General features: G+C 49.9%; 1 protein-coding gene and 1 long non-coding RNA gene across 2 annotated transcripts; both read right to left on the bottom strand.

Moving 5' to 3' along the window:
• Positions 1-36,011: 36,011 nt before the first annotated feature.
• HAPSTR1 (HUWE1 associated protein modifying stress responses) lies at positions 36,012-55,149 on the bottom strand. The gene is made up of 4 exons (XM_004586750.3): positions 54,463-55,149; positions 53,661-53,741; positions 47,711-47,986; positions 36,012-36,907 (listed from the first exon to the last, which is right to left on the bottom strand). Exons 1-4 carry the CDS (start codon positions 54,686-54,688, stop codon positions 36,663-36,665), a joined length of 828 nt encoding a protein of 275 aa, XP_004586807.1. The 5' UTR covers positions 54,689-55,149; the 3' UTR covers positions 36,012-36,662.
• On the bottom strand, positions 39,781-42,134 carry LOC131483289 (uncharacterized). Its single transcript, XR_009247611.1, has 2 exons — positions 42,033-42,134; positions 39,781-41,412 (listed from the first exon to the last, which is right to left on the bottom strand). It is a non-coding gene; the product is annotated as an uncharacterized LOC131483289 (long non-coding RNA).
• Positions 55,150-71,444: the final 16,295 nt, after the last annotated feature.

Below are 71,444 nucleotides of genomic sequence, written 5' to 3'. Positions count from 1 at the left end.
GATCCTCTGGACCTGGGAAGGTGGGGTGATTTCCCTGTGGTTGACCCCAGTCGATAGCCAGCGATAGGAGGAAATGCTACTGAGAAGGACATTGAGCCTAACTGTAATTGATTAGTGATGTCTGCCTTGAGTGTGGCAAAGGGGAGTAATATCCACTTAACCCACAGCTGCCTGCCTGCTAGGAGCGGGTCTCCAAGGGGAGCCAGGTTCTGTGGCTGTAACAGAATTCCACAGGCTGGAGAATCTACAAACCAGGGAAGGTCATTCGGCTCATGGCTCTGAAGGCTGGGCAGTCCAAGAGCATGGCACCAACAACCGGCCAGTGGCAATTCCACATATGTTCAGGGTTTTGTTTTTATTTGTTTATTTCTTTTTAGCAACAGGGAGGCAAAGAGAGAGGCCATCTGACAGACGAAGAGCTCTCTAGCTGGCTCACTCCATCAGTGCCCACAATAGTACAAGGGATCTGGGCCAGGTATCCCATGTGGGTGGCAGGAAGCCAACTACTAGCACCATCACTGAATCGGGGTCTGAACAGGGACTTGAACCCAAGCATCTGCTATGGGTGACAGGAGGCTGAATGTCCACCCCACAAGTGGGCAGGGTCATCGAGGCCACAGCAGGCCAGACTCCAGGGTCACAGAACCTGGGATTCTATGGAACCCACAAGAGGCTGCCTCAAACTCAATACCATAGTTGGGCCATTCTCTCTCCTCATTCAATAACCTCGTTCACGAGCACTTGGGAACTCCATCCCTGCTTGTCCTCTCAGATGCTCCTCCACATCATCTCTTCCCACCTGACTTCAACTCATGACAGCACTTGTTGGAGTGGGAGTGGCCCATGAGACTCAAGGAATAACCAAAAGAAACAAGAACGATCCAGTAGCCACAGAGCTCACTCTAAACGATCGTCCATGATGTGGCAGCATGGAAGTGCCTTCCCCATGGGGGACACACCTGAGAGGTGGAGGCGGTCTGCGGGACGGGGTGTCCTTGCAGGCCCAGTGACTCCTCTGCTTCTACCAAAGGAAAACCTTGACCGACGAAGACCACTCCACGGGCCTCACAAGATGGACAAGAACCACGGGGCTGAAATGATAGGAAGACTGCACAGTGGGTTTTCAGTCCTCAGAGCCCCACCCTGGTGTCCCCTTTTTCTGTCCCCTAAAAGCCCAGTGCAGGGTCTCAAGCCTAGCCCTGCATGATGACTGCAATTTCCTACTGTCACCTGCCTAGCCGGTCACAACTCCTCACCCTACCCCTGAGGCCACAATACATCCCCATTCCCTCACGGAGCCAGTTCCTCCTGGCCTTGTGTCAGGTGTGGATTTGGTAACTGTCCCTTTGTTCCTTGTGTGACTGCATGGAGCCTGGCAACAGTTAGTGAGTTAGTAAGTGAGAGGTGCACCTGTCTTCCCATGGGAGTGACGTGGCAGCCCTTGGTGGCTGCCACAGGTCTTCAGCCTTCCTTGGCTTGTGGACACATCACTGCAGTGGGCACCTCTATCTGCCCTCTGTTTCTCTGGGTCCCAGCCTCCCTCTGGGACATGGGAGATAGGGGACCACCCCAGTAGGACCCAGTATGATGTCATCTGAACTGATCCTGTCTGTAGATATCTTGTTGATAAAGATCCTATTTCTGAAGACACATTGTCTGGACCTTGAATGTAACTGGTGCAGGGGTGGGACACACAGCCCAGCCCTCTACAGAAGCAGGCCGCCCGGCCCTGACCCGCCATTCCTTTGTGGACAGAGGAATCAATAACACCTCCTTCTCTTGAGGATTCAAGTGCATGGTCAAGGATACTCAGCCTGGGGCAGGCATCTGGCACCGTGGCTAAAACCCCACATGGGATGCCCACATGCGAGCTTGGGTTCAAGTCCACGTCCTGCTTCCAACCTCGCATCCTGCTAGTGTGCAACAGGAGACGGTCCAAGTACTTGAGCTCCTGCCACTCATGTGGGAGACTCGGATGGAGTTCCCATCTCCCAGCTGCGTCCAGGCCCAGGCCCAGCTGTTATGAGAATTCAGGAACCTCAGCCAAGGTGTGCAAACCTTGCAAGCAATTGTGATGTGTGTCACCTGGTAATCTGTAGCTGATAATAAAATGCCAAGTGTTGCAAATATGTGTGCGAGTAGATTCAAGGTTATTCCTAAGAAATATCACTTTCACTTGCTGCATGCTGATTAGGTGTCTCCAGCGGGAGAGAAGGGGAGTGAATTTATAGCTAAGCAGGGACAGGAGTGTGTCCACATGTGATTGAACAGGAAACCAGAAACCTCCGGTGTGTGCCCTGTGAGACGCATGTGAAAATGTTGAGCTTTCTCTTGTGTAACAAGCCCACATTCAGCATCCAGTTCCTGGTCGGGGAGACCCTGCAAGGCTCCAGAGAACACTAGAAATGCGGCTGAGGAAGAAGAGGCCCCGTCACTCACTCATCCCCTTGACAGAAGGTATAGAGTTTCACCCTAATGGGAACTGACACAAACAGAGATAGTTCGTGACCGATAGGACTGTCCTGCAGTTTTGCAGGTCTGGATGCTCCTGCTGACCTCAATGACCCGCTCATTCGCCAATGGGATGTGTCTTCTTCTGGGGTCATTGGCTCTGCAGAAAAGTTTCCTGGATCACAAATCTGCTCTTCAAGGTTTCCCCCATGTGCAAATTTGGCCATTTCTAGAAACTTCTGTGCCTCTGTTTCCTCAAATGGAGGTGACCACAATAACAACGATACCATTAACATCTCCCAGGGACTGCATGAGGATTAATTAGGATCACACACACATGCCTAACACCATATAGGGATGGCCTGAGGGCTAAATCCAGCACAGCCATCACCACTGCTATTAGTAGCTGTATTATTATTCGGGCTATTGTTATTTCAGACATGTCACCAGGGGCCTTTTTATCCGGCATGATGTATGTCACTGTGCCAGGATTCAGTGACTCAGTGTGTGACACTTCTTATTCTGCAACAGAGAGTAGTAGGGGATATTTTCACTTTGCTGTTTATTGCAGTTAGGAAAGTGTCCCTGGTGGTTACAGATCCGGCAAGCAGGCTCTTCCTCTGTTATTCTTATGCCAGAGTTGCTGGATGGTGCATGCGTGTGTGTGTGTGTGTGTGTGTAGCTGGGAGATGTATATGTTTACTCCTCACAGTCCCTACAGATCTGGCATGTTTGCGTTGGTTGCATATGCTTGGCTCATGTCGCCCGCATGTGTAGTGGTGCCATCTCAGAAGAGATAGGAAAAGACGTCAGATGTAACCAGAGTCACCCACTGTCCCAGTTTGCCTGGGATGAGCGGAATTCCTGGAGATTCAGGTTGGAAATCAAGAAAAGCCTGGGCAAGCCAGAGTAAACAGATCTCGCCCATCACAGCCCGGGTGGATGTTCCCTAAACACCACCCTTCGGTCCCCCACTTGCCTGGGCTGCACTTGAGCCTGGGCTGCAGTCAGAGGTGTAGGCTCTAATTCCAGCCCCGCCCCTCTGTGTCTCCTTTTGCTCAGCTCTCAGAAGGGGTTAATAAGTGAAGTAACCTCACTGGTTGTGAGGATGCAATGTCCTATGGAATAGAAGAAACTTCAGCCTGGCCTGGCCCACAGGCAGCTGTCGTCAAAGCTTTGTGATTCTTGTAATTACGTCTGCCAGCACCTCTGGTATGCATTTAAACGTTTTTTAACATCTGCACGCTCTGAAAAGGCTTACCGGCATCTATTATCTGATGCAACTGGACATCGCTGCCCTAATGGAAATCCATCCCCATTAGTCAAAAATAGAAATCCTGACGCACAGATACATAACTTTTCCCGGGAAGCAGCAAGACTCAGCCCATGGATGGGATCCCCACACCCTTGGGGAACACTGCCAGGTGGCCCGGTCACTCTGTGGAAAAGGAAGTGGGCTCAGAAATGCACAGCGGCAGGACAAGATAGAGGAAGGGTACGAGCCCCGCCCATGAACGCCAATCCAAATCTCCACACAGCACGTATGTGCTAGGGCATCAGGAAAGAGCCAGAGACCTTAGGAGACAGTGCGTTTCCCAGACCTTTGCCCTTCACAAGGCAGGCATCTATAAGCACCTCTCCATTTAGCTCCAACCGGGCCTGCCCCCCAGCGGACAAGTAGGGATTAACATTGAGCAACTCTGTTCGGGCTCTGCTTCTTAGCACAAGTCTCTTTGCCCGCCCCGGGCTTCAGTGAACCCCATCTACAAAATGGGCAAGCTGATGTCCGCCTTACAGGGTTGCCAAGGAGACCAGATGGGGAAAGGTAAACACATCCGGTGGCTCTTTAAGCATTTGAGAGACTTGAATTTTGCAGTCCTGCCCATCCTGGGTGGAAACCATGTCACTCCTGGGCTTTGTTGCCCAGGTGATCCAAGGCAGGAGCGTCGGCAGCAGTGGCCAAGAACGGAAGATGGTAATTTTATCACTTTTAGGTAATTGCTCTCTTTTTTTATTATTTTTTTTCTTAGGCTTGCAAACCTGAGCTCCCACTTAAAATACTCCAAACATTGAACTTGAATCACAGTACAAGCTCCAAGTGACAGGCTCATAATACAATTAGAGCAGCTGCTTATTATCTCTCATTATGGAATAATATGTTCATTAATAGCGCTTCTCTTCCTTCGCCGTAACATTCTCCTGCTAAAAATAAACATAGATACCAAGTCCCACGATGACTGAGAGCTGGGCTCAACCACTGAGTGGCCAGCGGCAGCTCTGGATGGGACCTGGCAGCCAAGCATGCAGTGGACCAAACCCAGCCTGGACACGCCCTTGCACCTGCTGAGGGCGCTCACTCACCAGCCCAAGTGAAGGTGAGAGGAAATCAAAGGCCCTGCTTGGGCTGTGTCAGGCCTTGTCCTGTGAGCAAGCAGTCCTGAGAGTCAGAAATCAAGACTAACTTCCTGAGTTACGCAGCGTGTCAAAACCAATGGCAGCGCCCTCGGGCAGTCGGGCATTTCCTGCCACACGTGTGTGGGAAGCCTGGTGCAAACTTTGGAGCCTCCACATGATGGCCTGGAGGCTTCCAGCATCCCTCGCCTGCACTGCCAGGGGTTCCAGTCAATCTCCAAGATCCTAAGACCGAGGATGAAGGTTTTGGGGACCTCTTCTCTGGCCTGAACTTGCTCTGCTACAACTCAAAAGGAATCAAGCTGAGCCTGACACAGTGGCCTAGTGGCTAAAGTCCTCACCTTGCACGCGCCAGGATCCCATATGAGCGCCAGTTCTAATCCCAGCGGCCCCCACTTCCCATCCAGCTCCCTGCTTGTGGCCTGGGAAAGCAGTCAAGGATGACCGAAAGCCTTGGGACCCTGCACCCACGTGGGAGACCTGGAGGAAGCTCCTGACTCCTGGTTTCAAATCGGCACAGCTCCAATCGTCTCAGCCACTTGGGGAGTAAATCTTCAGACAGCAGCTCTTCCTCTCTGTCTCTCCTCCTCTCTGTATATCTGACTTTGTAATAAAAATAAATAAATCTAAAAAAAAGTACTTAATACAAAAAAAATATATTCCAGTGCCAAAAAATTAAAACATATATATCTATATATGGTGGTGGAGACTGAGTACAGAAGAATTTGAGTGGTTAGTGGGAAAGCAGAGAGGAACTGGTAATGACCCTGACAATGTCATAGCTACATCAAGGGGGAAGGGGACTGACTCTAAGTCAAGCCCCCGAGTGAGGGGAGGTTTTAGTGATCAAAGGAAGAGATTCGGTATGGCCAGCACAGAGTAAGCTAAAGGCAAGAGGCAAGAGTCAGAGACTCTGGAAGGGGCTGGACTGGGGGGCTCAGGAGCCACAGAAGGAGGGCTGGATTTTGAAGGCAGGAGCCAGCAGGGTGTTAGGCAAGGAAGGGCTGTGATCTTGCTGATGTTACAAAAGGATTCTCCAGCTGCCACGGAAGACATGAATGTTGGGTGGGAGCCAAGACTGGTGCCATCTGATTGGCACAGCCCCTATGGTCTGACGGGCTGTCCTTACAGATTGTGCGGAAACACAGTTTTGGGGTTGGTGGTGTGGGAATGCAAACTGGCACAACTCCTTGAACCTGGCAAGAGGTGGCAAGATGATGGATGGATGCTGCCACGGGCTCATTGAGCCCGCTCCTAAAAATGTATCTCCAAAATACACCAGCAAGAGGACAAAATGTAGTGGGTGGAACGTATTGTCCGCAGCAGCATTTGTAATGGCAAAAGACTGGGGATCACCCTGGATGCGGGAGTGAACAGAGCATTGCCCTAACACCCTCTACCGTCCAGCTGCCACAGGAATGAGGGACAGCTGTGCACAGGGCTCTGGGGCCATCGCCAGGAAACCACAGGACAGAGGAAAATGCCTACATGGTGCTGACATTTGCCCAAGAAAGAAGCAGGATACAAACGCCTATTTTTAATGAAAAAAAAAAAAGTTTTTAAAAAGTTACCTACAGGGCAAAGTGAAAGAGTTGAAAAAGGAGTAATATAAAAACTTGAATTTCACTAGGTAGAATCTGCAAATTAAAAGTATTATTAATATATACATTCAAAAATGTAAGCTTTTCAAAGTACAATTTTAACTTTAGTTTTTTTGTTTTTGTTTTTGTTTTTAATTCCTGGAAACTAATTACCCAAGTGATTTTAAAGCCTATGACTTTGGGGTGGGTGTTAGCATAGCAGCTAAAGACACCTGCATCCCACATACACCGAGCGCAACCCCCAGCTCCAGCTCCTGTCTCAAGCTTTCAGCTCATGCAGTCACTGAGGGACAGAAGTGATGGACTAGAACGTTCTACCCCTTTGGGGGTATGAACTGAGCTCCTGGCACCCAGATTCCAATCTGCCCAGTCCCAGTCATCACAACTATGTAAGGAGTGGCCTAGCATATTAGTACACACACTTTCTCGGCCCCACCTCCCGCTCCCTGCTTCGTCCCCTCCGTCCAATGGTTCACTCCACAAGTGAGTGCAACGGCTGAAGCTGAGCCAATCTGAAGCCAGGAGCCTCTTCTGGGTCTCCCACTCGGGAATGTGGGGTCCCAAAGCTTTGGGCCGTCCTAAACTGCTTTCAGGCCATAAGCAGGGAGCTGGATGGGAGGCAGGACCACCAGGATTAGAACCGGTGCCCATATGGGATCCCAGCATGTTCAAGGCGAGGACTTTAACTGCTATGCTATCACACTGGGCCCATAATAATTTCTTAAAGAGTCGGGCATTTAAGTTTCTCTGTGATATAAAAGGCCCCCCACCTGTCTGCCGCTGATTATGTCAGTGGTGGATTTAATTCTGATGCTTCAGTTACTAGGTTAGAGGCACTGCGTCTTCCTCACAGGTTGATTTTAATAAGTGTCATTGCGAACTACAAGGCAAGTGCCATGGCTTAGTTTCAAGTCAGCTCAAGGTCATCTGGTTAGCCACTGCCTATCCAGAGAGACAGGAACATTCTGTAGGTTTGGGGATTTGAGAGAGTCTCGATGCCTTTCTGAAATAACCTTCCTGCAACTTTATTAATTCCAGGGCTCTTTCATAACAGGTGACAGCTCTGCCCTTTCATTGTCGGGGGATCTTAATTTGCACTGCTGTTTGCCCTTCAAGATGATTTACCCCAGTTCATAAACACTTGCATTACAGGGACTTCCTCTAGAGCAGGAAGAGTAAACGCAGGAGCTTGAGGGTCTCAGGACACACACACACACTCACACAGCTCTCCCAACACCAAGCAGTCCGTATCACCACCATCATTCTGATGGCAGCTGTCCTGACATAACAATTTTCTTTACATCAGCCCACTCCTGTTATCTAAGTGGACAACTTAAAAAAACTTTGTTGCCTCTATTAATGAAACACTGAATTGTTTTTCCATAAACGACCATAAAAATAAAGATATTGAAAACTTGTTTGCTGAAGGCCCAGAACTACCCTGGAAGGAAAAAAAAAAAAAAAGAATTAAACATGGATCACATCTTAGATTTTTTTTTATTATTATTATTCCAAATAATCAGAGGAACGGAGGAATTTGAAAGGGGATTGGTTTTACAATCCAGGATCAGAGCTACCAAACGTTGCTTTGGATGTCCGCCTGGGATGAATGAACCCGAATGCCCACAAACTGGCACATGGTCTATCCACACTTGGGAAAAAATTAATTTGCCTCCCTGATTGAGGTTTTTTTTTCCTTACCGATATGTATTCCACCTGAAGATCAATGCCCACGTTCATGACGTATACTGGTATTTGGTTGGTAAATTCGGCTCCCGTAGCATGCAAGATGACTAGTTCATGGGTAAGCCTCCCTGCCCCGCCCCGCAAGCACTGCGTTCGTACTGAACTGACGCTTCCATTCTGCCGGTTGAACGTAGTCTCAGCAATCAGTCACACGGAATGGAGCCCAACAGCAACCATGATACTCACTGGGGTGACCCTTGCCAGCGTGTCTGCACCAACGTCCCCTTGCTGTGGCCCCTCGGGAGCTTTTGCTGCAGGCTTTTCTCTGCCTGACTTCCTTCCTTGTCGTGCTAGTGCTTTTCCAAGTGAGAAAACTCCTCTCAGAGAAGAGGGGATTCCCAAGTCCAAGCGTGGAAACAGCGCGGGGCCCGGGACTAGACAAGAGAGACTGATCCACTGTGTTCTCTTTCTTTTTTCTTTTAGATTTATTTACTTTTATTAGAAAAGCAATTTACAGATAGAAGGAGAGACAGAGAGAAATATCTTTTATCCACTGGTTCACTCCCCAGATAGCCACAACGGCCAGAGCTGAGCCAACCCAGAGCCAGGAGCCAGGAGCTTCTTCCAGGTCTCCCAAGTGCAGTCAGGGTCCCAAGGACTTAGGCCATCCTCTTTTGCTTTCCAAGGCCACAAGCAGGGAGCTGGATGGGAAGCGGGGCTCCGGGATTAGAACTGGCGCCAATACAGGATCCCAGTGCACCCAAGGCGAGGACTTAGGCACAAGGCCATCGCCTCAGGCCTGACACGGACTTCTTACTCGCTCAGGTCCTGAGTGTACATTCCCTTTTGCATTTTGTGCTCCAGTCTCTCCCACCCAGCCTCTCCCTGATCTTTCTTCTGTCCCTGGAAAAGCAGCCGATGATGGCCCAAAGCTTTGGGATTCTGCACCCACATGGGAGACCTGGAGGAAGTTCCTGGCTCCTGGCTCCTGGCTCCGGATCGGCGCAGCACCGGCTGTCGCAGTCACTTGGGGAGTGAACCATCGGATGGAAGATCTTCCTCTCTGTCTCTCCTCCTCTCTGTATATCTGACTTTGCAATGAAAATAAATAAATCTTTAAAAAAAGAAGAAGAAGTCAGTTTCCTGCGCATCCAGGGCCTCGGTGTGACCTTGGGCCAAGCTGCTTGTTTCAAGCTTTTTGTTCCCAAAACAACGGCAGGCACGCATCATCTGCTTGCAACATCTTTGCACATGCAAGTCCACTGTCTTCTCAAGTCTCATTCCAGCACTCTGAGGGAGAGATGACCCCTCCCATCTCACAGAGGAGGATGCTGAGGCTCCATGGGGGTTGGGCAGTGGCCACACTGCCCCAGGCGGTAAGAGGCAATGCTGGGACTGGAACAGTTCTGCCCAGCAATGAAGGCGCTCCTCCTTACACAGCCCACACAGCCCAGCGGCTTCTTCCCAGAGAAAGAATCCATAGGGTCTGCCCAAGCATGGGGATGCCTCCATAGAAGCTCAGGTGTCCAGCCTTCTCAGGTCGGAGCCCTGTGAGCAGACCCTAAGACGGGACAAGCAGTCTGCTTAGGAAAGAATCCTGGCAACTTAAGCAAGAAGAGTGGGAACGGAAAGCAAGGACGGAGGGCTGGGCAATCGAAGATTCCTGTCCAGCAGGACACCCTGTGTGCAGACTGCACCCCAACACCAGTGGGCAGCTCTGGCCTGGCTTACACAACTCATCCCCATTTCTTGGGGAAGAGGCTGGGGATCTGCAGGGCCATCTACTATGCCCAGCCCTGATAGCTGATGGCATGACTCCCAGGTGGTCAGCCTGAAGGTCCAGGGGACAGAGGCACCAGAGGAGAGCTGCTGTGGGGTGAACATAGCACCCATAGCCCCTGTCATAGCAGCTGGAGCAAGGCTTGCCACAGTGAGCTGGTCTACCTCATCATGGGCCAGAAGAGGATGAGATGCCCTTTTTGGAACCATTCACTAATTCGCACAGTGTCAGTTCTGATTTAAAAAAAAAAAAAAAAGTATTTGCTTGATTTTTAAGACACTATTGCCTGTAAAATGCACCTTGGTTGTAATAACAGCTTTTCCAGACTTTAAAAAAAGAACGCCTACATTAAAAGCATTCTAATTTCAGATATGTTTAAGAAAAAACATCCTGAATTCTAAACAACATGCCTTTGTCTTGCCGTCACCATAAGAGTACCTGTACGCTTCTGACCCTCTGGCCCAACTCAAGAGTAGAAAATAGAGTTATTTTCATGAAGAATTCATTCTGGCTCTGAATTTTGTGATCTTTATTCTATGGCCTTGCAACATCTTTGTCATGGCAACACAACGCACATTCGCATTTCATAAAGTGCCTACTCCATACATCGACACAAAGATCCCCATCTTGGTATTTTTACACAGATGATTTCAGCCCTGCACGTCCAGGTCGCTCTCCTTTAGACAGCAAAGGCAGCCATGGTTCACTGTGTCGCTAATATTAAATTGCACTTTTATGTATTAGCTGTATTAGGGGCCAGCTATAATTTTGTTACAAGGAGAACTAACATTTATTATTGAACTGTTCCTCCCAGACGTTGCGCTAACAGCTTTAGATGTAGCGTTTCATGCAATACCCAAAACCACTCCAAGGACAAAAGGAACTGAACCCCAGCAAGGCTGACACTAGCTTGCCCAAAGTCACACGGCTGGTGAGTGGCAAATATAAGAGAATGTTGGTGAAATGCGGCCTCCATAATCAGCATCTTGTCAGGCTTAATAAACACACACAAAGACCCAGCCAGAAGAGGGTGGGGGAAGGGGGAGAGAAAGGAAAAAAACAAGGTGGATGAGTTTCATTCGGAAAGATCCACCCACCCCGAGATGCTGACCGCCTGATGTTGCTAAGAGACGAGGGCCCCCGCATTCCGCTTCCCGGGCCTGGAGCTGCAGCCCAGATCACCCCAAGAAACCAGCATTCCTTTCCCTTTTCTGTATTCATCGTTTGTCCTCCTAAATATTCTCCAGCCAAAATCAGTCAGCCAAACTCTTTAGTCACAAGATTTTTTTTTAATCGGTCCTCTGATCCATTTCATTTAGCGTGTCATTTTTTATCTGTATTTTTCTTTCTTCCTCACTCCGGCAAAGTTTTACAGCACCGTAAATCTGGTGTCTTTATATTCTTACATGAATCTCTAAGGCATTGTTTTTCCACTCTGGGGCAATAAAATCAGTAGTTCGACAGTAAGCCGCATTAGCACAGCTGTCAGGGAAGCCTGGCCCAGCGAGGGTCAGTGGCCAGGCTCCAGGCTGTCCCAGACAAGCCCCTGCTCTAATTGTCCCCTTAAGGCTTCGTTCCTGTGACTATCAGTAATAACAGATGATGCCCAGGAAAGCGAAGCAGACATAGTATCCAGTGGTTCTTAGAGAATCAGCAGGGCGTGGGGGGTAAAGACCCACTTCCCAGAAACATGCAGAAACACACAAAATGTATCCATGTGGTAGGACCCAGAAGGAGAACAGCTTTGAACCTCTTGTCTACTGATGGTCAGCAGGTGGGCTAAAAGAGAATCTCAAGATTGACTGAAAGCCCACTGACTCTAACATTACCCACATCTACAAAATGCCATCACAGCATCACCTGGGTTAATGTTTGAATAACTGGGAACCATTTCCAAACAGGCACGTTAAACTCTCACATACTGGGCCTGGCACAGTAGCCTAGCGGCTGAAGTGTTCACCTTGCACACACTAGGATCCCATACGTGTTCCAGTTTGTTTCCCATCCAGCTCCCTGCTTGTGTCCTGGGACACATACTATAGGTATAGAGCTAGAGGGTGAACGTTTGACAGTGAGGGATAGACAGTGAGAGAGAGAGTGAGAGGAGGATAGGGATTGGGGTTGGGACTGGAAAAAGAGGGAGAGAGATGGTGGTAGACAGAAGAGAACGAGCCAGCATTGGAGCTAGAACTGAAGCAAGAGAGAGCTGGAGAGAGAGCGCGAGTGAGAGGATAAGATGAAGAGATAAAGGTTCACACAGAGAAAGCAATAGCGATAGGGATCTCTGAAGGGAGTGTACATTCTCTCTACTCTCTGAAGGGTCAATATTTGAGACTCTGAAATAGACTGACAGTAGACAGATGAACAAGAGAAAAGGCTTCAAAATGTATTATATGCAAATGCATGGGAGCCTCACAATGTGGCTGCAGGTTATACAGCATCCTAAGCTACAGAGAACAGGAGCTTGGGACTTCTATGGGCAGCTGGTAGTGACAGGGCCTGGGCTGAACACAGGGGAAACAGTGGCTTTAGGCACAGGCTACCTTGTGGTGCCAGCAGAGGAGCGAAGTGGGCTCCACTGAGTCCCCACCAGTCTGGCAATGTCAGATACCCAACTCCAAGGCCTTGGGGGATATGGACATGCCCAGATCCTAGGAACACACACACTTCCAGCTGTTGGCACCACCACTGTCATTCTTGTTACTCCTGGGATCGCTGCTCCCAGCAACCTCCTAACTGCATTGTTACTGGCAAAGCTCGGTGGACTCTTTGCTCTGCTTAACATAGAAATAAAAGCCAGGAGTCAGCTGTGAACAGAGGAGAAGTTTTGTATGCAAAGTGAGCAAGTGAACGTGAAAAGAAGAGGGAAGGAAAAAGCAGCTCCTGGGAGAGCTCTGGACACAGCAGGTCTCCCGAAAGGACAGAGACCAGGAGAGACGGGGCTTGAGGTAGTGTCTAAAGGCTCCCTAACGCTTCCTCTGTGGGATGCCCACCTGGGAGGACCTGCAGAAGCTCTTTCCCTTTGGTACTCTCTAATCAATTGGGAAATGGCTGGCCAGTTCCTGCGTTGCCCACTTGAAGCTGTTATTTTCCTGACAAATGGTGAGTTTCCCAACAAAGAGCGAAATTCCCTTCTCATTGTCAGGCTTCTCAGGGTTTAAACAGTACTCGCAGTTCAGTTTGAGCAAACAGGCCAACGCGGGGCGTAAGATGGTGGCCTGAGGAGAATGGCCCCACAGGACTTCCCCCTGGACCTGACACATTTCAGCAGGTTTGGCTTTGCAGGGAAGCTCAAATCACTGGGCTCCTGCCCGCCCCGCTACCCAGGGGGAGACCTGCGTTGAGCTTCTGGCTCCTGGCTTCGGCCCAACCCAATCCTGGCTGTTGTGGGCATTCGGAGAATGAAGAGACACAATCTAGATTGCAGGCTCTTTCCTATTCTCACTCTTCATCCCTCCAAAGCAAATCTAAAATCAAACAAAGCTCTAGCCCCAGCCTCCGTCCAGCCCCCCACGCCGACTGCCACATCATCCCGTGCTGCTACAGGCCTGGGAGTTCGCCCTCGGTGGGGAGACAGATGCAGCTAATCTCCATTAGGACTCATGGAAGAAAGGAAGGGCCATTCTTCTTATAACTACAATTCAGCTCTCACAGTTAACGAGTGTAATATGTCAGCTTACATAACAAAAGGAAGAGAAAGCAATGGATCTAATCAGGAAAGGGAAGAACAATTGGGATCGCTGGCCGTGGAAGTGATGGGTACAACACAAATTAGGGGAGAACGTGTCCTGTGGCCCATCAGCATGGGATTCAAACCCCCACCACCGTCATAGTCAAGGCTACAGCCACTTGCAGGGTGGCCTTACCAAGAGGTCTTGGGGAGAATGGGCTGCTGCTATGTCCATTTCAGATATCAAAGAACTGAGGTCCAGAGGAGCCATGCAGTGGTCAAGTGTCACAAAACACATTCATTCCATCTCTCAGTACCTACTCAACTCTATTCCAAACACACACAACCAGGTGTCCACTATACCCCAAGCACACAACCAGGTGCCACTGTACAACAAGTGCATGCAACCAGACACTCAGCAGGGCAGGGAAATCCAAGAGACAGATCAAGACTGCCTCACACCAAATCCACTCCCTTTCAGAGAAGGAACTTAATCCATATGGATCAACCAAACGAACTTCTTCGAAGTCTCCGTTCTGTGGCGGAGTGTCTCAAAGCGGCTGGGACAAGCAGCCCAGGGCCTCCCCAGCTGCCATCAGCCACCCAGGCCTCACAGGGCAGCTGCTTCTGCTCGAGCCAAGCTTCAGCTCTGCTTGTGCAGCCCCCAGCAAGCCCTGGCAGTGGAGTCTGTTAGCCAGCTATGCAAGGTGTTAGCTAATGAGGTATTGATTTTTTTTTTCCTTCTCAGAAGCAAAATTGCAGGTGTTGCTACAATCGATAGCCAGGGAGAGAAAGTGGAGAAGGAGCAGAAAGTGCAGGCCCACAGGGTGTTCAAGCACAGCTGCTTGACTGCGCCAGTCTCACTGTTCCTCCTGGGGGCAAGGACAGAGCCAGAGGCTGGAACAGAAGGGGTGCATGCTGTGAGTGGACGGCCAGTTACATGCTGTGTTGCTGGGGCCTCATGGGGCCTTCACCACAGTTCTGGAAGGGAGAGATTGCCTTTGCTCAGCAGATGAAGAAACCCATGCTCTGAGCCAATGTCAGACAGCTGGGACTCAAGTTTGCGTAACTAACCTGAGTAGCTCAAACTTACACTAGAGAAAACCCTGAAGCAAATGTGCAGAGAGCTTCCTGCGCACATCTGTTGCGTTCACTCGACCACTAAAACAGAATGTTACATTCACCAGTGACAGTTACAACAAAGCTTTATTATAAATGAGAGGCAAGAGTACCAACTGACCAACCGACCAACCGACCGGCCAGCCAGCTGGGACTGACAGCCCTTACCAGAACAGCACAGTCACAGAATTTGTATGGGCATAGTCCACAATAGTTTGAAAAGGGGTAATTCACAATAGCGTGCAAGGTGAGGGGGGAAACACCACACATTCCCTACCTATCTCGGCTGGACAGCCCATGCCTGGCTCTTCTCTGGCCCAGCAATCAAGGTAACCACCCACTTCATTACCTGGAGCCACCTGTGAGATAAACAGACTTGGGCCTTGATTCGTAAGAATTGGGGCCCATTACTCTTAATTGACTGGGATGATATTCTACCAGCTCTAACTTCGGACCAGAAATGGTCTCCCCAAGAAACTGTTCAACCCATCTGGACAATAAGTAGCTGGACTCTATGCTTGGTATACGTTTGCAAGGAAAGAATCTTGATTGAATTTGAACTGTAATACTGCACCAAGGTGGAGGAATCCACTAGGGGGAGGGGCGTGGGCAGGGGTGGGGGGATTCCCAGAGCCTATGAAACTGTCACATAATGCAAAATAATTAATAAAAAAACATTTAAAAAAAGATTGTGGTAGAACAACAACTTTAACATAAGATTTTGAAATTTACATCTGATGAAAACTTTGCATGAAAAAAAAAAAAAAGAATTGGGGCCCATTGGTGCTAAAGGTCACATAGGGAAGTGAACCAGTGGATGGAAGATCTGTGTCCTTCTCTCTGTAAAGCTCCTCTCTATAAATCCAGGATATTCTATGTGCAATGGTGAACTGCCAGATGGTGTCCAGTCCCAGGGAACAGCAAGGGATGCAGCACAGCTCTCAGGTAAGATCAGAAACTTTTCCTTCTGGCTTGTTTGTAGGTTGCCATGGTGATGTGAAGGTAGAATTGAGAAGTGACTAGAGACATTGTTAAACTACTGGAATTTGTTTTAAAAAAAATCTGGCAAATTTCTCTAATGCATGTTGGCACACACACACAGACACACACACACCTGCCCAAGGGATATAAACCTGGATATTTACAAGAAATCAGGGGCCGGTGTTGTGATACAATCATTGAATTAAGACACTGCCAGTAGTGCTGGCATTTCCGTATAAATGAGCACCGGTTGAGACCTGGCTGCTCGGTTTCCAGCTTCCTGCTAATGCCCCCGGGAAGGGTAATGAAGATTGCCCAAACGTCGGCCTCTCCCACTCAGGTGGGGAGAGGAACCTCGTTGGAGTTCCTGGAGCCTGTCTGTGGCCTGGCCCAGCCCTGGCCATTGTGGCCACTCAGCAAATGACCCAAGACAGCTCTCTCTTGCCTCTCCTTCTCTTTGTATAGCTCTGCCTTTTGAATAAATAGATAAATCTTTTTAAAAGAGTTAAGAAATCAAAAAAGCATTAACTAAATATCTTAAGGTTCTTTTGGATGAAAGTCCTCTGTCTCTGGGGTGATGTTGGTGTTCCAGAGAGACACAGATCTTGCAATGTAACCTCCCCAGGAAGCCCTTCAGGTGAGGGCCCAGCACAGAGCACCCAGCACAGATCACCCAGCCCAGGGGTTGGCAGATAGCCCGTCTGGAGGGCGCTGGCCAGCACAGGCATCAGATGTTCAGCTCCTTCTGTCGCTCCCATGCAGAAGTCCCTTCCTCCAGATTCCCACAGACTGAGAAACTTGGGAGATACAACCTAAACCTGACATGGCACCTAAGGCCAGATGACGGAGGGCAGGTGCTGCTAGGACAGGGGAAGGGGGTAACGTTATGACATTATCAAGGCCCTAGGCCTTGTGCACCAGGCATTGGTGGTTACAGACTACAGAACTGCTCAAAGTTACAAAGACGACAGGTAGTGTGCACAGTTTGCCAAGCAAGTTCAGCAGCTGACCTGCTCTGGGTTTGCAACCCTAGGTCCTACCTGCTCTCAAGGCTACACCCGGCTACACCAAGGCGGAGCTAAGCCTTTTATGAAGATACTCCATGGCCACTTCTCACACAATGAACGGGCTTCCTATTAAGTGCAGAATACAGAAAGGTTATAAATTCAGCAAAAAATCACACAGACACGCTGTGTGCACATCTCAAGTCTAGGTAAGCCTGGGAACCTTGATGGGATTTTGCGCTATTTGGTTTCCTGGATTCCAGCTCTTGGAAGAGGGAGCTCTGTTCCCTCTTAGCATCAGAAGGCTGGAAGGCAACTGGTACTGGAGAAACAGAGCTCAAGTGAGCCGACCAGCAGAGGGTATGCCCAGGCCCTCCCCAGCCCACCCAAGTCAGTGCCCAGCATCCTAGTCAAGGTCCCTCCTTGCGGTTAATAAGCCGGAAGCAGACAGAGAGCTAGCTAGCACACGAGATGGGATATTTTTAAAGAGGCAGCTTAATGAGCAGCCATTGGAATTGAGACCAATTTTAATGTCTTTTTTGTTTTCCACCAACCCATCATAGAAATTGCCACAAATGATGTCTTAATTCTGTTCCCTAACGGGTCTCCGAGATGGCGAAGAATGAATTTTAAATTGTTTGATCAGAATTAGCAACGTTAGTCACTGCAAATAGCCTTTTAATTTCCACGGAGCTGCCAAGAGGAGCAAAAATAGACTTTGCGAGGAGGGTTCCAGCCAGCAGATGTGTTCACGGCAGAGGGGGCCGTGTGACCTTGCTGCTGCCCCAGTTGTAAACTCCCTGGCCATGGTGAGGGTGTGCTCTCTCAAGCAGCCCTGGGCTAACAGGTGATCCTCAGTGACTCTTGGAGGAGGTGGTGAACCTGCAGATTCTGCCGGAAGCGTAGCTCCTCGTGTCACCTGCCAGGACCCCAGGAACACCTCCCACAAGCTCCTGCTCAGTGCCCCTGATCTGACCTCTGACTCCCTCGACCAGGCAACTCTGCTCTCTGCTTGAAACTCTGACCGGGGCTTTCCAACTCCTTCTAGAACATTCCACATTTTTCTTGCAAAAGTTTTTCACTCCAGGTTACCACTCCTTAGCTTCAGCTTAAAAGCCGTCATCTTTTAGGCACAGCCAGGATTCAAACTCAGGTCTCTTTGTACGGGGCCAGTGCATGGCACAGTAGGCATCCTCATCCCATGCTGGCACCATTTCAAGTCCCAGCTGCTCCACTTCTGATCCAGCTCCCTGCTCATGACCTGAGAAAACAAACGAGGATGGCTCAAGTGCTTGGACCCTGAAGCCATGTAGGAGACCCAGAGGAAGCTCCTAGCTCCTGGCTCCACGCCTGCTCAGCTCTAGCTACTGAAGCCATTTGGGGAGTGAACCAGTGTGTGGAAGTTTCTCTTTCTCATTGTAGCTCTGCCTTTCAAGTAATAATAAAATGAATCTTTTTAAAGATTTATTTATTTTTATTGGAAAGGCAGATATACAGAGAGGAGCAGAGACGAAGAGGAAGATCTTCCATCCAATGGTTCACTCCCCAAACGGCTGCAATGGCTAGAGCTGAGCCAATCTGAAGCCAGGAGCTTCTTCCAGGTCTCTCACGCAGGTGTAGGGTCCCAAAGCTTTGGACTGTCCTTGACCACATCAGCTCCTCTGCTCCTATATGGGCACCAGTTCTAATCCCAGCAGCCCCACTTCCCATTCAGCTCCCTGCTTGTGGCCTGAGAAAGCAGTCAAGGACGGCCCAAAGCCTTGGGACCCTGCACCCGCGTGGGAGACCTGGAGGAAGTTCCTGGTTCCTGGCTCCGGATTGGCACAGCACCAGCCATTGTGGTCACTTGGGGAGTGAATCATCGAACAGAAGATCTTTCTCTCTGTCTCTCCTCCTCCCTGTATATTTGACTCTGCAATAAAAATAAATAATTTTTTAAAATGTGAAACAGATTAGAAGCAACATTCACAAAATACATATTATATACGTGCATACTTACATACATGGATATGTCTGCACATATTAATGTTAATAAACACATCTTAATACATTCATACCCATTACCCAGAAAAGAACACCTGAGGAAAAAATCTTCATTCCCCTTGAGATGCTATTTGAGTTCAAATCCCACATCTCCCAATTTCCTTAAATGGCTCACCTCTCTGGTTATTCCTGCAGGGGTGGGGACAGGAAGCTGCCAGCTGTTCAAAGAGGACACAAGGTTACAGTGGCAACAATCTGCAGGGCTGTTCAGGGTGTGGAAAACAAAACATATGTACACAACCAGTCCTATCTTTATTCTACTGAGGAATAAAATACATATCTTTCTCCCAAAAAGGTCGGTAAGAGAGAACAGAAAGCAGGGAGCTCTGTGCATTTTGTGGGTGCTAAGGCTGCTGGGGCGAAGGTATCCACCCCGACCCCCGGACTCAGCCCGAGCTGGGCCATCAGGGAAGCCCTGCCCGGTCTCCCATGCTCACCATCATTGCTCTTGCCCAGCCACGGTTCTGCATCCGTCTCCACACAGGACAACAGCCCATGTGTCTGCCTCCGTCAATGGCCCATGATCCCATAAGCCCAAATCCTGACCCAAGTCAACATTCCCAGAACACGCAAAGGCCTGGACCCAGACCCGCTCGCACAGACCGGCTAGCTTTCTTCTTTGCATAGTTTTGTGGCAGTGTGACACTCTCTTCCTCTTGCAAGGGAGAAATCTGAAGCCAATATGACAAAATGTTAACATCTGTTACCTCCATCGGGTGGGTATATGGGTGTCATGTCATTTCCTGTGCTTTCCCAAAGGTTTGAAGCATTTTATTATGAAAGTGTTCCCAACCTTAAAAACAGAATGTAACAGGCTATCTTGGGACACCACCAGGACGTTGGAAAGCAGTTACTGGAAAAGGCATTTCTGTTTCAAACCACATGCCTTGAACACATTCACAGAACTTTCCAGAGTACCCAGCACGTGCATTCGTGGACTAGGCTATCCCTGTCCTCGCTGTGTCCACAGCCTGGGATGGCGTGTGCTACAGGAGACTGAGGCCAGGGTCACTCAGCTCACCAAGAGCAGAACTCATTCCTAACAGAGGCCAAAACTACTACCCAGAGTCACAACAACCCTGGGAGACAGAGCCAGTCATCACTGCCCGTGAGAGCCATTCCCACCTCAAAGGACAGGCTGAGCAGGGATCACTGGACATCACTGCACCCAAGATCTGTCCCAAACCCCCGGGGGGACTTGATCCCACTTCCTCCTTTGCAGTCAGGAAGGGTCTGAGCAGGCTGTGACTCTAGACCAGCAACACAACAGAACAGGGCAACGCTCTGTCACAGCAGTGCTCAACACCAGATGCACACGAGCACTGCCCAGAGAAGCGTTAGTGCCAGCACCCGAGGCCCCCTCTGCACATCTTGACTGAGCTGGTCTAAGGCGGGACTGTGGGTAATCCTGGCATCGGCAGTGCTGTGAGCCCTTGACGGATGCGGAGGCAACCACACACAGCAGCACGGACCAGCGTGAGAAGGTTCTTCACAAATGGGCGATGACCCGGAAGTCCACCAGGATGGCAGCAGGGAGAGCTGGGCAAGGGTGTCGTGGCACACCAAGAGCTCTAGAGCAGACCGAGGCTCAGGAGGGGAGCAGGGAAGCAAAGGCCTTTGACGCCTCTGGAGTCCAGCTACATACAGCGCAAAAGGAGAAAATTCAAGTCCACTTGCGAAGCAAACTGGCAGGTTGCATCAGTAGGGGGCACTATGGTTCGAGAGGTCTGGGTGCCGCCCAAAGGCCCAGGTGGTGACAGCTTTGCCCGCAGGGTCTCATGTTAATGGATTAAGGTTGGACACTTGATCCAGTTGTGGTGTCTAGGAGGTGGCGCAGCAGAGGGGCAGGGCTGGCATTGTCTTTAGGCCACTGGGGTGTGTCCTTGGCAGGTGTTTCTGTGAGAACTCAGTCCAGCGGCTCAGTGTCCCCGTGCACCAAGTGACCCTCCCTCCAGGCACGCACGGCCCACCTTCCCCCACCTAGGAGAAACAAAGAAGAGAAGTGACCAACAAGTGTGGGGAAGGGCAGCCCGAAAGCTCACGACTCCAGGCAGAAGTTGAAGCTGTGGCCAACAGACCCCCAGACCCCTAGAGCCCTGAGGTTGGTGTGCGCGTTTGGCCAATCTTCCCAATCGCCTATGGCCAGTGGAGAGAAACCTTCCTAATTCCAAAACCACCCGAGGGAGAAGGAAAAGTCTTCTGTCGGCCTGAGAAATTCTAAAATGCTAAAATGTATGCCAGAAATGGCTTTGTGTTCCTTTCCAAATACATGTGCCGACGATAAACAACAAAGCATCGCCAAGTGGGAGCCGGTTCAGAGCGGGCCGCTCTGTAATAACCTATTTACATGGAATCCATCTGTCCCATGTCGCCAGCTTAGAGTACAAAATGAGGTCACAGTGCTTTTTAATATGCAAATTAAATTACTCCGGGAACACAAATCGGTTCAACCTTTTTGGAGGGCAGTTTGATACTATCACCCAAAACTTGAAATACACTTATTTCAGTTCAGAAATCTGAGCTCTAAGGACCTGTCCTACAGAGACACACACACACACTTATGAAGATGGAGTGTGAATTATGCTTGATTCATGGGAAAGCTGCAGAAGTAACATGAATGACTTGATTACCCACTAACGGCACTCTGGTGAAAAGAATGGACAGGGACAGACGTCCTCATTCTAGAAGATTTCCAAACTGAATGCACAGTGTAGGCACAGAGTGCGCATTCACGCTCACACACTGTTGTAGGGTATCCCACTCGCCTCACAGCAGCAACCTCATTTCTTGTCTCACGAAAGAAGAACTTTCATGCGGACAATTCCAGTGAGCAAAGCAAGGTTGATTTAAAAAAAAAAGAGAGAAAATGGCTGCTCCCCAAGAGGCAGGAGGGGGCTCCGAGCTAGGAAAGACCCTCGGACAAGGGCAGTTAGCTTGTAGCCCATCTCAAGTGAGTTACCCAAAGAATAAAGGAAATAATTTGTTCACGACAGCACCTGGCTCTAGGGCAAAGCACCTCAGAAAGGGAGGGACTGGTTATCTTCCTCCTCACACTCTAATGATCACTCAGACCCAGAGCTGAGGGTAGGAGGTCACCTCTCCTTGCTTTGAGATGCTGAGCTGACATGTTCATTCTGCCCCTCTGTCCTTCCTCAAGGAGAGAGGGTGCCCTTGAAAAAAACGTGCTCTTGGAAAGTTTTAAAAAAATGGGAGAGAAATACTTTTTTGTATGAGGAGTCAGACGGGATGGCAGGTAGTTATGGTTTTTCTGGGCCTGGTGAAGTTATTTCTTAAAAATATAAAATTGTATTTCTCCCCCATGTCTTAACTTAATCCTGCTTGGCAAACTGGAATCGTCCGTGTGAAAATTCTTTCATGTGAGACAAGAAATGAAGTTGCAGCCGTGTTTTCTTCGCGTTGAACTTCCTACAACAATTTTATATAAGAAGTCACTTCCCCAGAGACCAGAAACCCTACCTGCCCGCTGTCCCATCTGGCTGCTCGCACAGTACCAAGGAGGGTACTTGGGGTTAAGATGCTGTGTGAGGCACCTGCCCGCCGCAGTGCAGCTGCCAAGCCCTGCTCCATGTCTTGAGAACGCACGCCCCCTTGTGGGAGACTCAGAGTGACTTCCTGTCTCCTGACCCCAGCCTGACTCCGGCGGGAGGCTATAGGCATTTGGGAGTGAACCAGTGCACAGGACAGTTCTGCCTCTGTCTTTCAAATACGTTCTTTTGTTTTGGTTTTAAAATATTTATTTAGTGGGGGCCCAGCATAGTAGCGTAGCGGCTAAAGTCCTCACCTTGCGTGCCAGCATCCCATAGAGGCGCCCGTTCTAATCCCGGCAGCCCCGTTTCCCATCCAGCTCCCTGCTTGTGGCCTGGGAAAACAGTCCAGGATGGTCCAAGGCCTTGGGACCCCACATCCGCCTGGGACTTGGAGGAGGCTCCTGGCTCCTGGCTTTGGATCGGTGCAGCTCCAGACTTGGCAGCCACTTGGGATGTGAACCAGCAGATGGAAAAACTTTCTCTCTGTGTCTCCTTTCTGTATATCTGCCTTTCTAATATAAGTAAGTAAATAAATCTTTAAAAAAAAAAAAGTGGAGCATTCGGGTCTTGAACCAGCACCCACATGGGATGCCAGCATCACAGGCAGGGGCTTAACCTCCTACATCACGACACTCCCTCTTCCCCATCAAGTACTCTTTTATACGTCATGCTGGACAGGGGCTCTCCCTGACCTGACCATCTGCAAACATGCTATTCCTAAGAAGGTCCGGGTTGGACGTCAACATCTCTGCAGGGGACAGAGCCACCCGACACCACACTTACAGCCCTGTATGCACCAGCGAGCTGAGCCCAAGGCAGAGCCTGTGGGAACCACTGGGGCAGGGCCGTGGCACCTGCTACAGCCTCTGAACTCCGGCAGCAAGTTCTCCTGGCCGCCCTGCCAGCACAGAGCAAGCCAGGTCAAAGCTGCCAAAGCCATCAGCTCCTCCAGAGCGACTACAAGATGAAGAATCACAGCTGAAAAACCAAGGCCAAGGGTTCCCGGTGGCCATGACTTCAGCCGCTTCGGATGCCAAGAGTTTCCAGAACCCAGGAGCCGTGTGATGACGGGAAGTACCCCCAAACCGCACTGCCAATCATTTAAAAGTTGCGGGAGTTGGCAGCCAAAGCTGCGTCATACTCGACAGGCCATTAGACTAATCAAAGCATGAGCTCAGCCTGCCATCAACTCTTCATTAACAAAGTAGGTCCCACTGCCAACTCAGCAAGATGGAGAGCTGGCCAGTGACCCACAGGGCAGTCAGAACAGGCAGAGTGTCCCCACTTCCACCCTGAATCACCAAGTGAGACTCCAGGAGGCCTGGATTAGAATACCTTAAATACTATCTCGTGAATAGAATGACTGATTGACTGAATGAATGAGTCTTCCCCTCCAATTCTACAAGGTACTCAATTCCAACCGCTTGGGTTGGGGTTGGCACTGAAGCACAGCGCAGTTAAGCGGCCACCGGTGAAAGTGGCATCCCACGGGCCCGGCGCAGTGGCCTAGCAGCTAAAGCCCTCGCCTTGAACGCGCCAGGATCCCATATGAGCGCCAGCTCTAATCCCGGCAGCTCCACTTCCCATCCAGCTCCCTGCTTGTGGCCTGAGAAAGCAGTCGAGGACGGCCCAAAGCTTTGGGACCCTGCACCTGCGTGGGAGACCCAGAAGAGGTTCCTGCTTCCTGGCTTCAGAATGGCACAGTATTGGCCGTTGCGCTCACTTGGGGAGTGAATCATTAGACGGAAGATCTTCCCCTCTGTCTCTCCTCCTCTCTGTATATCTGACTTTGTAATAAAAAATAAATAAATCTTAAAAAAAAAGAAGAAGAAAGTGGCATCCCATACAGACTCTGGTTCAAGTCCCGGCTGCTCTGCTTCCAATCCAAATCCCTGCTAATGCTCCTGGAAAAGCAGCAGAGGATGGTCCAAGGCCTTGGGCCCCTGCACCCACATGGGAGACCCAGAGGCAGCTCCAGGCCCCTGGCTTTGGATTGGTCCAGCTCTGGCCATTGTGGCCATTCAGAGAGTGTGCCAGCAGATGAAAGATTCATATATATGTCCCCCTCCTCTCTCTTTCTCTGTCTCTACTCCAAGCCTTTAAAAGGTAGCTGACACCGGGCCCAGCATGGTGGCCTAGCGGCTAAAGTCCTCATCTTGAATGTGTCAGGATCCCATATGGGCACCAGTTCTAATCCCAGCAGCTCCACTTCCCATCCAGCTCCTTGCTTATGGCCTGGGGAAGCAGTTGAGGACAGCCCAAAGCCTTACGATCCTGCACCCACGTGGGAGACCTGGAAGAAATTTCTGGCTCCTGGCTTCAGCACAGCACCGGCCATTGTGGTCACTTGGGGAGTGAATCATCAGACAGAAGATCTTTCTCTATATGTATCTGACTTAGCAACTAAAAAAGCCTCTGATCCTCAACTGAGAGATCTAGTCCTGGGAAGAAGCTCCTTGCTGACGCTCATGCTGCTAGTATGGGGCCCAGGCTTAAAAACAAAAACAAACACACTGCCCTACGCCAGGGACCCAACTCCTTTACATTCTGCAGTTGGCGACACCGGGGCAGCCCACTAGGCCAGAGAACAGAGTCCACGACGGCTGCACCTTGCAGCTTTCTCCAGGTTTTGGCAGCTTGAGAAGAGTGTCACGTGTGGGTCCTCAGTGCCCCAGCCCCAGCGCAAGTGGTCTAATGAATGCTCTTGTTACAGGAAGCCCTGGCTTTCCTGCCCATTAGTTCTATAAAAACACACACACACTAATAGAATGGTGAGCAAAACACCACGTAACTCCAGGATGACCGCACTGGTGTTGTTTTCTGGCACCTCCTGGAAAGGGGCCTTCTTCCCGGGGCAGCTCACCAGATCGCCACCTCCCAGCATCTCCCAGCACCTCCCAGCATCTCGCAGCCTCCTGGGTACCCAGAGCAAAGCGATCCCATGGCGCCCCCTGCTGACGGAATGGGAAATAACAGTGCAACCAGAGAACTGTATTTTTCTGAATCTTGAGTCACCAGCCACTTCCAGAGATATCAAGCCGTCCTCTCCAAAACCGCCGGGGGAGCTGCTGTCTGCCTGCCCCCAGACAAGAAGGGACGCTCGAAAGTTCAAGGAGTTAGAGGTACCTTTATTCTGGCTTTGAAAACCACGCGTGTGAGTCTCCCCAACATCCCTGAGCAAGGCATTGTATGAAAAAACATGCATAGGGCCCAGTGCGGCAGCCTAGAGGCTAAAGTTCTCACCTTGAATATCCTGGATCCCATATATGGGCGCTGGTTCATGTCCAGGTGGCCCCACTTCCCATCCAGCTCCCTGAGTGTGGCCTGGGAAAGCAGTCAAGGATGGCCAAAGGCCTTGGGCCCCTGCACCCATGTGGGAAACCCAGAAGAGGCTCCTGGCTCCTGGCTTCAGATCGGCCCAGCTCCAACCACTGCAGTCACTTGGGTAGGGAATCAGCAGATAGATCTTCCTCTCTGTCTCTCCTTCTCTCTGTATAGCTGACTTTTCAATAAAAATAAATAAATCTCTTTTTTTAATGCACACATTTCAACTGTGTTGATTCCTATAGCTTGTATCTCCGAGTGGCAAGCCTTCAACAGACATTCGCTGGCATATAAAGAGCCTAGAGAAGCAGGAGGCACCAGGCATTGAAAATATCAAGCCAGCTCCGGAGACATTCTGTCTAGTATAGAGGCCGGCAAACTATAGCCCCACAGTCAAACCTTCAGATTGTTCAGCTGCTCTGGGGACTGGCTGGGGCATGGTAGGATGCTGCGGCTTCCTCCATCCCTGCTCTGAGATGGGAGTGGCAAGCATGACCCTGCCTGTGGGTTCCAGAAGGCTTAGGTGGTCAGTCAGGGCCAGTCTTAGAACATGGGTCCCAGGGCAGCTTAAATGGTGTCCTTGCTGCGGGCATCAGGCTGTCCATAATTCCACGGATTAAGCTTCCCCGGTACCCCCAACCTCACAACCCAGGGTACTACCCTCCATAGTGACCCCACGGCACACACAGCAGGCTCCCCGTAAGAGCCAGTAAGCCAGACTGCCGGACTGGCACACAGACCTTTTCAGCTCTGCCCTCTGGGAAGCCAGACCTTCGTCTGCCCTGTCCACCAAGGACATCCCTCGCCTTGCGTCAGGGTCCCATATGGGCGCCGGTTCGTATCCGGCTGCTCTGCTTCCCATCCAGCTCCCTGCCTATGGCCTGGGAAAGCAGTAGAGAATGACTTGCAACCCTGCACCCACGTGGGAGACCCGTAAGAAGCTTGTGGCTCCTGGCTCTGTATCAGCTCAACTCCGGCCATTGTGACCATGGAGTGAACCGGTAGACAGAAGATCTTTCTGCCTCTCCTTTTCTCTCCGTAAAGCTTTCCAATAAAAGTAAACAGGTATTTTTTTTTTTTTATCATTTGGTACTGTATTTTTTTCGCGTTCATGTCCCAGAAACCCCTAAGAGTCTTTTTTTTATTTAATCATTCATTTATTCATTCATCCACGTGCTTGGGATCCTAAATGGCCACAACCGCCAGAACCAAACCAGTCTGAAGCCGGGGGCTTCTTTCCGGTCCCCCATGCGGGTGCTGCGCCCCAAGGACGTGGGACATCCTCCAGGACCTTGCCAGGCATGTTAACAAGGAGCTGAGCCACATCGCCGCCGTGCCGGCTGCAGCGCGGCGCCACATTCTCAGAGGAGTTTGTGCAGCCATGAGCGAGCCTGCTCCACCGCAGCCCAGTACCCGGTGAGGGGCGCCAGGGCCACGTGCCCTGTGGCCGAGCAGCCTCTAGATGGCAGTGTCCAGCCAGGAACAGAAGGCGCTGCCGGCCCCGGGGACCTCCCCAGCAGCGACCTCCAACCACAGGGTGAGGGTGCTCTGGAAAAAAGCCCCGCGGTTCAAGCATTGGCACAGCCTGGAGGGGCGCATTCTTGTTAACAAAGGAGGGCGGTCAGACGATCATCTGATCAACACTAGCTCACATGTAGGAGACGCTTGTTGACCATCATCGCTCTCCCCAAATTAAGACTATGTTGCTGAGGGTGGGCGGCCTCTGCAGCCCCTATCAGGATGCCTCGGTTCAGGTCCTGCTTCTGCTGACACGCATTCTGGCAGACAGCAGGTCAGGGTTCAAGTACATGAGCAACCTGGATAGAGTTCTGGGCTCTGGCTTTGGCTAGGCCCCGCCCTGTATGTCAGGGGCATTTGGGGAGTGAGCCATCAGATGGGAGATCTACCTAACCCCATTTCCATACCCAGCACATCAGCTTGAATCGGTGCAATTCAATCAGAATGGCATCCATCATTCACCAATTCAGCAACCTGCCCAGCAAGCATCCATTCTGGGACCGTGAACTTCACCCACAAACCAGAGCCCATATGGGATCCCGGCACTTAAAGGGCAAGGATTAAGGGCCCAGCGCAGTGGCCTAGCAGCTAAAGTCCTCGCCTTGAAAGTCCCGGGATCCCATATGGGCGCCGGTTCTAATCCCAGCAGCTCCACTTCCCATCCAGCTCCCTGCTTGTGGCCTGGGAAAGCAGTCGAGGACGGCCCCATGCATTGGGACACTGCACCCGTGTGGGAGACCTGGAGGAGGTTCCTGGTTCCCGGCTTCAGATCGGCATAGCACTGGCCTCTCTGTCTCTCCTCCTCTCTGTATATCTGACTTTGTAATAAAATAAATAAATCTTTAAAAAGGGGGGGGGCAAGGATTAACCAGTTGAAACAATTGTTATGGGCTCACCTTGGGGGCTTCTATGTTGAACTACAATCAGAATCTGGTTATTACTCAGGGCTATAAAACCAAGATCGCCTCCACATTCCACTTAAATAAGGCATCTCGGTAGACGGACGGTGAACCAACACGGGATCACACCAGAACCGCGGTGCCTGCATTTGGTGTATTTAATTTGGGGAGCCATTGAGGGACTTGGCCCAGCGACCTGCTTGTAGCTGCGTAATTACAATGAGCGGCCACTGGGCCATGTTTGGTGAACACAGGGAAAGAAGCCTCTCGTATGTACTTTCTGCCTTCTAAATCATTTTTTAAACCATACCATATAAATTTCTCACCATATCGTGAGCATATTGAGAACATAATTACATCATTTGCAATCTGACGAAACTCCTGTGTTGTTTAAGATTCGCTTTATTATTTTTTTTAAGATTTATGTTTTGATCCAAAGGTCAGATATGGAGAGAAGAAGAGAGAGAGAGGAAGATCTTCTGTCTGATGATTTAGTCCCCAAGTGACCGCAACAGCCAGAGCTGAACCAAGCCAGGAGCCAGGAACTTCATCTGGGTCTCCCACGCGGGTGCATGGTCCCAAGGCCTTGGGCCATCCTCGACTGCTTTCCCAGGCCACAAGCAGGGAGTTGGACGGGAAGTGGGGCTGCCTGGACAGGAATAGGTGCCCATATGGGATCCTGGTGCATGCAAGCTGAGGACCTTAGCCACCAGGCTACACTAGGGCCATTAGGGTCTTTGTGTAATCCACACCAACACTACACTCCACATGGGTCCACAGCGTCTGACATGGAGTGTTCCTTTTAGAATCTATGTTTAGACACAGGGTTGCAGTATTGAAAGGTAGGGTGGCAGGGACTTCGGCCCTTGAGCCATCTCGGCTTGTTCCCAGCTTCACACAGCCAGCACTCCGCTGGCACTCTGGTATTGGGTGCTAGTGTTGCAAGCAAGGGCTTAACCCACTGTGCCCCAACACCAGCACCTCTGTGTGCCCTTTAATCGTATGTGCTCTGTGACCCAGAAAAGCCATCAAGAATGTGTCCCACCTCAGTATTTGAGATAACTTATAAACTACGTGACTACTGGTAAGTCATGGTACACCGCAGAGAGGGAAAGCAGTTCCCATTCAGTGTGTGTATGAAGAGGGAAGCAAGTGTAAATTCTACTTAGACTCAAGAAGCACAAAGGCACACGTGCACACGCACACAGAGGAAATGGGCTAGAGCAGACGTCAGTAAACAATTTCTGCAGTGGTCTGGGGGAGGGGCAAGTATTTTTGGCTTCAGGAGCCACAAGCCTTAGCAACACAAAAGGCAGCCAGAGCGAGCACATCAGCAGGTGTCTTTGTGCCAGTAAAAGTTTTGTTTTGTTTTTTTCACAGAAACAAGCTTCGGGTTGGATTTGGCCAGGTTCAGGAAGACAGGCAGCAAACCTGCATCCCTCAACAGGCAGCTAGGGCTGATGTCTGGAGAGGCAGGGGGACTTGGCACCACTCCATCCCTACTGCAATCTTTCACCCCTTTAGTGGACACCTGGATAGGGTCCCTCCGTGGCCAGTGCCCATGCGAGACCTTGATAAATACCCAAGTCATCACATTCATGGAAGTCTATTAACAGCTTGCAGTAGAAACTGTCATTATCCACACCTTACAGGAGAGGAATCCCGGACACAGAGAGGTTAACTGGGGTCAGCAGAGGCCACACAAGTCATTAAGAGTTCAAACATTACAAGTGGTAGATTCTTTGATCTCGCCGTGTTTTGCTTTAAATGGCGTTAATATTTCTAAGCCTATCATTTCCCAGAGCATTCCATTTTACTATTTACGGAAAATGCATATGTAAGAAACTAATAGTCTTGATGCTTGGACCATTGTAAGGCTACTATGTTTAGCTGGAGGATGAAAACCAAGTCAGACAGGCAGGACCCGTGTTTTCACACTCCGCCCCTGCCCTTGACCCAGGTCACAAGGCGAAGACAGGAGCGTGTGAGGTGTCAGACAGGATAGGAGGCTCTCCTGGGTCCCCGAGTCATTTTTCTCAAATATAAAAGTGGCATTTTCTCCTCCATGTCTTAAACCCACCAGAGCATGTTCCTCCCAAGAGACAAGGGCAAAATTAGCATCAGCTCCCCATCTAAAGCGCCTGTCCAATTCCATCTCGGGCCGTCATCAGGGGGTGGTGTCTGAATGACCAGTTTATCATCAGAAAGCGGCTGAGGAAGCTAACAGGTAACACCTTTATGAACTTTTTGTCTCAGAACCAGGTACCATGGAAACCAGGATTTTTCGTTTGTTTATGGAGAAACTCTTCTGAAGTATTTTTTAGATTTATTTTTTATTGCAAAATCAGATATACAGAGAGGAGAAGGGGCAGAGAGGAAGATCTTCCGTCCGATGATTCACTCCTCAAGTGGCTGCAATGGCAGGGGCTGCACCGATCCGAAGCCAGGAGCCAGGAGCTTCCTCCAGGTCTCCCATGCGGGTGCAGGTTCCCAAGGCTTTGGGCTGTCCTCGACTGCTTTCCCAGGACACAAGCATTCTAGGAACAGGATGATGGTTGCAGAATGGGGTTAACAGCACCTTAACCCAGAAAATTCAGAACAGGCCACAGGGTCCTGTATTGAGGCTGGGAAAGCGGATGGCACCTGGAAGGGAATCCAGCAATTCTCCCAGGCCTCCGGACCCGAGGGACGAGCCCAGCACACTTCACCCTCATGGGGCAGCTAAGTTCCGCTCCCTTCCCTGCTGGGCACTGCCAGGATCCTCAGTCTGAGGCTCTAGAGGCCTGCAGGGACTAGGAAGCTAGTCCTGGTGGTGAGGGTGCTCTCCCAGCACAAGTGGCCCAGGGCACAGGATTAGGCAATGGGGGACAGGAAGGGACGGGGAGCAGTGGGTCCTTAGGATAAAGAGGTGGCACGTGGACTGCAGTGGACCTCCTGAGCTCAAGCCCCACCTGGACCCACGGGCCCTCCAGGACCAGCTCTGCCCTGACTGTCACTTTAAGGGCCCAGTGGGAGGGCCCAGCTAAGCCCAGGGAGCAACTGGTGTCAGTTTCAGTCTTCCACATTCCAACACCCAAACAGGAAGTGAGTAACCCAGGAGGAATTTAGGGCTCCTAGCCTTAAGTGCCTCCGGCGGGAGGGTCAGACTGGTAGGTGTGCGGCTGGCCTGTAGGAAGATCTCGGCCTGGTCCCTGAATGTTAGGGTTCACACTAACTCAGAGTTCACCAGCCTGGAAACCTGGAAAGAGCTGTCAGATGTCTGCCTTTGTCAACCCACTTTACAGACAAGTGAACTGAGGCCCAGGTTCCTAGAACTCCCCGATTTCTGAACCCATGCTTGAATTGACCAAGAGTGCTCACAGACACTGGCTGGGCAGAGACTGGGCCAGCCGGCTTCAGATCCTGGTTGGCCGCGCCGGACCCTTTTGGAGCGCTCTCCTTCACCCCGTCAGGGTTCAGATTTCCCTACAACTCATTCTTATCTGCAAGGCATCCGCAGGTTAGCGCCCCAAATGCCCATGACCAACCATGACTGAACCAAGCTGAAGCCAGGGGCCCAACCCCCATCTCCCCAAGGGGCGGCACAACCTGCTGCCTTCCGGAAGTGGACCAGCAGGACGTGACTGGACGCAGAGCTGGGATTGACCCTCAGGCGTCTAAAGTGGCATCTTACCTGGGGCCTCAAAGCCCACCCCCCCTTCACTACTCACAGGGTGTCTACAGCTCACGTGCAGACACTGCCCAGCAGGCACACCAGGAGACTGCAGCAGAGGAGGGTGAGAAGGGCTGACCATGAAGATGAGCCCTTCCCCATCACAAAAAAAGGAGGAGGGGGGCACAGACTTCATAAAGAGGTTGGAAGGGATTCCCAGAGGCAGAGCTCCAAGAACAGCATGGTATTTCTACAGCCCATAGTTGGAGACCCCAGCCGCTGCTAGAGAGAAAATGGAGAGAAAAAATCCCATGACCACACCCCACCAGGAGCCCACACCTCTGCCCTGGGTCTCTGCAGCAGGGTGCACTGTGATCCAGAGGAAGGGGGCCTGAAGGGTGGGGGCTGCAGGCAGCCAGCAGGCGAGGATTGCCCATCACTGATGAAGCTGATGAAGAATGTACACAGTACTCACCCACAGCAGTGACCTCCCAAGGGCTACAGGCAGCATCTCTCACATCCTCCTTGCAGTCCTACCATCCTCCTGGGCACAGGCAGCATGGCTAAGGCACACACATTGGCGTGTCTCCGCACGACCCCCTTGTACACCCATCTTCAGGAGCACATGGACCCTTGACGTGTGTTTAAACCAGGTACCCCCAGTAAACACTGCACAAGAGACTTGGGGTCCATGGAACACGGATAAGTGTGCTTCACCTGACATGACTGCAGAGGAGTTGGCATGATGGCGGACACGCCCAAGGACCGAGGGCCTGTGTTTTCTCCTGTACCCATCAGCCTCAACTCTGGCAGTGTCCCTTGTAGCTGTCAAGAGGCCGAGATGGTTCCAGGTCACTGTGCAGCTCACATCCAGGAAGATGTTCAAGACGACTTCACCCACGCCCTTCTGCGCAAGCCCTTCTCCCCTGCCCAGGCACAAGCAGTAGCCACAGTTTTTAAATACTCAGGGTCCTTTTGGCTATTATCCTCTTACCTTGCCCCTTTTAAGGTCCCCTTAGCATAACCGAGACCATTTAGAACTGGTGTGAGCATGAACACCCACCTCCCCCAGGGTGACACAGCCCTGCCAGGTTCCGGAAGCTGTTGTTGGGTCACTCCTGGTGAGCCATGACTCACTACACCCTGGGGCCTGTGGGTGCCAACTTCCTCCTGCCAAGCCCAACCAACCACCCTGCCCCAGAAAAACCCGCTGAACCCACCAGACTTCCTCAAAGTCCGGGGAGCCTGGAGATGGGTGGCAGGCAGCCTACAAGCAAGGCCCAGTCCTCTGCCGAAGCACTCGCCCTCAGCCACGGGCAGCCTGGCACCACAGGACACCTGCTGCCTAGTCACCAATCAGCTCTGATTGTTCTGGGGGTAAGCTTGGCCATGGCTGGTCCTAGTAACGGACAGATAGAGAATCATGCCATCAGAGGGAGGAGCTGGGGATACACTGAAGACGGGGCCAGCGCAGAACTCCAGAGACCTCAGGCGCTGTGCAACAATTTCTTTCCAGCTGGGCACACACCATGACCCACCCCTGGCAGGGTCAGGCTGGGGAAATCACACCCACACCTCACAGACCCCCACCCCATCCCCACCTAATTCTGAGTACTCTACAGGCCCAGGAGGAAAAACCTGGGTTTTGTGAAAACCCAAGAGACTTTTCAAGCCACCTTTTATCTACTTGCTCATTCGAGAAACACTGGTGGTGAAGTCAGATGCAGCAGACTACACAGGGCAAATGGCTCCAAGCGTGCGTCACACAACCTGCTGAGACTGTGTGCTAAGGTGGGAGGGGAGGGAGCAGAGAGAGGAAGAAGTCACTTCTTGCTCTGAGTGTGCAAAGCAAGTGTGCACACCCACTGTAACTGTGTCCATACAAGCAGTGCCCCCAACAGCACATCTGCACCTCTTGGTGGTTAAACACTTCTTGAAAGCAACACCATCATTGGGATCTGGGTGTTAATGGGGAGAAGCAATCTCTTGCCCAGGGAGCGCCATCTCAGCACTGAGCGGTGGGCACTGTGCTTCTCAGATTTCCTCGAAGCCACAGTGGCTCACGCCAGGACAGAGCTACAAGGACGAGTTCAGAAGTGGACGTCACAGTGCTCCACGGGACGCACAACCTTCTTCACGAGTCAGACTGCAACCGTTGAGGCTGTCAGACCCACTTCCCCACCCTCACAGACAACTGCAGTCACACGGCAGCCAGACACCAAACCCCCAGCTCGACCTGGGGAGCCGTGCCTCACCTCCCTGAGGGCTTCGGTACTAACCAAGTGAAGGTGCCACATGCTTGGCCACCATTTTCATTTTCTTCCAAAAACTGCGCTGTCAAGTTCTCAATGGCAGGACCCACTGACAGCGTGGGGGAGGGCTCAGAACACTGCTGTGTAAGGATGACTCAACCAGCTCACGTCAAGTGAGGCAATGGGCAATAGTAACGGGCTATGGCGAGTGCCATGAGCAGACTCGCTGCACAGAGGGGAGAACCTCTGCACGTGCTGGTTTGAGAATCCAGCCTGCATGCTCAGGAGACTGAAAACATCAATGTTACCTTTACAAAGTACCACACAATCACTTCTTGGCCTTTTGCTTAAGCTCAAGTATAGAAAGTGCCACACAAAGATGTCATCTTTCATGATTTGCTCTGCGTCCTAACTGTTATGAAGACATTTCCAAAAATCCAGCTGTCAGAACTAAGTTTTTCCTTCGAGAAATCATCTCCCTTGCTGCCTGGGGGCGCGTTAGAGAACAATGGGGGAGGAGTGGACACCACAGTACTTATAAGTTAATGCAGTGGAACAAAGATAACAAATGCTAAAGTTTTTAAAAAGTTTAATGGGGCCAATAAGGCATATAAATTGTGTTCTGGCAGACATGAAGACCTGCTTTCTCTTACCAAAGAAAATGGCACATAGTTTATCAAAATTTGACAATTGAGAGTAAAGGGTTCTGAGATTAAGCTTCAGAGCACCAACTTAAACAACCAAAAATTGTTATTCAACTTGGAAAAAGGAACTGGAACAAAAGCATAGAGGGGAGATTAAATATGTACTCGTCATCTCAGAGTCCTGTGGAAACAAGAGTCCCGGCTGCCTGGGAGCAGAGCACCGCCCCAGCACCCCAATTCTAGAGCCCGAATCACAAGGATAAACAAGGACAACCCAACGCATCTCCTGCTGGACTCCCACGGGAGCCTTTAGGGCCACACAGGCTTGTCGGTTTCAGGGAAATGACAGATTGCTAGAATTCTTCCTGCTATTATTATGTTCAAACCAGAAAAAAAAAATACCCATTTTGCAAAAATTTAGAAATACCTCACTTTCATAGCTAGTTTTAGTATGGAATTCACTTTTTTAAATAAGGGCTATTATCTATAAGGATTACAGAACTTCAATTCACACATTTCTAATATTCCATTCACATCTCACCCAGTCAATGAATATTATGGTTAACTTAGCAAAGTTTCTTCACAGAAGGATATTATTAAATAGCTAAAGAAATTGCAAACTTTAACAAAGTGCTGTGAGTAATTACCAGAAAAAAAAAAAAAACCCTTACACTGATTTGCAATGGTCATTTAAGGATAAAAATAGGAAGTAACTGATCCTGGACTACAAGTTTGCAAGGAAACATTTTTCACTGTCCTACGTGATATATACTATAATATGACAGAGTAAATTACAGTACCTGGCAGGCTGACATCAGTTCTTCATCTAAAAAAGACTATCATTCAGTTCAAGGTATTAAAAATGAAGGTGAAACATGCTCTAAAAACACCGTAGCTACAAGAGGTCCTACACTCCACAGAGGAACCTATGGGACCTTCTATTCAGGTTCACCTGGCATCTAGACAACCTCCATGCAATTCCGCCTTTTCCAGAATGAGGCTTCCCACTGCGCCTTTCAGGAGCGGGGCTGGGAGACGGGGGAGCTAGATTTGGTTCTTTAAGTTGTGATCGGTCCAGCAGATAAATTAGGTCTTTATCATCTTCCATCTGTGACCACAGGAACTGCACAAAATAGGGTGTCCATGAAGAATGGCAAACAGTGTGAAAGCCCCCAATACCTGCCCTCCCCCCAATCCATCTCGCGCTCACTTGACACTGCCCAAAAAGGAAGCCCATTCTCAAGGTTCATGACCTCTCCTTTAGGTCACCCTGAATACCGGCTACATGTTGACATTTACCAGGAGGAAAATATCCTGCATAGGAAGTAGTACTTGTCGTAAAACTGAGTATTTGAAGCCTAGGGGGTGAATCTGGGGACAGGTGAGTAATATTGCTACTTTTAGAGCACTAACACACACAAAGTGAATCCAGTAAAGTTCTTTGTATTGATTTAAGTATTACTTGCATGGCCATCATAGCACCTCTTTACATCACACAATCACCAGAATTGAGAGACTGTTGAAAAACTTAAATCTGGGCAAAGTCATTAATTAGAAGTTGCACACTGTAATACAGAACCAGGTGCAAGGTACAGTGCCACTGCAAGAATGGAAGCCTAATGATTTGACAGTGAAGCCAAATCGTTATTTTTAGACAATTTTAGGAACCTGGAAATACTGTTGAAGCAAAAAATACTCAACACAGCAGGCAATGGACAAAACAAAAAAAGGCATTCTATAACCAAATAAACATCTGATATTTTCTTTCCCTTTGAGAATAAATACAGTTAAGGTCACTTTTTGCCTTGGAACGGATATATGTTTGCTTATGATGATCTTGCTAACGACTACAGGATAGCTGATGTCCTCTGCTAGGGTTATAGTTTGAAGAAAGCCATAGTTACAAGAGGCATCTACTGGAAATACCTACAACTTCCTTTTATGGCAACCACTACAGAATTCACTTGTCTTAAACAGTGAACAAGGGAAGATGGCCTCATGTTTCCTTTGCAATCATAGTATATGTTGAGGATCGAGTGGCTTTCAAGCAGCATGGTGGGTGTGAAAATGTCTGCGGTTTAGATCATTCTGTTGCGTTTATGGGTTGGTGAGTCTGTAATGACATCGCCACACTGGGCTGAGGTACGCTTTCTAGTTCCACCATTGTCCAAGTGGAGTGCCATTTCTTCTGATATGAAAGTGTTCAAATCGACATCATGGAGTCCATTTCTCCTTCGACTAGCATTCGATCCACTGCTTACATGTGTAGGAGAGCCTGGGGTACTCGAACGCACGCTTATACTAGCCATTGCACCACTAAGACCTAGGAAGAAGAAAAGAGGTTTTAGAGTTGCTCGGTTATTCGACCCTTTTGAAAGCAACCCACTTTACTTTCCATGTTGTCACAGTGCCAAAAGATTTCTACTTCCTTTGTAAGAGGTCACCAGTGAGCAGTTTAATTTGGGAATAAAAAAAAAAAACCAAATCCTTTAGCTTTGATATGTTTTCCTGGTGATACTACCAATTGTTGAAAACTTCCTGTGTCCAGCACCGGACTAGGTGTCCAGGCATCGCGAAGCTCTCACACTTTCTCATGAACAAACACCTACGCTACACAGCTCACAGGTAAGGACAGGAGGGGCTTGCTCTAACCCGGGCGCTCTGGTGACCCCCCACTTTGGGACACCAGTCTAATAGATCCCTCCAATGTGCTGTGTCCTTAAACGGTGCACAACAGAGACTAAGCCAACATTTCCAGGCCCTTCACCCAATCGAGTACACTGCAAGCCACCGTGCCAGCACCGTAGGGGTAAGAAGTGGGTGTGACCATCCAGTGTCAGGACTGTGTGTGACAGCCTGCATCAGCCTCACCTCCCTTAGAGGAGCAAGGGCAGGGACAGGGCCAACTCCCACGGCTTTCCCAGCACGCTTAGGGTTCATGAAGCCCACCCAGCACTCACTGTTGGGACTCTCTTACACACCTTTAAGGAACTCAAACTTCAAATTCTACTCCTAAATGTTTAGGATAAACCTGTGAAAGGCACAATATTGGGCCAAGAAGCATGAACTGAAAGTTTTAAAACCTGACATCACTTGTAGTGGCTTTTCTGCCTCAACTCTCCCTCCACTAGCCCCACCTAGAGACTGGTACTGATAAAATTCATACCTAAACCTAGGAAAACCAGTATTTTCAGAGATCAAGACTCCTAACTCTACATTTTAACATCAGCGGACAATTTGATTCAGTGGGGGCTTATTCTAAGCTTTAGAAATGGTTTAAATTTGAATGGGAGGCACCTCATACCACATGAGTAAGTTGAATTCCGCCTCAGTGGATAATGGTATTACCACCACCCAGCCCAGCCTCGGGCAGCACCTGCTCCCCAGTGGCTCTGAGCACCCTACTCCAGGAACCTGCCCTAGCTACTCTCCTCCCTACTGGGCCTCACAGGAACTCAGTCTAGGATCCCTCTGTAAGACTTTCCACAGTCATCACCTTAAAAAAAAAAAAACTATTAGGGGGCTTCCTGGACCAATTACTATCTTAAGTGCTTTTTAATTTTAATCCTCCAAACAATACTGTGACATCTTCAGTACTTCTATCCTGCAGAAGAAAAATCGAGTCTAAAAGGCTCACTCACCCAAGGCCAACAGGTAACAACCAAGCGCTGGGACTCACTCAAGGGGAACCTATGTTCTTATCACAATTCTGCTGCCCCTTTTAAGGCCTCACACATCTTGCAAGTGTGGCCCGCGGGCCTAGGGCTGGCTGGCCAGAGACCTAGTTTCTCACAACTGCTCTCTTCCCTGCCGACACTGCAGCCCCAGTACCCCAGTGTGAGCGTCCTACCTAGGCTCCCATCATTTCCGGGGGGTGGGAGCGGACAGCCTTCAACCTCTTCCTGCACACTGCTTTCCTACTTCTCCCATTTCAGTCTCTTGCTAACTTGTCTTCCCTCCTGCTTCAAATTCTCTGCTCCTTTTACAGACCAATGTGTAGGTTTTTCTCCGCCCAGCGGGCTGGGGTCACCCAGGGTGATATCCTTCACTCCTCAGCTTACCCAAGAGCATCATTTCCTAATTGGACCCACAGGGGCAAACCTTTCACATGTGCTCAAGGGCACACCCATGTTTATAACTGGCCAGTAGGCATCACAAACTTAGCATCTTCAGAAAAGGAACTGTGCTGGCTCTTCCCCAAAGCACACAATCAACCCTTCCTTCCTTATAGTGTATGTTATCTCTAATGAACAAACTTAACATGGTACCTGGCACACAACATTCACTGAATTCTACAAAGTAATGCTGCTAATTGAAATTCCAGGTCCAACTGTTGATGTTTATTCACCTCCAAGGCCAGAAATATACCCAGGCAGCTCTCTCTACTTAAATCACTGCTCTCAAACTGGAAGTTCATTTATCTCCAAAAGGTTGGCTCTTCCCAAGTTTCACCTCAGGACTGAAAACCTCACAGCTCATAAGGTAGTACCCAAAATCACCTACAGCCTTTAATAACAACCTTTCCACACTTGCTGCATAATGCAAATTTGAGGCATCTGACAATTAACTGGGTTACTTCTGTCACTAAATTTAGGAAACCCCCCCTTCACTTGAAATCACAAAACAAAATCCAACAAAGCCCACCCCAATGCCCTCTTATCATTGTTAGGGTCCCAGGGCAATGTGCCAAACACTGAAGGCTCACAACTGGTCAGAAGTGTCACAAGCCCTTGGAGCAAATGACTTATTACTTCCATAAAAAAAGATACTTAAAGAGACATAATCTGGTCTATTTGAAAAGCTCCCCAGTATCCTCTGGAAACTTTCTATCCAGTGTAGGACAGTCTGACAGGTCAAGTAAAACTACAACGTACAAATGCTACTCTCCAAACTTTGAAAGTCTGGTTTGGGTTCACCTATTTCATTGCCCCCAAAAAGACTTAACAAATATTAAAACAAAAAAAAAAATTAAGATTAACAACCAAAAAAATATGTATTTTTACAAATCCCAAATTTTATTTTATAAGCCAGTGACAGCTGCTGGGAGATGCAGCAGGAACCTTAACTAAGCCACATGAGCAAGCAGGCCTATACAAGTACAGAACATCAGAACATGCTTCACAACTAAAAACCAAGTGCTATGTCCTGAGGGCATACAACTTCATTTCTACCAAAAATACACTTTTTTCCAAAAGGCTACAGGAATATCAATTGACAAAAGCAGAACAAGTAGCATGATTAGACAGAAGTCTCAATTGCTTAACAAAAGATAAGTAAAACTTTCAAAGTCTCTGCATCAATTGCAAATGATTAGTGCAGGAGCAAGGGGAGATTGAGATGATTTAATTAACTTTTAAAGCTTCCACTGCAGCTAATACAAATTTACAGTCCGGGTTATTGGAATTCAAGTTACATGGCAAATTATTAAAATAAGCAGCACAGAGCTATTATTATACCAAGTTCATGCTTAGGATGATAGGAAAATGCTGTTTGCAGAATTAATTACATGTAATCCCAGTTTCCCAGTATAGTTAGATCACATACAGGCAGAGAAAGCAAATCCGCCCCGTTCAACACAACTGACTCCCTGCTCCCCAGCCCCTCCCCAGCCCCGGGGTGCATAGGCACTACCCCACCATGCAGGGCCAGGCCCTCCAGGCCACATAAAGGGGGGATTTGCAATCCCCACAACTTGATCCAAGGGGGAGGCATCCTCACCATGAGCCCTAGACAGCACCAGGGCGGAGCACTCCCCGTTCAGAGCTGTGTGCTGAGGCCAGGCCAAGAGAGCATTTACAGTGTCCGAGAGGGGTCACAGATGTACCAGGGGACTTGGATCATTAAAGAGAAATCCTACCAGGAAGACCTCAGGCATTTGAAGGAGATACCACTCCCCACCCCCAATCTGTAGATCATAATACTGAATTTTTATTGAAGTACACTAAATCAAACCAGTTACAAAGATACACGTGTCACACCAAGAAAACATTTCAGTTAAATGCTGACAGCCCAAAAAGTGCTTTCCATTTTTCAAAGACAGTTTTTAATGCCATGGGAAAAATACTCACGACGTTAAAATGAGAAAAATAAAAGAGCAAGATAACAGTACCATACATGCAGTATGATCTCAACTCTGAAATAATTTTCATACTTTATACATTGAAAGACTGGGAAGAAATGTACCACACATTGACTGCATTTAGCTCTATAGAGTGGGGTAACAGGATACTCAACTTTTTATTTTTAGGAAATTTTCAAGAAATGTCATAAATAGAAAATTAAAACTCAGATACTAAACTGCTTCACAACTACTGACAGAGAACTGATACTTAGTCAAGCAAACTGGCAATGAAGCATGGCCACAAGGTCTTTTTCACAATTAAAAAAGGTCCAACAAAATTTTACTACATTGTTCAAGACAATTTTGTATTATTGGTATCAGCAGCTTTTAAGTCCTACCTCCAGAAGTTTCCATAGCTTGGATCTACTGATGTTAACATACAGAAAATGTCATGTTCTCATGGAAAATGTCCATCTCAATTGCCTTAACTGCTCTTGTTGTCAGAGGTTAGTTTGAACCAAGGTATAATTCAGAAATTTCAGCCTTCAGCAGAGATTTAATGAAAGATTCTTCGAAATACTGTGACGAGGTTTAAACAATTAAAAATAGTATTGGTGCATTAATCTCTTACATCTGCATTTCCAAGTTAGGTTTCTCAGACACATTTTTCTGTAAAGCAGCCATCAGCAACAGTTCTGTTTTTTTCAAACAGATGCAGACTACAGCACTGCACAAGCCTTGAGGCACACGCTGGGCGTATAGGTGTCCTCTGCCACAGGAAAGGGATGCTCGCAGAGGTGATACAAATCCCCCACAGGTCCTTGCAGCAGTAAGCACCAAGGCCTCCCCTCCGCCCCACACCGTCAGGATACAAGCCCCAGCCTCCAGGCATATTCTGAAGGTCCGGCTGTATCAACAAAGGGATGGAGAGTGACGGGAAAGGGATGCCAAGTGAGAACTGACCAGGAATCAACCTCCCCACACGTGTGCCCAGCAGCAGGAAAAGCGTAGCTTCACAAAGTTTAGTAAATCCCCAGCACTCATGCCTACACAGGCCACAGAATGTTTTGAGCCATGAAAAAAAGAAAAGCTACAAAAACTTGTGTTCAGAGAAAATCCAACTGGTTCAGGTTACCTTTAATCACAGCATTCCATAAAGTAAGGGAAAAAATGGTAGCTACTTCATGCTTCCATGTGACAAATTTGTCACATGTCTTACTTTTTTTCCTTTTCTGCCCATCCCAGGCCAAGCACTGTGGCTTACAAGGTAAAACCACCACCTGTAACATGAGCACCCCACATGGGAGCTGGTTCATATCCCCGCCATTCCACCTGCTACCCAGTTTCCTGCTTGTTAATGAGCCAGGGAAAGCAGGAACTGCCCCACATCTGCCAGCCACAGGAAGCTCCTAGCTTCAGCCACGGATAACCTGGGAGTGAAGCACCAGATGGAAGGTTTCTGTGGAGGAACCTGATGACTCAGTGAGTCCTCCCCTGTACTGCACTGGAGCGGGGCACGGGAAAGGGAGCCACGCCCAAGGTGACAGCAACATGCGCACCCTGGTGTACATCCTTCAACATGTGTAACATTCTACCAGGCCAGAAACCCTCCCAACACTCCAGCTTGCCCATCTTGTATCACCTGCCCTGCCACCAACCTGTTCACCGTGCTGAGGGCTCAGCAGACAACATGGAGACTACAGAATAAAAACATGACAACACACACACTTTTCAAATGGTTTCACCTTTTCCAGAAGCATCTAAACAAATCCTAACCCCTACCACCAAATCCACAGAGAAAGGGTTTTCAAACCAAAAAAGACGCAGCCTTCAGTGCTGAGGGGGGCTGCTGTCTTAACCCACAAAGTATTGACGGGAAAATAAAAAAGCTTTCCTTCTACTTAATTACTTTAGAAATTTTCTGGTGTCATTAGTATTTGCTGCAGCACCTAAGCTGGCTCAAGCCCCTTTCTGTATGTATGCCAGAGATCTTCTTAGCCCACTGTCTTAGCTTGCTTTTAAACAGAAGTTATGAACATAGCAGCGTACAGCCATATCCGTACAGCAATGGCTCTCAGCAGGGTTCTACACCAGGCCCTACATGTGACAACATTTGAGTCTGAAAAGATGTGTCATTTTAAAAAGTTAACTACCAGACAGACCCAGTGAAAATTACCATCAAGAACTAAAACCAAGGGCCTCAATGTCACCAGGCAGCCCGAATTGGGATCAGCACCCTGAAAAGGTCACCTAGGCCGTGATGCATGCGAGAAGCAGCTTTGGGTAGAAACCACCAGATGCTTGCCCTACACGTCCCGCAACACACTCCCCAGCCTCACTCTGGGCCCTTCTGTCCCGGTTCACACAACAGAGGCAGTAACTCAGAACGAAGAGAGACTTCCACTTCCAGCTGTCCAGACAGGCTGGCAAGCCAACGCAAATCCCTCTCCAGTCATTAGAAAAAAACGTTTTCACTAGCTCGGGAGTGGGAAACAAGCTCTGGAGCTTAGCAAGGAACAAAGAACTCTCCCTCTGCAATCTAAAAGGGAGGCAGAAATGAGCAAGTCTGGGATCCTGGGCACAAAGCCCAGCTTTGGAGCAGCAATGTCCAGGGTCTAAGAAGTCGCTCCCCAAGACCTAGGATGAGACAGTCCTCTTCCTTTCCTCAAGGCAAATAATGCCATGGTCAGTGGGTAACCTACGCCACCCTAATACAGAAAACACCACACTGGAGAGTTGGGCAGCATGCCACCCGGCGTTACCCAGAGCATGAAGCCTCTACACAAAGCCTGTATGCTGCTCACCGCAGCAAAGCATGAGCGGCAGGTCACAAAGCATCAGTCACCCACAGGGAAAACTCCAGACACACAAGACCTATGTGTTCTGACATCCTCTTCAGAGCAGAAAGCCTAGAGACCTTTTCCACCTCACTCTCCCAACCCTACAGAGCAGGTGCAGGGAAGCAGAAGGCAGAGAGATACCCTAGCCCTACAAACACAGCGCCAAGTCAGGATGAGCTACTCTACCACTTAGGAAAGTATCCTACCTTAGCCCAACACACCTTTCTTTACATTTGGGAAGGTGTGAGGACTGGGGAGAACCTCCTCAGCCCTATGCAGACACAAGTTAACAGTGGAAACACAGCCCTGAAAAACACCACCCTCGACCCCACCCGCTCTGAGGTGCACCTAGGACGAGGCAGCTTACATTTTACCCTAAATGTAGTCACTGGGGATTGTAATCCCTCCCCACTTGGTGTTATACTCATTCATTTCATAAACGTGTTAACCCTACATGGTGAACACAGAAGACACAGCTGCGCGAGCTTCCCGGGTCAGGTTTTTTGTATAGTCAAAAGGAAAAAAGACAACTCCTCTATTCCCAAGCAGCCCTGGCTGACGGGAAGAGAGAAGCCTGGAAACAGAGCAGGGCAGCCTGTGGAGAACAGAGAACTGAGGGAGGGCCCAGAGGATGGCAGAATGGAAGGATGAGCAGAGGCAGACTCCTGAAGAAACAAGGTATTACTGTGAAATTGAAACAAGTGTTAACAGCAGACCGGGAGGGCCACGGCAACGCCAGGCCAATTCAGACTTCACCCTACCTACAGGATAACCAACCAGTGAAGCAACAAAAGTAAAAGGGTCACTCCAGGGTTCTGGTTGGGTCAGCCGAGGCTTAGACAAGAGACTACACTGAGTCCACGTCCAGGCTTCAGTATGAAATGCATATGAAATTTCTGCCCCAGGAACAGCTTACATCGGCCACATTCCTGAAACATGAAAATGCTATTCAGATGCATGTTGTTCCAGCATGTTGTTCCCTGGAACCTGAGAGGCTAAAGGAGGGAGGGCAGCACCCTGGCTGTCTCCAAGAGCCACGGGCACCTCTGGAGATGTGCACAACAGGACACCCGTGTGGCGGGAAGGCGGAAAGCAGGTGATCCCAGAAGGGCCCACATAGGAAGCAGCTGTAACTAGAATCCCAAGAATGAAACCAAGCAAAGTGAAAAACCTAAGGAAAGGCTTGGGGGGGCAGGGGGAAACGAGGAACAATCAAAATGATGAACTGTACCAAATGACAGTTGGTCCATTAGAAATATTATAAAAAATTAATTTATCTAAGTTTTCAATAATGTTCTCATTTTCAGACTAGAATTTGAGAAAGTAAGGACAGACACCAACTTAGCACAAGCTTCTGTGCTTCCACTCTTCCTTTTGCTTTCTTTCCTTTTGACAAGAATGGGTTGGGTAGATATCAGGAGTTTGTTTTTTGATTTAAATTGGAAAGTCGGATATACAGAGAGGAGCAGAGACAGAGAAGGAAGATTTCCCATCCATTGTTTCACTCCCCAAGCGGCCGCAATGGCCGGAGCTGAACCAATCCAAAGCCAGGAGCCAGGAGCTTGTTCCGGGTCTCCCACGTGGGTGCAGGGTCCCAAGGCTCTGGGCTGTCCTTGACTGCTCTTCCAGGCCACAAGCAGGGAGCTGGATGGGAAGCAGGGTCACCAGGGTTAGAACCAGCACCAATATGGAATCCCAGTGCATACAGGCCAGAACCCTAGCCACTAGGCCCCTGCGCCAGGCCCTCCGTTATTTCTAATGCCCAGATGAGTGGGTCCCAGAGTAGACAGAAAATAAGCAGCAAGCTGCAAAGAAGTGTCAAAGCCAAGCACTCTCCCAGCCTCTGCTCACCAAGCACCCTGCAAGCACCGAGCTTCTCACTACACTGGCCCTCAAGCCCAAGGAGCAGAGCCAGCAGGGACCTTCTGTCCTCACACAATAATCAAAGTGTCTCATTTTTTTCTGCAAACAGTATATTTTATGTATCTCTGGGTGTGTTTTCATGAAGTACTGGCAGTATGTGGGCTTACAATTTTAAAAAAGGGGGGTGGGGAGGAAAACTGTCCTCTCCTACAAGGAGACAGGGCATGAGGGACGTGGCATTGACCACATGAGCAGACTGCAAAAAACTCATGGGAAATAGACTTCATGGAAATACGTACGCAGTGCAGATTTCTCAGGCCAAAATCAAGTCTACCAACAACTCTTTTTCCAGGTCCCCCTAACTCCAAAAACCTCAAGCACTTTCCCAGGAGCCAGTGGGCAACTCCAAACAAAAGACCTCAACGCCAACTCGCACTTCACAGATCTGGCTGATCAATTTTAAACAAAATTTCATTCTGCCGTATTTACCCTAATTAAGGTGTTTCTAAGTATATGTTAGAAGATTACCTTAAAAGTTATCACTTGATTTACAAACTACTCAACACTCAGTTGTTAACCTAGCTTTCAGTCAGCAATGCCCTATTACTACAAATAATTCAAATTACTTCCATGCTCTAATCAGACTAGCGGTTTTCCTCACTATCTGATGTGCTTGCAAATCATCAGAGCACAAAACTCAGCATAACTTGTTTCTGCAGACTCAAGGGTTCCTATTTACCACACCTCAGTTTTACCTACATACATTGTAAGTATGAACTCGAATAGTACTATACCAGATGAGCGCTACATTATGAATTTGCTGGAAGATTATTTTTCTACAAAACGTGTTTTTTAAACGCTCACAATTTAAGTGTCAAATTATAAATAGTCCTTCCTATAACTATATCATGATTAAATCCCCAATGTTCAGAAACGTAAAAAAACATGGGTTGAACAGAACCAACTCAATGAGAGTTGGAGGACAATCATGTATCCAAGGACAAAGGCTGGCTTGACCTCAAATATTCTGCAACATCAAGATTTTCTAAGACTCCTGGCTTGTGTATTTCTTCAGCCTCTTCTCAAATACATTAGTATAATACAAAACCATATTCTTATGGAGTATGGAATGAGTCATAAATCCACTTGATGATGGAAATCAAGGACAGAACACTCGAACACTATCATGTCCTAAAACTGGTCTGACAGACTGTGTACATCTCTGGCCTGTTTAAGGGGAAAACCTAATTTAACAAGAGCTAATCAACCTCATTTTTGCCCAAGTCCCTCAAATTCAGCAGTTTATTCCACTACACCAGAGCTAGAAGATGCATCCACACAATATATCCACACTTTCTTCAAATGTCCCTATTCTTAACTTGTCAGAAGCAATCAAAAGATTAAAGGCAAAGCAAAAAAGCCTTTTCCGCTTGGATGGGAGATTCAGGGGATAACCAAGGTTTTCCTAGACAACAAGAATCTGTATGGGCATTCACCTCAATGACATAGCAGCACTTCACACACATCCCGCTGACTACCAGGTTAAACACTGTCTGAAACGACCTACATTACGGCCCAGGAATATGAGCTTTGAACGGGCGCCATTAGCTCGCTCACTGCATCTACCTGCTCAGCTGCGTCCAACATCCCAGCTAGCCATCAGTCTGACTTTCCATTTTGTTAGATGCTGTCATGTCCCAGTTCTACCTGGAAGTCTGAACTGGAGAGCAACACACCACACTCATTACCTTGCCCAGACTTCTCCAGAAACACTAACAGCCCTGGGGAAGTAGGCCTGCAGCTGACAGTCCAGCCTGTGGAGAGGGTCATGGTCTCCGGCTGCCCTTCTGAGGGCCCTAGCAAAGCAACAGGACCTGAGGGTGGCAGACAAAAGGAAAACTGCCAACTCTCCCATCCATCCCCTTTCCCTGTCAAAGGTAGGTAGTTCCCAGTCTCCACAGGATCCTGGCAATTACTGTCTTACCTGCCTGTCCCCAAGGAATTTTAAGTCTAACAATTCTCAAGACACAAGAACTTCCTGTGACTCAGAGTATGAAAACATATACAACATAGAAGTATAAACCAGTAAATTCTAGCCAATGTTTTGCAAAAGATTCTGTTATCGTCACACCCATAAGCTTACACTAACTCTAAACATGTTTTTTAGGATGATCTGCCGACAGTCAGTAACTGCCCACGTGAAGTCCTTGGCTTACATTCTAATGAAACAGTGCTAGAGCAAGTGTTTAATGTAATGGACGAAAAACAGACAATAAATCTGGATCTAAGCCTACTCGTGAAAATGGGTCCACAGGCACATTCTTAACCATTTTTCCAAAGAAATATGTTTAAACGGCTTTACCATGCAGAGCTATGGCTTCCCGGAAGGGCTGCAAATCAGTCTCTACAGATGAGCTAGTTTCCGTTGAAGTAGCTCGGTTAGGGGACACTACAGTCAATCGTGGGGGAGCTCTAGAATTGCGTGGTGGAGGAACCTTGCCACACAGGAAGCTGATCAGATCTTCTCTGCGAATAGTTCTTCTGCGTTTTTTGACCCAAGCCAACACATCCTTATTGCGTCGCTGATAGCCAATCTGAATTCCAATATCAAAACTTCGTTGATGGGTATCCACGCTCTCTGTTAGAAAAGAAGGAAAAAGGATACATGATGACCACTAGCCACACAGGATTCACTTCAAGCCAACCATCTTACAAGTTAACCAAGATGAGCAGGGCCTTCAAGTCTGGAGTATTGAGCTGAAATGCATCCTTGTCACCTTAGAAATAATGATACAATGATCTAAATTGCAAGGTTCACACACAATATACTCCAGAGCTTTTCGTGTTCTTTAAAAAAAAAAGTGATCTCATGCCTTACTTAATCTAGCGTAAGAGCACCAAAGAGCAGCGCAACTGTCAAACGTGTATTGACACCGCATTAGCTACACCCAAGACAGTGCTGGCCTGAAGTTTCCGTTGTTCCTTTACTGAGATTGAGTAAGAGGAACTACCAAGCTCACAGGACCTATGGAGAAGCACGGCTCTTAACTACTGCTCAACAGATGACTACACCACGCACAGGGCTCAGGCTTGCTCACCCGTGCTGTCATGTCATTTGGAGACACAGTCCCACTGACAGGTTCAGTGCATCAATTAGCAACACACCAAAGGCAGTGCGGAATAATGAAGAAAACTCATTTTGACCGACTACAACACCAAAACTAAACACCAGAGTGGAAATAAAGTGAGTCATCCATTTCCCAGGGTATATACGTTCACTCTACTTGCAGTACTCAAAAGCTTTCTATAACTCATAACCATTCCAACACACATTGCCTTAAAATTTTAGGTTATACTCCCTGGATCTACTGAACCTGAGTTTTTAGTGAAATGACCCTTATCCTTTAGTGGTTTTAAAAAACTATTTGAAAATATAAGCCACTTCAGTTATTTTCAGCTGAGCTGCTATGCCAACAGAAAACCAATGTTTTCCTGCATCTTTAAAAAACATCTGCACATAACACAAAGATACATCTCTCTACTACATGTCCTGGTTTCAGCTATCAGTCTGGGTTAAACCACGCCTCCAACGCCAGCATCCCCTGAGGACACCTAGCTGCTCCACCTGCTCCACCCGCTCCAGCTCCCTGCTAGAGCTCCTGGGAAAGCAGAAGATGGCCCAGGTGCTTGGTGCCTTTTATCATTTTTTTGTTTTGTTTTTAGGTAAACATTTGAAACTGAATTCAAGAGTCTAGAATCTACTTCTCCCACCACTTGAGGGCACAGGGAGGCTAAGCATCAATGGAGTCTAATGGAAAGATTAAAGGCAGAACTAATACATGATACAGACATTCTGTTGCTCTATTTAGTTACCTGAAATTCACAAAACTTGTGACTTAGCCAGAACAGGTATCTCAATGTCATCAACAGACTGAGGCTTGAAGGGTATTTCTCCATGTCAGCTAAGTGGCAATTACTCCTACAACCTGTTTTTTCTTTGGCAAAAAAGCAGCTCTTACTCTCCTTAGAGAGTAACTAACCATAACAGCACACTGTTAAGTCAAAACAAAACTTCTAAGAACTACTACTGACTATCAGCCTGCCAAAGGGGGGGGAAATAGTGGTATTTCATTAGCATCACAAACATTTGATTCAGCCAAAATAAAACTATTTGCAAATTATTTTGACAAACTCTTACACATTTCCTAACCAACTGGTATCCAAAGCTAGGTACCATCATCCTGATTTACTCTTCATCCAGCACACACAGCAACGCCACGCCTGCAGTGCCACCGTCCCAGCTGCCTCACTCCAGAGCCCTCTCCCTATCGTGGTGTTCTACAGCCAGTATCCCAGCGCCAATCAGCCTAGGGACAAGATGCAGCAGGTGCGGAGACAACTCCCAGGCAGGGGAGCCTGAGCCCCGGAACTCAGTCAACCCTACCCACAGCCTCCCACACACCCCGCCACTGCCAAGGGACGGCACACACTCCACAGCCTATCCTAACTGTCCTTCACTAGAAACACTGCCCAGCACTCTGGCATACACTGTACACTAGGTACAAAACTCAGCTGGTACTCTAATTTGTGGGTTAAAAGCTACAGGTAAACAAAAAGGCAAAAATGATGACGCCCCTGGCCTCAGTGCCTGCTTCTACAGCCACATGGCCAAGCAGCAAAAGACAAGTCTGAACTCCGAACAATCTGGCAAAAGTCCGCGTTCTGGTAGTGGGTTACACTGCCACCTGCGAGTTATGCATTTTTTTTAAGATTTATTTTATTTTTACTGGAAAGGCAGATATACAGGAGAAGGAGACACACAGTAAGATCATCTGTCCACTGGTTTGCTTCCCAAGTGGCTGTGATGGCTAGAGCTGAGCCAATCCGCAGCCAGGAACCTGAAACTTCTTCCAGGTCCCCCACAGGCAGATGTGGCTGCAGGGTCCAAGGCTTTCCCAGGCCACAAACAGAGAGCTGGATGGGAAGTAGGACAGCCGGGATATGAACCGGTGCCCCTATGGAATCCTCATGCATGCCAGGCGAGGACTTTAGCCATTAGGCTACCATGCTGGGCCCACATGTTAGGTATTCTTGAGTTCTGGCTGCTCCACTTCCGATCCAGCTCCCTGATAATGCACCACTAATAACAATACAAAGAGGCCCACGTACTTGGGCCCCTGTCACTCACAGGTGAGACACAGATGGAGTGCCAGTTCCTGGCTTCGGCAGTTTCACTCATTTGGCGAGTACACCAGCACCCAGGAGAATGTCTAACTCTACCATGAGGACACTAGCCCTTAGCAACACTGCTGGAGTAGACACTGCAAGGCAAATGCTGCCAAGAGCAGGAAGCAGCCTGACCTAAGCAGTAGCACACAATGCTCCAAGCCTCACAGGCCTCTCAGCAACTAATGTTTCAAATTCATCTTAGAATGCAGTCATAGAACTCACGAATCAAGAGAAAGTGGTAAATAAAATGTGAGAAAGAATAATTCCAGAGGCCACTCTCCCGGCCATCAGCTGGGGCAGGCTATCCTGTGCAGAACATCTGGGACACCAACTCCCACCCCAGGCGGCCCCCAGGCCCCACAGCGACCTCAACAGGTACCACCTCAACAGGACTACACTCCCCTCCCATCCCGGCCCCTGAGCAAGAAGCCCCAAGCAGGAATCTGGACTCAGGTAAGACAAAACAGCTTCCCATGGAGGCATCAGAAGCAGAGACAGGAACCAGACACCCAGAGATGGGAGGTGGACTTCAGAAGCCAGCAGGCTGACCAGGTAGACATCAGCTTCTCTTGCTGCATTATAGATACAAGACACACACCAGGTCAACCACACAGCAGGGTATGCAAGCAGCACCGTCCTCTCGGACGTTACCAAACGGAGAACCAGCAATCAGAATGTCTCATCCCTTTCCAAAAAAGGATCCAATATCTGAAAGAACAGGTACCCCAGTTGCCTCAGGAAGGGAAGACCCCAGCGTATGTCCTCTTCCAAATCCTTCCACATTCACATCATCCCAAATGAAAGCTCAACTATCCAGAAGCCTGCTGACAACCAACTGAGCCCCAACTGGATTTTTCTCATTCTGACCCAAGGTGCTCATTTTGGCAGTCATCAAGCCCTCCCCATCCCGCAGAACGCCCCATCTGAACCTTGCAAGGTGACTGACTACACAAAACAAAGGCATCAGCCCACTTCAAAGGATCCTCAGAAATCTCCCTGTCACTTACAACTTCACCACTATTTAATGTTAAGCCCACTTAGGACACCACCATACTAATTCTCCTGGCTCTATTTAAGATCAACAATTATCCCTAACTCACTACAGGCCAGTCCTCTGAAGTCCACACCCTGGGAAGGAAGGGGTGGGAATGGGGGTACCACCATACTCCTCTGGAATGGAGGGAAGGGATACAGTGTTGGTATACACAACATTTGGACTAAGTTAAAAAAGATATTGCACTGGATAGAAAGCAGATACAAATGTAACTAGTTCACTCACAATCCAGTACTTACATAGTAAAACACCACAGGAGGTTTACTTAAAATAAATGCCACTCAAATTTTGTGACCAAAGAAAACGACAAAATCCTAAGGATTTTCAAATGAAATCAAATTTGCAAGCATTTCAGAGTTCAACTCTGAGCTCATCTTTCTGTATTATGAATCAGCAATGGACAAAGCCAGCCAGCATTGGTCCTAAGGGGAAACATTTGGGATACAGCAGCATGCAAGTCCAAGTCATCCCTGTGTCAGTTTAAGCCAAGAGCCTGGCACCCTGAAACCACTGACAATGTGTCCTTTTCCCCTTCAAACAAAAATGTAACAGCAGCAACCAAAAACATTATCCTGCAATAAAACCAGAACTGAACTATCAGTAACTGCAATGCAAATTCAATAGAACTCAAAAAACATATATATATTTTTCTAAGTAGAAACCAGCCACAAATAACTATACTGCACCGGGTGGCGTCACTGCCAAGGCCGCTGTACCCAGCACAACCAGGTGGATGACTGCCGGGCGGGAGGCAGGGAGATCGCCACTGGCCACTAAAGAAGCTGATTTTGCTTCCTGTAAATTACGCTCCAAGGACCTCAGGTTTTTAAAAAACTAAGATGAAGTACTAGATCAAAACCCCATTTCTAGAAAGGGAGTCTGGAGCCACAGCACTCCCTCCACCCTCAAGCATGCAAGAATCAAAACCCCAAACACTCAGCAGCATAAAATCAAAGCTGCCAACAAGGGCACCATTTAATTATGATCCCCACCCCCCCCCCGGCAGGCTAGAATACTGGCTCCTCAGCCCCCAAAATGAACATTCCTCCTCACCAGTTACCAGTTCTCATATTACTATCCCCCTCCCCAAAAGCCGGGATGCCCACTCATGTATGAACTCTCCAAACAGGAAGGTTGTTTGTCCTATAGAATGCCGCCATGCCTTGCAAACAAGGCACTCCGCTGCACGCTTCAACTGAGCTGGGCATTTCAGGCATTCCCAATTCCCAGAAACGCACAAAGCCGGCCAACATTTGATATTCTTACTGAGATCTGCAGTTAAACTCAAATCCCATTTCTACAGAAACCTTACCAACTACCAAACGCACATTTCCAAATCTCCAAAGTCAGTAAGGCGCAGAATCTCGGCCTGTGGTTTCCAGAAGCCCACAAGCGACCACCAGGTTCACTGACATACCTCCGTGTCAAAGGAACTCCAGACAGGCACCACCAGCAGACAACCCTAGTCGTTTCAAAGCAACCATGGATTCTCTGCCAACCACGGACAGACACAACACGACTTCTAAAAGAAGCAGCTGAGGAGAAGAGCTTCCTGGATATGTGCACGGATGACCCAGGTGAGCAGATTTTCAAAACTCTTAATCGCTATTTAATTGCTCTGCACCAAGCAAACGCCACCTAATTCAAGACCTCCTCCCAGCAGGTCCCTCTCCTCAGTCTGTAGTACAAATTTTAAGAAAGAAAAACAAAACCAAACCATGCCATGAAGCACCCTCGACGCCTGTTCTACAGAGAAGCAGGGTCTCTCACCTGGCAGCTCCTGGCTCCCCAAGGCTTTGGGGCCTAGCTAACTGCTGCCTGAAGGAGAAGGGGACCACGGGGCAGCGTGGAGCCGCACCAGGGGAGCCTCTGGGCAGCAATGTCTCCGGGACGTGGGGTGCAGCGGGGTGTCCACAGCACACCGGGGGAGCCCCGCCTGGCGTCCGGGGGCAGGGCGGGGCCTGTGGGGCCTGCACCTGAACCAGGGTGCCCGTGTCCCTGGACACCAAAGCAGCAAGGTTGCCCTTACCTTTGTAGAGATTGGTCACCGCGGTGGCTGCGTTTTGGAAGGGAACCCAGAGAGAAAGTCCTGGCTGCTGACACACACGGTCTGAAAACAAAACCAAACAAACAACAACAAAAAAAAAAAAAAAAGAAGAAGAAGAAGAAGAGAGGAGAAAAGAAAAAAACAAAACAACACACAGAGAGAGAAAAAGAGAGATGGAATGTTATTTGGGCGTCAATCACTCCGGAACGGCCATATTAGGTTTCGCCATTTTGTTCAAGGGTTTCGGGAATCCCAAACTAAGTGAGAAAGAGCTGAACAGGCACCCGGGGGTCGCGGCAGGGTGGGAGCGGGCCGCGGCGGGCGGGGGCGCAGCGCGTCGCAGGGGAGGCGCCCCCCGAGCAGACCCCGCCCCGAGGCCGCCTCCGGACCACAATAGCGCCGCGGCCCCGGCGTGTCCCTTCGCCATTTTGTGATTGGGGGGGTGGGGAGAGGAGGGAGGAAACCCCGTTGAGGTCCCTCCCCGGTCGCGGAGACCCGCCCCGGGAAAATCGGGACCCCCGGCCCCGCGACGAGCGGACCCCAAAATCGGACGATCGCCGCCCCTGTCCCCCGCTGGCCTCGGGAGTCACCCTCCCCCCCACCCCGGGGAGGGGACAGGGCCAGCCCCCTGGTCGCCGCTCCGTGGGGTTGGAGGCGTCGGGGCCTGGACGACACCCACGGCCAGCGCCTCCTCCGCGGCGGCCGAGGGTGCGGGCGGGGAGCGGGGATCCGGGTGCGGGGAGCGGGGCTGGGCCGGGCGGCGCCAAGATGGCGGCGGCCTCACCTTTGTAGAGCTGGGCCACGGCGGTGGCCGAGTTCTGGAAGAGGTGCCACAGCTTCTGCTGCTTGTGCTCGGGCTGCGCGGCCGCCGCCGCCTCCTCCTGCAGCTCCGGGGACAGCTGCTCGTCCTGCTCGGCCTCGGCCAGGCACTGGCGCTCCCACTTAGAGAACCAGTGCTCGGGCCCGTGCTCCTGGATCTCGGCCTCGCCCTCCTCCTTCCGTTCCTCCATCCTCCGCGGCCTCCCGCGGCCTCGCCGCCGCCGCCGCCGCGGCCTCCTCAGGCGGGGCCCCCGCGGGAGCGTCGTCGTCGAGCGGCCTGGCGCTGGGGCCCGGCGGCCAGCGGCGGCTCCTCGCGGCGACGACGACGACGGCGGCGGGGGCGACGACCCAGGCCTCCTGCACCCCGGCCTGCCCCGCGCAGCCCGGGACGACCCCCCGCCCCGGGCCTGCCCACCGCCACCACCCCCGGGCCCGGCTCAAGGTCGCCGCGGACCAGAGGACTAGCACCGCCTCGCCTCTCGCCTCGCCTGACCCGTCGCCCTACCCACTACCGTCCCCCCATGGCGCCGCGGCCTGCCTAGAGCCGCCGCCGTGGACCCCCGAGCGCCCCGCGCACGCCGGCCAGCGCCGCCGAGCCCCGACACTGAGCCCCGCCGCCGCCGCCGCCGCCGTCTCAGTCGACGCCTCTGCGGCTCTGGGCCCCCGCCCTCCCCCGCCCACATGCTGACAGCAGAAGGACCGCCCCTCGGGCCCGGTTGGGGCGCGCCCGCTCCGAGAGTCCGCATTGGTCCGATCCGACCGGTTCCGCGTGCCGGCCCCTGAACACAGCGCGAGGATTGGCTTGTCGGCCTGACGTCACCACTGGGCGGGGCGAATGGAGTGAATGTCAGAAAAGATGAAGAGGAAGGAGGAGGGGGAGGAGCTGACAGTGGTAGCGTCCGAGCCGACCTAGCGAGAGCTGGCGGGCGGGGGAGGAGAGAGAGAGAGCGCCGGGGGGGGGGGTGCGCATGCGCGCCCGCGGCCTGGCCCGGCTGCGGGGCGCCCGGTGGAGGTCACGTGACCCCGACCGGCGACCGCACCCCGCGGGGCTGTTCCGGCGCTTCCAGGCCCTTTGAGGGTGGAGATGGGGGACGCCCAGCTGAGCCTGGCGACTGCGCCGCGGGCACGGAGGGGCGTGGCGGCTGGCCAGAAGTTTCTCCTGGCCCTGGGGCCTCTGAAGGGAGTAGAGAAAGTAGAGGGGAGGGAAAGAGAGGGAGAGAAAAAGCCCTATTGGCGGCCCAGCGGCCACGCGCTTTCCCGTGTTTTTTACGTCGAGACCCGTTTCTTGGCTGGGAAAGTGGAGCGTCAGGACGCCCAGAGAGCCTTGGAGTGGGGAGGCCGAGGAGCCCCTCCTCAAACCCCGGTCCACCCGAAGCCTGAGGGGAGGAACGTCAGGGTGCCGGTGCGCGAGCGGCCCCCGCACCTGTCCCCGCAAGCACACTTCCGGGCCACGTGCGGCCTCCCCCGAGCCGGACCTCGCGCCTCAGCCACCCGGCCACCCTCCCGGGGACGTCCCCACCGTCGGGGTCGGAGAAAAGGGGCGGCGGGGCCGCGGGACGACCGGCTATAGGACCGTCGCGCCATGGCAGGCCGTGGTCAGCTGGCCCCGGGCTGCCCGCCCACCCAAGCCTGCTCCTGTGCCCCCCAAGCCACCGAGTCCCCCAGTGCCCCGACCAAGGCCCGGCCCCCCCAGGAGCTCCTGTCCTGTTGACCTCCTGGAAGCCACGCCCTCCCAACTGTCAGCTCTCCACCACCTGCAGTGACCTTCTTTATTCGCAGTTCCTGGAGGGCTGGGATCCCAGTGAACCTTGCTGCTACTTGAACAGGGAGAGAGAGAGAGAGAGGATGGAGACAGAGGGAGCAGAAGCAAGGGTGAGTTTCGGGGTCCCTGGGAGGCCAGAAACAGGCAGACACTGGTCCATTCAGCACTTGGAGGCACAGGCTTGGGCCTGTCCCAACCCTGCAAGCACACTAGGCATGTATATTGTATGGAGAAAGAAAGTTTCAATAGTGCTTACAAAAAGGAGGACGGCGGAGGAATCTGATCTCGACAGGAAAAAAATGACCTGTGTTTCGTGTTTTTATTAAAAATTTATTTATTTATTTGAGGGTTACAGAGAAAAATATCTCCCACCTGTTCGTTCACTTCCGCCAAATGTGCACAAGCCTCGCACTCCATCCAGCTCTCCCTCCTAGGTAGCGGGACTCACGGACACCTCTGCCTTCCCAGGCCGCTGGCAGGGAGCTGTTGCAGAAGTGGAGCAGCTGGGACCCGGACTGCGCTCCCGTGGGATGCTGGCATGGCGGCCAGCAGCTCTGCAAGATGTCAGGAGGCTGGCCCCTGTTCATGTTGTGCGGCTGAGGTGGCCTGAACGGACTTAGGAAGACAGTTTGGATGGGGAGCAAGGTAAGGAATGTCCATGCGAAGCCGGCCTACTGCATGTTAAAACTTTGACTTGGTTCTTAGCTAAAACGGCACGCTAGCAGGGCCCCCTCGCCCTGGTTCTGTGAACACGGAAGTCGTGGCTGCTGCCTTCTTCCGCACTGCCCGCTGCTTCCAAAGCTGCTCCCAGCTTAGCTGGGGTCAGCTCGGGCTCACCCGCCTCCAGAGTCTGCTGTAAGGAGACCTTTTCCTGCTGCCAGGAGCTGTGAGGACGATAGTGCCCTAAACCCTTGTGTTTCCCACAGCCCTTGGTCTCAAGAGTTTTGGTTTAACGTGTATAATCAGAAGTTTTCTGGGGCCTGCCAAGGTCTTAAATGACTTTGGGAGACGAAGCCGCTGCCAAGTGCCTTTTTCGATGTTGTTGAAGGTTGATTGCACAGGTAGAGTGACGGGAAGACACAGGCATAGTGTAAGCCGATTTGTCTAGTTTGCCATTGATATGTCTTCTATGTTTACTGCAACTCCTTAGATAGTTTACATTACAGCGTCTGAATTTTGGACTGAGCTTAAAAAGGCCTTCCACACAAAATTCTTTCTCGAATTACATTAAATTCAAAATGAAATAGCACAGTTTTCTACCCTTCACGGCTACCCTGTGGCAGTATCAAGGAGCACATGACAATGCAGGTATTAACTGTAGCAGCCAGCAAAAGCAGACTCATCATGTGATTATGGGGGAGAAGGCAGAGTTAGACCTGAGAGCCAGAGTCCACCGGAAGGGGTGTGAGGGGCAGGTGTGCAGCCTGGTACCTGAGCCACCTGTTAAGATGCCTGCCTCCCATCAGCTCTGAGCCCGACTCTTGCTTGCTGTGGAGGCGGATTAAGTTCCCAAGTCCCAGCATCAACCTGTCCCAGCCCAGGTCATACAGAATTTAGGGAGTGAACCAGTGGAAATCTCTTACGCTCTCTCTTGCGTATGTGTGTCTTAAATAAATTTTAAATATAAGCAAAGTTAATACAAAAATATTTTCAAAAGGTGAAAAAATGAAAATAAGCCTGTGGTGGTATGAAGTTTTGAAATCAATACATTTTTTTCCATAATACCAACTCCCCACGGATTTTTTGAAGGCTCTTCATATTATAAGCACAGAAAGTCAGTAAAATTAACAAGACAAAAAAATTAACTGGACAGAGGCAGGCATTTAATAGCTAAGATGCCACTTGGTGCGCCCACTTCTCATATCACATTTTGAGTCCCGGCTCTGCTGATTCCAGTGAGCAGATCACAGGTTCCCCAGCAGGTAGGAGAGGACGACGCAGGTGTCCAGAACAACCCCCACCCTTCGCTCCCAACCCTCCAGACAAGCCTGAGTTCTGGGTTCCTGGCCTGCCTGGTACAGGCATCTGAGGAGTAAGCCAGAAGATGGAGATGCCTCTGTCTCTCTCTGCCTCTCTGCCTCTCAAATACATATTTTAGATGTCATTTACATAACTATGAAGGATACCTGCCCATGTGGGTCTCTGATAAGGGTGGGGAGAGTAGAGATATGGAAGAAGGTAGGTGGGATAGATGTTTCAGTTTCTTTTTTTTCCTGTGCATACAGGGAGGTCGAATATAATTTTAAAATTTTTAATTGAAAAAATGTTTAATTATTGGGGCCAGCCTTGTGGCATTGTGCGTAAAGCTGCCACCTGCAACATCAGTATCCTGTGTGGGTGCCAGTTCAAATTCCATCTGCTCTGCTTCTGATCCAACTTCCTGCTAAAGACCTGGGACAAGCAGTACACAATGCGATGACCCGCGTGCTGGGGCCCCTGCCACCCATGGGGGATGCCTGTGTGAAGTTCCTAACTGTTGGCTTTGACCTGGCCCAGCTTGAGCCATTGAGGCCATTTAGGCAATGAGCTGGTGGATTAAAATCAAAATCTCATTCTCTCTGTTTCTCTCCGTGTCTGTAACTCCCTTTCACATAAATAAGTCTTTTCCATGCAGCCTGCATCTGGCTAAGCGGGCAGTGGAGAACAAGAAGTTGCAGCGTCCATATGGGATCCCGGCGCAGTGGCCTAGCAGCTAAAATCCTTGCCTTGAACCCGCCGGGATCCCATATGGACGCCGGTTCTAATCCCAGCAGCTCCACTTCCCATCCAGCTCCCTACACCCTTATTCTTAGAATGCTTGGCCACACTACCACCCCACCCTTATTCTTTCCTGAGGTAGTCAAGAGGGCCATGTCCCCACCTTAAGGACTACAGTTCCCAGAATCCTCAGTGGACTACATTCTCCAGCCTCCTTTGCAGCCAAAAGAGAATGATGAAATAATGACAGGAAATCATACTGGGTGGACCTTCCAAGAAAGATATTTAAAGGGAACTGAGTTGGCTTGCTCTGCTCTTTTTCTGCTTCCTCTTTTCTATTGCCTGGGACACAGACAAAATAGCCCAGGCTGCAGCAGCTTTCTTTGACCGTGACTTTAAGGAAGGAAGCCATAGGGTAAGAATGGCGGAGCAGGAAGGAAGAAACCCAAGCTGAATTGTTTTAAAGTGGAGAACAAGAAGCCTCCGCATTGTTATAAACAGTTATGGTCAGATCCCCACCAACTAAGCACAGCTCGTTACTCATCAGAGTACATGGGCAGATTGCTCACGGGCGTCATGGGGAGATTGGAGTTGACAGCCCGCTCAGCTTCTGCGCTGCTCTGGCTCTCTGTGTTCAGGCAACTTGTCATCACAATGAGTTCTTTCCATGGCGAGACCTTGGCCTAGAACGGAAGCTGCAAGTCGCTGCCTGTTCTGAGGTAGCCACTCAGGATAAGAAGGTGTCCGTCATCCTGGCTACTGTCTGACTGATGAATCACGTGCAATTAAAGTGTGTTTTCAGAAATGCTGCCTGTGGCCTTCCCTGCGGCAGCCAAGCTGTGGCTGCTTCTCAGCCAGACTTCCACACAGTGGAAGGGATGCCTGCTGGACCTCCCACTTCTGACAACCACATAGTGCCCCATTTGCCCAAAAACGTGGCACAACCCTAAAAGCAAAAACAGACTCGGGCACATCAGCCCAAGTGAGCATCACAGCCGGATTTGCTTCTCAAGGAGCAAGATGGCTGTGTAACACAGCCATGCCGCAGAAGATGACAGAAACCTGGCCCTCAGTCCGCTTCCAGCCAAGGGTCTGGGTCTGCAGGCCCAGGTGAGGCTTACGTGCCTGCGTTTGTCAACAGCCCCCAGGGACCCGTGCTGCCAGTCCACAGACTGCATCTTGAGGAGGAAAGTGCTTTGTGGCTATTCTCTCAACAAGGGTCCCCCTCTGCCGGACTGCTTCTAATCTCTCAGGTCTTAGTTCTGTTGTCCCTTCGTCAGATCTCAGCCAATCCGAGGCAGAGCTTGGGGTGCAAGTCACTTGTTCGCACTTCATCCTAATTCCTTTTCTTTTTTTTTTTAAAGATTTATTCATTTTATTACAGCCAGATATACACAGAGGAAGAGAGACAGAGAGGAAGCTCTTCCATCCAATGATTCACTCCCCAAGTGAGCCGCAAAGGGCCGATGCGCGCCGATCCGATGCCGGGAACCTGGAACCTCTTCCGGGTCTCCCACACGGGTGCAGTGTCCCAATGCATTGGGCCGTCCTCGACTGCTTTCCCAGGCCACAAGCAGGGAGCTGGATGGGAAGTGGAGCTGCCGGGATTAGAACCGGCGCCCATATGGGATCCCGGGGCTTTCAAGGCGAGGACTTTAGCCGCTAGGCCATGCCGCCGGGCCCAATCCTAATTCCTTTTCATAGCATTTGCTTATTTTAAAATGAATGAGGCACCTTCATTCTCTTAGCTGCCCATTTCTCCTTGCCCCTTCTAGAATGTTCCATGAGGATAGAGGCCATTTGTGCCTGCTGTCCAATACATGACTGCAAGTCTAATACCTAGAACAGTGCCCTGCATACAGTAGGAGCTTAGCAAACATCTCTAGTCTTTCCCTCAGCAGGAATATTCTTTCAGAAATGAACTAGTCCTGGTTGGTTATCTCAGGACTTAACAAATAGTATGGTGTTTGTTTTTTTTTTCTCTGATAAAGAAAGCACTGTTTGTCGACCATGAGAAACTAATTTCAGGGCCACACCAGAATCCTGGTTGGGGAGTGACTAGGTTGGCGTCCCTGCCTCTGCTCTCAACTCCAGCCTCCTGTCCATGCCCACGCAGGCGGGCAGCAGTGACGGTCCCTGCCGCCCCTGAGGGGAGCTGAGTTGAGTTGCAAGGGTGCTAGCCTAGGCCTGACCCAGTCCCAGCAGCTGTGGGAATTCGGGGAGTAAATCCAGAGCTAGAAGACCTCTTTCTCTCTCTGCCTTTCAAAAAATATGAATAACATTTTGGAATCCATGGTTTTAAAATAACGACAATAACAAATAATTTTTAAAAAATGAAGATGAGAACAATGATCCAGATTAGGTTTCCTGGAAGCAGAACCAGACAAGGCTGTAAGTATGAGTTCACTCGGGAGATGGCTCTGGATCAGGGAGTTGTTCAGGGAAGTTGTGAGCAGGTTGCTGGTGCGGGCAGCTGGGGTACATCTGGGTAGGGGCCTGTTGGGGCTCTGTGTCGAGCATGCCTCCTACTTACCCAGCTTGGAGTGAGGAAGCCGGGGCACAGCCTGTCACCAGTCTGTGTTGAGGGGAGACAGTGCCTGCTCAGCCTTTCCAGTATCCCTTGGGAAGATGTAAAGCCACTGCTGGGGTCACAAGCCCCTGCCACTCACTTAGGGAACCCAGATGGAGCTCCAGGCTTGTTCCACCCTCAGTTCTTATGGAGATTCCAGGAGAGAAACAGCAGGCAAAAGATCTTTCATCCTCTGTTTAAAAAAAAAAAAATGAAAATTAAAGTCTGAAACTGGAGCTTTAGAGGTGGCCAGCTTTGTGCCACTGCTCAGGTCTCTGGCATCCCATATTGGAGGGCCAGGGGTAGGCCAGCCACTCCATGTCTGACCCAGCCGCTGCTACTACACCTGGGAAAGCAGCAGAAGAGGGCTCCAGTGCTTGGGCCCCTGCACCCATGAGGGAGACATGGCTGGATTCCTGGTTCTTTATGCTGGTCCAGACCTGACTGCTGACATCTGGGGAGCAAACTAGCAGATGGAAGACTGCTGTCTCTCCTTTTTATTAGTAACTTAATAAATATTTTTTTAAATATTTATTTTCATTAAAAAGGTAGATTTTCAGACAGAAGGAGAAACAGAGGAAGATCTTACATCTGCTAGTTCACATCCCAAGTGGCCACAACAGCCAGAGCTGAGCCGTTCCGAAGCCAGGAACCAGGAATTTCCTCTGGGTCTCCCACGTGGGTGTGAGCCATTGGGGGCATGAACCAGTGGATGCAAGACTTCTGTCTTTGCTTTGCTTTGGGTCACTTTGCCATTCACATACACAAATAAAACTAAGACAAAAAGGGAGTGAATTCAGAGTCTAAAATTTTTGAAAGAAGTCAAATGTGAGATTGGTTCAAGCCTGCCAGGTGGAGGTGCGGCTGCGTCATCCTGGTATTTTCCCCCACTGGCTAATCCTTGGTGGTGTAAGCGATTAGGGCAAATTAGCTATGCTCAGGTGTGCTTTTGACTTAAGTAGCACCCTTCAGCTCAGGATTACTAAACATCATTTATTCTTACCTTAGGGAGCCTCTGTGAGACTCCAGCCCCAAGAGAAAGTTAAGAATAGAAAGCAAACGGGTCATCAGCCTAGGCTGCAACCACACTACAATTCACTCCTCATCGGAAACTTGGTTCTCTAAATAAAGCGCATCCTGGTCCTCGCAGAAACCCAAGAACCACAGAATGCACAGTCAAGGCAAGACATGCCACTAACAGATCATTCTAGTCATTTGCTTGAGAAGCAGGTTGCATGGATTCAGTTCAGATTATGGATCCTGAGGCAGGAATCCGGTGAACTGGCTAAATCACTGTTTGGGTCAACTGGCTAAATCACTGTTTGGCTCACCCACAGTGGAGCGCCAATGTAACATTCCAGCTACTCCGCTTCTTGTTCAATTTCCTGCTGATCCATCCTGGTAAGTAGCAGGCAATGGCTCAAGTGCTTATGCCCTGCCAACCACATAGGAGGGCAGAATTAGTTCCAGGCCCCTGGTCTTCGGCTAACCCAGCCGCTTCTGGTGCGAGCATTTGGGGAGATGAAAAGTAGCTGTGTGCATACATCTCTCTGTATCCTACCTTCAAGTAGAAGCAAATGAGTAAATTTCCGTAACAATTAGAGACAATTTTGGAAAGGAATATGGATTCATAGGCTTTCCTGCAGAGAGTTCAGGGCACCCACCCCACAGCATGGCGCCTCGGCACTGGAGAACATGGCAGATACCAGAGGGTAACGTGGCTTCCCCTTGCCCTCGCCCTTTTTCCTAAAGCATAAAAAGAATTCTCTGACCTTCCTCCAAAGCAGGGTCAAAGCAAGGTAGCTGGCCTTATTTCTAAAGACATGGAGAAGAATCCAAACATACAGGCCTTGCTGACTTCCCCCAGCTGTCTACCTTCAAGTCACAGCCCTTTCAGCCAATCACATTTCTCCCTGCCAGCCCACTCTTCTTCGCAGCTCTGTCTCCTCAGGTCTTCATATACCCCTGCACACGAAAGTCCCGTGAAATGATGTTGCCGACCTGCCATGGGCTGCAGAGGCTCAGCCGCACTGCTAACATAGGAAGAGGACACCTCCCTTCATCTCGTGTGGCTTCCATGATCCCTGTGTGGAAACCCAGCCCTGCCCGCAGTGGCCTCACGGGAACACTGGTCTAGCACGGCTGGATCCCCAGTGGCATCAGCAAACAGGAAGAAGGTGCTGGTTGGCACAGGGCTCAGGGACCTTGGCATGCAGAGGTTGAATGCCAGCCCTGTTAAACACAAAGGCTGCTAGTGGGGGGTGGAAAATGCTAGCAGCACTTTCAAAAGCGATGTCAAATTCACCTGAAAAATTCAACGTAGACCCAGCCTAGGTACCATCATTGCACCCTTCACTGTTTACTAAGGGACCAAAGGGGCACCTGTGTCCATACATACCCATGAATGTCCATTTCAGTAATCACCGACAACTGGTGACAACCCACATGTCCACCAGCAGATGGGCTGGTAAATAGACCATGGCACCTCCATGCCATCCATGCCATCTAAGTCCATTGACTTAGAGCACAGCAACATGGGAGTGAACTGGTGATACACAACACAGAATGGCAAAATAATCCCTCAAGCAGTGACGTAGCTGTTGCTGTGTTCACACTCACTCCTCTTCGTACAAATTTCTATGTGAAGAATTGATGGATTAGGTGGCACATCTTAAGTTTCTGGACATGAAATTTCATGTTTCTGTTGTAACCCTTACCCCATTGTGTAAAATGTCTCTTTCCCTAAGTCCTCACCAACAGTGCCTATTACCATAGCTGCTTAAACATCTCTGCAGACTGCGTCATCATGGTGGTATTGTGCTTTTTAAAATAATTAATTTTTATTGGAAAGGCAGATTTACAGAAATAGAAGGAGAGACAGAAAAATCTTCCACCTGCTGATCCACTCCCCAAGTGACTGCAATGGCTGGAACTGAACCGATCTGGAACCAGGAGCCCAGTGCCCCTGCTGGGTCTCCCGTGCAGGTGCAGAGTCCCAGGGCCTTGGGCCGTCCTCAGCTTCTCTTCCAGACCACAAGCAGGGAGCTGGATGGGAAGCAGGGCTGCCAGGATTAGAACCAGTGTCCATATGGGATCCCGGCACATGCAAAGCAAGAACTTAAGCCACTAGGCTGCCGCGCCAGGCCCAAGTATGTGCTTTCTTATAGAGATGATGAGAATGTTCTGGTATTAGATTGTGGGAATGGCTGCACATCCTCATGAATATGCTAAAAAAATCACTGAATTATACACTTTAGCAGGGTATGTGAGCTATGTGATTATCTAAGTTAAAACAAAATAAGGAAGAAGTTGGTGCTGTGGAGCAGCAGATTGAGTTGGCACCTGCGCACCAGCCTCCCCAGTGGACAACAGTTCGAGTGCCGGCTCCACTTCCAATCCAGCTCACTGTTAACGTGCCTGGGAAAGCAGCAGAGGATGGCTCAAGTGCTCAGGCCCCTGCCAGCCAAGTTAGAGACCTGGGAGAAGCTCCTGGCTTCAGCCTGGCCCAGCCTCAGACTTTACAAGCCATCTGTGGAACAAACCAGCAGATGGAAGACTTCTCTGTCTCTCCTTCCCTCTCTATTACTATGCTTTCCAACAAATAAATAAATCTTAAAGCAAACAAAGTAAAAACTTGTCATGGCAAGAAAAAGCTGAGACAATGCAGTGTCACATGGTGTTCCAGATGGACACAGCACGGAACCAGAAGTAAGATAAAAACTCAGGAGTTCTGGAGTGTTGATGTTGCTTTTCTGTTTGTCGTCCAGTTGTGACAACTGGACGACAAATATCCAAGATGTTTAGAATTACAGGGAAATCTTAGGAGAAACTTGGACATGGGGTATTACAGGAACTCCATTCTATGTGGCGTTTCTGTACATCTACACTGTTCTGAGGCTTCAAGTATGTTGAAGAACACTTGGGATAGATAGCTGAGTGGTTAAGACACCACTTGGAGTTCCTGGGTCCCAGATCTGACTGCCTTGTTCAAGTCACAGCTCCACTTCCAAGCCAGCATACTATCCGTGCACATCCTGGGAGGCAGCAGGTGGGCTCAAGGACCTAGTTACTAGCACCCACACTGGGTGGTTTTGGCCTGACCCAGCCCTGGACGTTGCCGATATTTGGGGGAATGAATTAGCAAACAGAAGATTTCTATATGTCTAGCATCTTTCTCTCTGCCTTTCAAATAGAATGAAAATAAATTTAAAAAGAAAAATTGGCCAGGGCAAACCCAATTATAATCATTGGGTCCTCTTGAAGACACACATGTATTCTTGCCTTTGGCTGAATGACCCAGGCTGTTCTGATTTTATCACCAGGAAACGGAGCCCAGCTGTAGCCTGATGGGGCGCCAGGGACGCTGTGGGCCAGGCTGAGGATAAACATGAGCGGATCTCTTCTCAGCCCGCCTCTGACCACAACCACCTTCCTTCCTCCTCAGGCACCAAGTCACGCTCTCTGGTGAGTGCTGATCCGAGCAGAACTGTAGGCCTGGCCGATGTTGGGAGACTACAGTAGATCTGCCTGAAAAGACGCATCTGACATGGTGTCAGCAGGTGACTAGCTTCAGCCTAAATGCCAAGGCTTGTGACTGGGGGATCAAATGCTGCAAGGCTGAGCAGGTGTCAAACTTCCAAATGACACGGGACATCAGGTGACATCTCAGACACCAGTGTGCAAGCTTGCACAGTGCAGAGCTGTGAAAGGGGAAAAAACTGCTTTTGCAGAAATACCTGGGTTATCCATATATTCAACAGGGAAAAAAAAATACCACCTGAAACTGGAAATTGTACCTGTCTTGTAAAACAGTATGTATGCATCAGGCAAAATTGTGGTTGAAGAGGTTTACATCACAGTGGGAGGGTGGGGTAAGGGCAGGTGGTGAGCATCACTCTGCAAAATCATGGAAGTTCACTAAAGTTATTGCTTTAGCAACAATAGTAGGAGAAAGGGAAACTGTGTGTGTGTGTGTGTGTGTGTGCATGGAGCAAAGTCATGTGTGATCCCTTTTCTGAAAACATCTGTGACTTTTCTCCCCATGACAACTTTTGCACAGGGTCAAGGCCAAATGCTTCCCCAAGATTAACCTCCTGCAATAGCTTGAACCAAAGTACTGCAGAACAGAAACAGCCAAGTTCTTGGCTCTTCTAGTTGCTAAGCAGGCTTTTCTAAAATCCATGGCAAGGATAATAATCTTGAAAGCCAGTGCTTTGGATTTGTAAGCTTTGTGAAGAAGGTGAGCTTCTCTTCCCCCTAAGTTTCTATGATCAAATCTGGATTCAGGGCCCGGTGATGTGGCCTAGTGGCTAAGGTCCTCACCTTGAACGCGCCGGGATCCCATATGGGTGCCGGTTCTAATCCCAGTAGCTCCACTTCCTCTCTATCTCTCCTCCTCTCTGAATATCTGACTTTGTAATAAAAATAAATCTTTAAAAAAAATGTATTTTAATTGTATTGCCAAGTCAGATATACAGAGAGGAGGAGAGACAGAGAGGAAGATCTTCCGTCCGATGATTCACTCCCCAAGTGAGCCGCAATGGCCGGTGCGCGCCAATCTGGAGCCGGGAACCAGGAACCTCTTCCAGGTCTCTCATTTGGGTGCAGGGTCCCAAAGCATTGGGCTGTCCTCGACTGCTTTCCCAGGCCACAAGCAAGGAGCTGGATGGGAAGTGGAGCTGCCTGGATTAGAACCGGCGACCATATGGGATCCCAGGTCTTTCAAGGCGAGGACGTTAGCTGCTAGGCCACGCCGCCGGGCCCTCCCAAGACCTTTGGCCCATCCTGGACTGCTTTCCCATGCCACAAGCAGGGAGCTGGATGTGAAATGCAGCAGCTAGGATATGAACCAGCGCCCATATGGGATCCCAGTGGATGCAAGGCAAGGACTTTAAGCACTAGGCTACTGCACCAGGCCCAAATAAATAAGTCTTTAAACACAAGAGAAAGAGGAGGAAGGGAAGGAAGGAGGGAGGGAAGGAAGGAAGGAAGGAAGAAGTTCTAGCACGGGGCAGGTGTTTGGTGCAGCGGCTAAGACGCCACTATCCTGTCCTACATCGGGACATTCCCATCCCACATCGGGACATTCCTATCCCCCATTGGAATTCTGCCTCTGATTCCAGTTGCCTGCTGATGTGCGTCCTGGAAGACAACAGGTGTATTGGAGACTAGATTGAATTCCAGGCTCCTGGCTCAGTCTGGACCAGCCCTGAACATTGCAGGCAACCAAGAGGTGAACCTGTGGATAAAGGATCGCTCTATTGCTCCAGCCACTTTGACTCAGTGTCTGCATCTGTAAAAACAGGGTTGATGACAACAATATTGGGGGGTGGGTGTTTGGCACAGCAGCTGAAGTTACTGCTTAGATTGGTTGCATCCCATATTGGAGTGCCTGGTGCAAGTCCCAGCTACTCCACTTCCAATTCAACTTCCTGCTAACACCCTCCCTGGCAAGCAGCAGACAGTGGCGCAAGAACTTGGGTCTCTGCCACCTGTTTGGTAGACCCAAATTGAGCTCCAGGCTTTTGGTTTCAGCCTGTCCCAGCTCTGGCTGAGTGTGGGCACTTGGGAAGTGAATCAACAGATGGAAGATTCTCTCTCTCTGCCCTCTAAGCAAAGTGAGAATACATACATGGAATCATAATGATAACAGAGTTCCCCAGAGGTCTGTTGTGAGGATTGAGTGAGCCCCGGCAATGCTTGCCTCACAGCGAGTAAGACATCAGGAAAGGCAAGCTCTGAGGAGAGGTCAGGAGTAAGAGAGACAGCTCAAGGGCTGCGCAGCCCCTCCCTCCAGCGAACACACAGAGCAGGGCCCGGGGATCCTGGGCCATGGCTGCCCAGAGACCTGTCGTGCTAAGGAGCCTGATCAATACTGACAGAGCCAATCGCTAAGCTGGGGTGGGGGCTGGCTGTTGTGAGACTAGCAGGAAAGTTCTGCAAATAGCTGAGAACCAAACCCAGACAGGAACTGTATTATCGTGAAATAATTGGAGGGGTGACTCCAGCATGTGACAGTGACTCAAAGCTCCCATTATTCAAAAGATTGTGTTTTGAAACAAATGCGTGATAGCTCAGAAAAAAGAAAAAAAAAAAGACAAAAAGAGGTGTGGGGGGGAGTTGGGAGAAGGGTGACAAGCCGTGACAAATACTGTCATTAATGCAAAATTAGTATAGATTTTACATTCCAGAGGTTACCAAACAACCTGGCTGAGCTCATCCATGCCTCATTATTGTGCCTAATAATTACCTTGACTAATTAGAGCAAAGGTTTTGGCGCATGCCCCTATTCCTAGACACTGACTCACCAGTGACCCAGAATAAATAATTTTGCTCTATTTGTGTCCTAGATCCTCCACATAAAAGCACTCTTGGCCAGCCCTTCAGGGACATTCCAAATGCCTCATGACTTGATACTTGGAAAACAGGATGGTTTGTGTATGTCAGGTCTGTAGAAACGTGACCTCTGTGTGTTCCGTGTGTTGGGTTCACCTGTTTAATTGTGCAGGATACTCCAGGTTCAGTTTGGCAAGCTCCGGCCTGAGCCAGGACCCGGAAGGGCAACAGTGAGCAGGTGGGCCCTATCCTCACAGAACTGGTGGGGCAGGGCAAGTGAAGTCCCGTGAGGAGAACGAAATAGATACTAGGAGGAGCATTCTATTGTTGGTGAGCTGGCATGGAAGGCTCCTCGGAGCAGGTGATCCCTAAGATAACTCAAGGGCAGGAAAATACCAGTTTGGAGAACAGAACGTAGCAGAATAACATTTTAGGCACAGGGAACAGCCACTGCAAAGCCTATTCAAAGCATTGTACCTAAGAAAGGTGACGTGGGATCAGGCCTGGAGCACACAGGAGCATCCCAGGAGCTGAGATTTAGCATAAGGCTGGTCCTGCCCCTTCTTGGCACATGACTGGACTACATTTCCCAAATTCCTTTGCTGTTGGTGGACCATGTGACTAAGTTCTGCCAATGGAATGTGAGGAGAAGCAAGGACTGCCTCTTTCAGACCTGGCCAAGGGCAACTGCCCAGGCAAGCCCTCCACGCTCCCTTAGCTTGTTGAAAGGATCCTGGGTCCCTGAATCAGGGGTCAGAGGAGAGCCACTTTCCTGTCAGGAATACTCGTGCTGCACTTGACCAGAGTGCAGAATAAATTCCTGCTGTGTTCAACCACGAGGACTTGGGCGTTTGTCAGTTGAGGGATAGGTACCTTATTTTTCTTCAGTAATACAGAATTCACCCTCAGAGGTAGCACACAGGGCCGGTGTCGGGCGCAGCGGGTCAGACGCCGCTTAGGGTGCCGGCAGCCCACATCTGAATGCCTTGTGCAGTTCCAGCTCTTGTTTCTGATCCAGCTGAAGAGAGTCCTAGGGAGCAGCGGGTGACGGCACGTGGGAGACTGGATGGAGTTGTAAGCTCTTGGCTTTGGCCCAGCTCAACCCTGGCTGTTATGCGCATCTGGGGAATGAAAGGGTGCGTTTCCTTTCAAGTGGAGATGGGAGAGAGGGCGGGCACAGTAAAATGCTGGCTGAATAGGGTGCTGGGGCAGGCCTGACTCCTCCCATCAGCTGCCAGCTCCACTCTACAAGAACAGTGAAGCTCTGGTTGTCAGATAAAGCACAAGATACCCTTCACAACTGCATTTCAGATGAGTACCGGATTATTTCTTAGAGTGACTTGCATCATATTGCATCTCCTTTTTAAAAACTCCAAGCCACACTCATACTCAGAGATTAGTTGTTGCTTATCTGAAATTCAAATCTGGCTGGGCACCTTGTGCTTCCGTTTGCTGAATTTGGCTGCCCCATGTCAGGCAGAGAACTGTGTTTGTGGAGGAGGCATGCCCAGCCAGAACTGGCACTCAGAATCTGGGGCAGGTATGAGAGGGAGGGAACCGCGTTGGGTATGCCCAGGATGGGGTCGTGAGGAAGGCAGGCTTCAGGACCGAGTCCTGCCCAGCCTCTCTGCTCCTGGACCAGTTACTTGCCCTAGTTTCTCCATCTGTAAAACAGGGACCATCACAGTACACATTTCTTGGGACTGACCCAAGAAACCAGTGGGCTGACATGCACTGAGCACTTGGGCATCACAGAGTGGGGCCTGGAGGCTGTGGAAGCTGCCCAGCCCACTCCCCTTCGTCTACCCAAGCTCACCTGTGCCTGCACACTTCCAGTTCGCCCAGTGCTTCCCTCTTCCGGTGTCTGCATGGCTCCTGTTCTCTGCCCAACAGTCCTGTCAGGAAAGTAGGGGGCCAGTTAAAGGCCCTGCAGCCAGCCTCAACCAGCCAATGTCCCAATCTCACATTGGGAGAAATGTCCCAGGCTCCTGACTCCACACTGGGGCTGCTCAGAGGACTTCCGCCACAGCCAACCAAGCTTCAGTTTCTCCCTTCCATCATCTGCACACATATATACCCACTCTTCATGAGCTGCTCAGGTTCCCTGCCTTGCTGCACTGCCTTTCCATGGCTCCCAGAGCCACCTGCCAGGGCTGGGAAGAGAGGGACACAGCATCACGAGTGGGCCATTTAGAGAGGCACTTGGACGGGTCGTGCTGGAGAAGGCGACGTGGGCATGTGATGTGCCCACAGGGAAGGGACTCAAGCACAGATGCAGGCTTCCTCAGGAATGAACCTCAGCGCCCGGCGGAGATGAGAGAGCCAGACAAACAGGGGTCCCAGTGTAGGATTCCGGCTCAACGAACCACCGGGAAGAGACATCAATCACAGAAGGTCACTGCCCCTTCTTCCCAGGCTGCAAGGGGAGGAATGCATATTTCTTCTTCTCTCTTTTTTTTTTAAGTTATGTCTTTATTTGAAAGGCAGAGTTACAAGGAGAAGAGAGAGAGAGAGAGAGATCTTCCATCCATTGGTTCACTCTCCACATGGCCTCAAGGGCCTGGTTTCTGCCACACAGAAATCA

Source organism: Ochotona princeps, chromosome 24 (genome assembly GCF_030435755.1).
Source record: "Ochotona princeps isolate mOchPri1 chromosome 24, mOchPri1.hap1, whole genome shotgun sequence".
NCBI lineage: Eukaryota > Metazoa > Chordata > Mammalia > Lagomorpha > Ochotonidae > Ochotona > Ochotona princeps.
The sequence above is the reverse complement of the archived record's forward strand: the minus strand, read 5'-3'. Positions and strand labels throughout refer to the sequence as shown.

What these genes read in the sequence shown, in the direction of transcription:
- HAPSTR1 (XM_004586750.3), bottom strand. Translation starts at nt 54,688, where the DNA reads ATGGAGGAACGGAAGGAGGAGGGCGAGGCCGAGATCCAGGAGCACGGG. An exon ending in CGTGGCCCAGCTCTACAAAG is followed by an intron (nt 53,742 to 54,462) that starts GTGAGGCCGCCG and finishes TTTTGTTTTCAG; the next exon opens with ACCGTGTGTGTCAGCAGCCA. An exon ending in GGAAGCCATAGCTCTGCATG is followed by an intron (nt 36,908 to 47,710) that starts GTAAAGCCGTTT and finishes TCTTCTTCCTAG; the next exon opens with GTCTTAGTGGTGCAATGGCT.